Here is a 72,089-nt window from a genome sequence, read left to right on the forward strand (position 1 = left end):
ATGTGGCTTCTTTCTGGCTTCATTGGCAGCTAGACTGTCCTTGGTTTTCTGCAGGTAAATCTTTTTTTAGTTTCTTGGTTCACCACTTTGGCCTGTTTTCCCTTTTGTCCCCTTTTTTCTTTTGTTTGCACTATTTTGTCTGAAAATGTATCCTTTCCTGCTTCCTTTTTTGGCTTCGTTTCCCTTTTTTTTTTTTTTTTTGAGACGGAGTCTTGCTCTGTCACCCAGGCTGGAGTTCAGTGGCACAATCTTGGCTCACTGCAACCTCAGCCTCCTGGGTTCAAGCAATTTTCCTGCCTCAGCCTCCTGAGTAGCTGGGACTACAGGCACATGCCACCACGCCCGGCTAATTTTTTTTATTTTTAGTAGAGGCGGGGTTTCACCATGTTGGCCAGGATGGTCTTGACCTCCAGACCCCATGATCCACCCACCCCGGCCTCCCAAAGTTCTGGGATTACAGGCATGAGCCACTGCGGCTGGTCCATTTCCACTTTTACAGATGCAGATGTAACTGAGAGCTGTGCTGATCTCCTCGTCAGCTCTTCCTTCACTGCCTGTAAGGCTAAGCTGACCTTTCTCTTGGGCATTTTAGTGGCCAAGAGGTGCATGCTGAGAGGTTTCAAGAAGCTGGGATGTCTGGCTGCTGCCACTCCTTCCACCACCTGAGCTACCAATGATGTATTTGATAGAAATTAGGCAAGAGAGGTACATCAGGAAGAGCCCAGAATGAAAGGTCAGAAGAACAAGAAGTGGGCAGTGGTGATGTTGAAGTCACTGCTACTATGGGTTTATGGTGCTTATCACCCTGTAATGTAATTATACATGTACAAAGTCCTACAGAGTGAATTTTTGTCACTATGGCTTACCAGTGGCTGTCTCTGGGACTTTTGAGTCCCTAGTAATCCAGACAAGGTCTCATTTATATTTATATCTTTACTGCTTAGCAAAGATTTTCTGCCAGCCACATAAAAGGTACCTGGTAAAGGTGTGTTGAATGAATGATAGAGGAACCTAAAGAGATGCTTTTTAATATTCGTTAATTCATCACAATTTACTGAGCATCAGTTATATGCCAGGCATTATGATCGTCATCCAGTGTAAGACTCTTTCCTGTCCACAAGGCATTGATAGTTTTAGAGGGGTACAAGTAAATGAATAATTATAAAATTATGAGTAAATGCAGCAGATAAATATACATGGGATGTTACAGGAGCACAGAGTAGTCATACCTATCCTAGCTGAAAAGAGTTGATGACAGAATCTCATTTATTCATTATAAAAAATTTGCTATAAGCACTATTATTAAACATGAGATTAGCCATTTGTTGCCAATTGATATACTATTATCAATATGAGAGAGATTCTAGGACATGCATGATCAATGGAAACCACTGAATTTTTTTCCAAAATCTATTGCCTTAATAACTACACAATCACAGCCCCCTAAAATTAGCCAACCATGACTACAATGTTGTTACTAATGTCAGTCACCTTACAAGGTAAGCAGGGTTTTAAAGGATAAGTAGTAGTTATTCAGGTGAAGCCTAGGAGGAAAGGAATTTCCAGGGGAGGGAATAGTGTAAATAAATTTGTGTAAGAAACAGAGAATTGGCAAAGTGTGTGGCAAAATTTATATCTTTTAGGTTATGGAAATCGATGAGAGATTTTTAGCAGTAGAGTCATCTGATGACGTTTGACTATAACAACAGTCACACTTATGAAGCTCTCACTATGCCAGGCATAGCTCCAAGGGCTTTATTTCTATATTAACACAGTTAACCCTCACAGCATCCCTATGAGTTAGGTACTATTGCTGTCTCCTCTTCATTGGCGGGAGAAGGTTAAGTAAATTGTCTCACATCACTAATAAGTGATAGAATCAGGAATTGAACCATGGCAGTCTGACTAAAGAGTACCTGTATTTAACCACTTCACTGTAAATATTATGGGGCAAGTTTGGATTTCAAGAGTCCATACAGGGAGTTCTTGCAAGATCCAGGTATGAGTTGATGAAGTCCTGAACAAAGTCAGTGGAAGTAAAGATAGAACAGAAGAAGAGATAAGGAGAAAGATTTTAAAAGTCCATATAAAGTAAAATTGTCAGGATTTCTATTGAATATGAACTTGGAGAGGGTGGTAAAAAGAAGGTAGAGTCAGAGGAGACTTTTGTGTTTCTCTGGGTCAAGGTATCTTTAAGACAGATAAGTAGAAAGATCTAGCAGGAAGATAGATATTTGGTTCTGAAACTGAAAAGGGAGATTTAGGCTGATGATAGAAAGTTTATACAAATATGTAGATAGAAAAGGGAAATGGACAGATGATAGAATGCTAGGAAATGCCAATGTTTTTAGGAGTAAGCGAAGATGAGGAGTCAATGCAGGAGGCAGAGAGCAAGAGGTCAGGGAAGCATGAGAATGTGGCATGGTGGAATCTAAGAAGATATAATGTATTAACAAGGAAGGCATAATCATGAGTATCAAATACAGCAAAGAAGTCCATTAACTGAAGGATTGAAAAGATACATTGAATTTGACAGGTGATTGGTAGCCTTAGTGAAAGTAGTGTCTTTGAAATATTGGGAGTGGAAGTCAGACTGCATAAATTAAGAGAATGGAAGATGAAAACGTGGTGACAGTGAAGGTAGACAAGTCTTTCAAGAATTTTGATGGTTTCAAAGAGGAGAGAGGGAGATAACAAGTAGGGGCTATGGAAACACTGAAAGTTTATTCTTTCAGGTTATAGATTGAAAGAGAGTTGAGCATGCTTACAGGTTGAAGAAATGGATGGGGATGTCTGATGATAAGGACTTGATGGAGGTTAGAGGGGTGGCACTAAGGGTTTAGTCAAGGGAGAATTTCCACATTTGAGACAAGGGAAAAAGAGATAAGGATGAGTATGGATGCAGATAATTTTGTAAATAGAGGTGAATGGGTAAAAAATAATTAGGGAGATAAGAGGGGCTTAATTTTTAGATTAATTTTACCACTTTCCTTAAGCCTACTGTAAACTTTTTGCCTCCTTATTTAGTAGCTAGCTTTGTTTTCTCTTTCACTGGGAAAATGAGTCTAGGGTGGAAGATAAGAGACAGTAAACATAGTTATACAAAGGTAAAGTGTATACAGTTCCAAGCCTCAAAGTTTCCAAGCAGGGAGAGATCAAAACCAGTGAAGGAAAATACAGGCCCAGGCAAGTGTGGGTATTGAGGTTTTATTCATTTACATGTGAGTAGCATTTGTAACAGACATTGAAAGATAGGTAGTGTTGCCACATGTGGCAAGTAAGTCAAAGTTAACATTCACTATCTTCTCATCTCCTTATTAATATTTCTAACTGTTTTAATGAGAGAGAAAATGAGACAGATGGGGAGAGAGAGAGAAAGATAGAATTAATGAATATGTAATAATTGAGTTGTACCATCAATGTTTTATATTTTCCTCACAAAGAGGCTCAATATATCAATATCAATGATGTTTTGAATACTGTATTAGTCCATTATCGCATTACTATAAAGGACTACTTGAGACTGGGCAAGTTATAAAGAAAAGGGGTTTAATTGACTCACAGTTCTGTAGGAGGCTGTACAGGAAGCATGGCCCAGGAGTCCTCAGGAAACTTAAAATCGTGTCAGAAGGTGAAGGGCAATCAAGCACTTCTTACCTGGCTGAAGCAGGAGGAAAAAGGTGATGAGGGAAGTGCTACACACTTTTAAACATGAGAACTCACTATAATGCGAGCAGCAAGGGGGAAGTTCACCTCCATGATTTAATCACCTCCCACCAGGCACCTCCTTTAACATTAAGCAAAAACAAATTTCTCAGGAGAAGAAATTCTGCCTCAGGACTGTAACATAGAAATCCTGCTTGTGCCGGGCGTGGTGGCTCACACCTGTAATCCCAGCACTTTGGGAGGCCGAGGCGGGTGGATCACGAGGTCAGGAGATCGAGACCATCCTGGCTAACATGGTGAAACCCCTTCTCTACCAAAAATACAAAAAAGTTAGCCGGGCGTGTTGGCAGGTGCCTGTAGTCCCAGCTACTCGAGAGGCTGAGTCAGGAGAATGGCATTAACCTGGGAGGCAGAGCTGGCAGTGAGCCAAGATCGCGCCACTGCACTCCAGCCTGGGCAACAGAGCAAGACCCCATCTCAAAAAAAAAATCCTGCTTGAATTTTCAGACTATTGGCACGTCCTACAGATTTCAGACTCAAGATTACAACATTGATTCTTGACTGAGATTCTAGCCTTCTGACCTGCCTGCAGATTTTGGAATTTCAAGTCTGCACAATTATATAAGCCAATTACTTAAAATAAAAGCTGGAAGCATTCCCTTTGAAAATCAGCGCAAGACAAGGATGCCATCTCTCACCATGCCTATTCAACATAGTACTAGAAGTACTAGCCAGAAAAATCAGGCAAGAGACAGAAGTGAAGCACATCCAAATAGAAAGAGACGAAGTCAAACCATCTCTGTTTGCAGATAATATAATTCCATACCTAAAAAAACCCATAGCCTCTGACCAAAAGCTCCTTGGCCTGATAAATCACTTTAGCAAGGTTTCAGGATACCAAGTTAATGTACAAAAATCAGTAGCATTTTTGTACACCAGCAACATCCACACTATGAACCAAATCAAAAATGCAATCCCATTCACAATAGCTATAAAAATAATAAAACACCTAGGGATATAATTAGCCAAGGGGATAAATGATTTCTACAATAAAAATTACAAAACACTGTTCAAAGAAATCAGAGAAGACACAAACAAATGAAAAAACATTCCATGCTCCTGGATAGGAAAAATCAATTATCATTAAAATGATCATACTGCCTAAAGTGATTTCCAGATTCAATGCTATTCCTATCAAACTACCAATAACGTTCTTCTCAGAACTAGAAAAACTATTTTAAAATTCATATGAAACAAAGAGTTTGAATAGCCAAAGAAATCCTAAGGAAAAAGAACAAAGCTGGAAGTATCACGTTACCCGACTTCAAGCTATACTAAAGGGCTAGAGTAAACAAAACAGCATGGTACTGATAGGAAAAAACCCAGGAACACAGACCATTGGAACAGAATAAAGAAGTCAGAAATAGGGCCTCACACATATGACTACCTGATCTTTGGCAAAGCTGATAAAAACAAGCAATGGGGAAAAGACTTCCTACTCAATAAATGGTGTTAGGATAACTAGCTAGCCATATGCAGAAGACTAAAGCTGGACCCCTTCCTTATGCCATACACAAAAATCAATTCAAGATTGATTAAAGACTTAAATGTAAAACTCAAATATATAAAAATCCTGGAAGTCAACCTGTGCAATACCATCCTGGATGTGGGAACAGGCAAAGGTTTCATTATGAAGACACCGAAAGCAATCACAACAAAAGCAAAAATTGACAAGTGGGATCTAATTAAACTTAGTAGCTTCTTGCAAAGCAAAAGAAACTAACAATAGAGTAAACAGACAATGTACAGTATGGGAGAAAATATTTGCAAACTATGCATCTGACAAAGGCCTAATATCCAGCATCTATAAAAAACTCAAACAAATTTACAAGAGAAAACATGTATTTAACCACTTCACTGTAAACATTATGGGGCAAGTTTGGATTTCAAGAGTCCATATAAGGAGTTCTTGCAAGATCCATGTATAAGCTGATGAAGTCCTGAACAAAGTCAGTGGAAGTAAAGATAGAACAGAAGAAGAGATAAGGAGAAAGATTTTAAAAGTCCATAGAAATCAAAAATCAAAAGAAGACATACATGTGACCAACAAGCATATGAATAAAAGCTCAATATCACTGGTTGTTAGAGAAATGCAAATCAAAACCACAATGAGATACCATCTAACACCAGTTAGTAAGGCTATTATTAAAAAGTCACAAAATGACATATGCTGGCAAGGTTGTGGAGCAAAGGGAACACTTATACACTGTTGGTGGGAGTATAAATTAGTTCAACCATTGTGGAAAGCAGTGTGGCGATTCCTCAAAGAGCTAAAAGCAGAACTGCTATTCAACCCAGCAAACCCATTACTGGGTATATACTCAGAGGAATATAAATCATTTTACCATAAAGACACATACATGCGAATGTTCACTGCAGCACTATTCACAATAGCAAAGGAATGGAATCAACCTGAATGCCCATCAATGACAGATTGGATAAAGAAAATTTGCTACATATACACCATGAAATACTATGCAGCCATAAAAATACAAGATCATGTCTTTCCTAGGAACATGGATGGAGCTGGAGGCTATCATCCTCAGCAAACTAACGTAGGAACGGAAAACCAAATACCACATGTTCTCACTTATAAGTGGGAGCTAAATGATGAGAACTTATGAACACAAAGCAGAAAACAACAGACACTGGAGTCTACTTGAGGATTGAGGGTGGAAGGAGGGAGAATAGCTGAATAGATAACTATTGGGTACTGCGCTTAATTCCTGGTGATGAAATAATCTGTACAACATGCCCCTATGACATGAGTTTACCTATGTAACAAACCTTCACATGTATCTCGGAACCTAAAATAAAGTTAAAAAGAGATAAATATTAAAAAGTATATTCTTTTAGTTCTATTTATTTGAAGAACCCTGACTGATATTGATTTTGTAATTGGGGATTATTATAGAGAAATAGAATGAATCTTCAGGATAAGTTCTTTGAATTGACTATGGGATTTCTGTAATTGGTTCTCTATTCTGATTTGATTTAAGGGCATAATGACTTTATTTCCAATAGAAGGAGGGCACAGATAGTCCATGATATGATGTGACAAAAGAGATATGCAAAAAATCACTATTGGATATTCCCAGTGAAATATTTAAAAGGGGCAAGATTTAGTATGAACACATATTTTGACACCTTAGAACATACTTGTAAAACTAATGAGTATAATGAAAGTGGCCAGTTCTTAATTGCGTTGGACATTGTGGAGAAAGAAAAGGATTAGCTCGCTTAGGGATTTAAATTCCCTGCCCAAGCACTGCAGAAATAACCTGAAAAATTCTGTGCCTGCTCTGAAAGAAATGCTTATCTGCAGCTGCAGGGCTGAGATAGCAGAAAACCAAACCCTGAGTCTCATTCTGTGAGTGATTAAATTACAACACAAATAGAATTCCTAACCTCGCAGGATGTCTGCTGTTAAAATAAGGACATTGGGAAGAAATAGGATCCTCAAAATTGACATGGGGACATATGCGCAGATCCTGATGAAGCTGGTAACATTGAGCCTCTAAATTCAGTCAAGTCTTCTTTGCCAGTAGAAGCAACTTTCCATGCTCACCTGAGGAGGTTAAATCTACTATTCCTGAGGAAACTGCAATAGCTTCCCCTATAGTAGCTGCCCTGCAACACCGCTATTTATCCTCTGGATCTATCCCCATTACCCGTTTTGGCTTCTAGATCTACAACTAGACTCAAGTCCCAGCAGGTCCCAAAGGATGAAGTAAAAAGTGTGACACATAAAGGGTTGTGCTACACTCAGAAAGAACTGCATGATTTTCCAAATGATAGAGACAGAAATCTGAGAAAACATGTAGTAATTGATATTAAGAGTGTCAGATAAACATGAAAGGAACACAAGTTGTATCAGGGCTGAATCAGGCTTAGAGAGGTTGGAATATTAGAGTGGATTTTTTTATGTAAGTACTGCTCAGCCACATAGGAAGGGGCAGAAGACACCTCTGTCACCATGACTGTGAGAAATAAAGTCATGAGAGAAGCCACAGAATCCTTGAAGGGCTCTGTGGTCACTCTTTGTGGGTCAGGAATTACAGTGGGAACTGCTGCCACTGAACTGAGATCCTTAGATACAATCAGGTACTGGAGCCTGGGGTGGCAAGGGCCAAATGGTGGCACTTCATTATCAAAGACAAGATGGCCATGGTTACCATAACGTACAGCTGAGTCAAAGAAGTACTCAGAATAGTCTGACTCACAGTCAGTCATTGGCTAGTTGATCATGAAATACCCAGATAAGCAACAGATGGGAGGTCTGATAAATTCTTACTTGATGTGTATATGCAGAAGAATTCTAAGTCAAGTACACAGAAGTCTAATGAAAATTATCAAAAGATAGAATTATGGCCCTTTGATCAAAACTGGATGTATCCAGTTTTCAGACCCAGAGTCACTTACATAAAGGGGAGAACATGTGCTCTTAAAGAAGTGGAAACTCCCAGAATATTATTCTATTTATCTTCCTCCCAGCCTTCCCCAGAGGGACTTATGGCCTTTTATTAAGGTGATTGTGCATGGAAGAAAAGGAAATAACCAGACTTTTTGGGGATTATGAGACACTGGGTCTGAACTGACACTAATTTGAGGAGATCCAAAATGCCACTGTGATCCACTAGTCACAGTAGGGGCTTATGGAGGTCAGGTGATGAATGGAGTTTTAGCTCATGTATATCTTAGTGGGTCCAGTGTGTCACCAAACCCATCCTGTCATTATTTTTCAGTCCCAGAATGCATAATTGTAAAAGACATACTCAGTGACTGGCACAACTTCCACATTGGTTTCATAACTTGCAGAGTAAGGGCTACTATGGTAGGAAAGGTTAAGTGGAAGCCACAAGAACTGCCTTTGCTTAGGAAGATAGTAAATAAAAAGTAGTATTGCATTCCTGGAGGGATTGCAGAGATTATTGCTACTATTAAGGACTGAAGGATGCAAGGGTGGTGATTCCTAACATAGTCCAATTCAATTCACCTATTTGGCTATTTCAGAAAACAGGTCTTTGAATATAGTAGTGAATTATTGTAAACTGAACCAGGTGATGACTCTAATTGCAGCTGCAATTCCAGATGTGGCTTCATTCTGTGAGCAAATTAAGTCGTCCCTTGGTACTGATATGCAGCTACTCATCTGCAATTTTTTCTCTATATCTGTGAGTAAAAAACACCAGAAGTTTTTTGTTTTCAGCTGGTGAGGCTGGCAATACACCTTCCTTGTCTTACCTTAGGGGTATATTGACTCTCCAGCTCTATGCCATAATTTAGTCAACAGGGTATTGATTGCCTTTCCCTTCCACGAGACATCACACTGGTCCATCACATAGAAGGCATTGTGCTCCTTGGATCCAGAGAGCCAGAAATGCAGCTACTGTAGACTAATTGTTAAGACATTTGCATGTTCAGAGGTTGGGAAATAAATCCAGTTAAAATTCAGGGATCTTTCACCTCAGTGAAATTTCTAGGGGTCTAGTGATGTGGTACATGTCAAGATATCCTTTTTAGAGTGAAGAAAATATTGCACCTGGCCCCTCCTACAAACAAAAATAGGTACAATGCCTACTGGGCCTCTTTGGATTTTAGAGACAATATATTCATCATTCAGGTATGATACTTGAAATATTTATTGAGGGACCTGAAAACCTAGTTTTGAGTGAGACCCAGAGCAAGAGAAAGCTCTGCAACCGGTCCAAGCTGTTCTGCCTTTTGGGTCATATGATTCGGCAGATCCAATCATGCTATCCAGTGGCAGATAGCTATGCTGTTTGGAGCCTTGGGCAGGCCTGTAGAGGTGAATTGCAGCACAGATCCTTCAGATTTTGAAAGAAAATTCAGCCACCTTTGTCAGATAACTTTTCTTTTTTGAGAAACAACTTTTGGTTTATTATTGGACCTCAGAAGAAATTGAATGTTTAACTGTCAGCTACCAAGTTACATGAAACTTTAGCTGCCCACCATAAACTGAGTATTGCCTGACCCATCAAGCCAGAAATTGGGCATTCATAGTCACACTCCATTATCAAATGTATGTGATATGTATGATATTAGGTTTCAGCAAGACCTTAAGGCATAGATAAGTTACATGAAAAAGTGTCCTAAATGCCCATGGTCCCTACTCCTGCTACACTGCCTTTTCTTCTACACAGCCTGCACCTATGGCCACATGGAAAGTTCTATATGATCACTTGACATAAAAGTAGAAGACTTGGTCCTGGTTTACAAATGTTTCTGCACAATATGAGGACACCATCTGAAAGTGGACAGCTACAGCACTACAGCCCTTTTCTGGGATATCCCTGAAGGACACTGGTGAAGGGAAAATCCTCCCAGTGGGCAAAACTTTGAGCAGTGCATTTGGTTGTTCACTTTTTTTGGGAGGAGAAATCACCAGATATGTGATTATGTACCAATTCATGGGATGTGACCAAAGGTTTGGCTGGATGGTCTGGGATTTGGAAAGGGCATAATTAAAAAATCAGTGACAAAGGGGATCTGGAGAAAAGGCCCTTCGATAGACTTTTTTTAAATCATTGGAAAACATGAAATTATTTTTATCCCATGTGAGTGCTCACCAAAGGGTGACCTGAGCAGACGTGGATTTTAATAAGGTGGATAGGATGACCCAATCTGTGGCTAACAGTCAACTTCTTTCCCCAGCTGCTGCTCTCATTTTCCAATGGGCTTATAAAGAAAATGGCTAAAGCGGAAGGGATGGAGGTTATGCATGGGGTCAGCAACATGAACTTTCACTCACCAAGGCTGACATGGCTACAGTCACTACAGAGTGCCCCATCTGTCAGCAGCACAGAACAACAACGAGCTCCCAATATGGCACCATTTACTGGAGTGATTAGCAAACTACCCATTGGTAGGTTGGTTACAGTGGACCACTTTCCTTGTGGAAAGGGCAGTGTTTTGTTCTTACTGGAATAAACACATTGTTTTTGTTTTTATTATTTTTTTGTTTCAATAGCTTTTGTGGTACAAGGGGGTTTCTGTTTCATGGATGAATTATATAGTGGTAAATTCTGAGTGTACCTGTCACCTGAGTAGTGTTCATTGTACCTAATGTGTACTTTTTTTTAAATCCCTAACTGCCTTCCAACCCTCCCACTTCTGAGTCTCTAAAGTCCATTATATCACTCTGTATGCCTTTGTGTACTCATAGCTTAACTCCCTCTTATAAGTGAGAACATACGGTTTTTGGTTTTTCATTCCTGTGTTACTTCACTTAGAATAATGGCCTCCGGCTCCATCCAACTTGCTGCAAAAGACATTATTTCATTCCTTTTTAATGGATGAATTGTATTCCATGCTGTATATATACCACATTAGAATAAACAATTTGGATGTGGATGCATGCACTGCTTCTACCAAAACTACCATTCATGACTTACAGAATGCCTTTCTACTATCATGCAATTCCACACAGCATTGCTTCTGATGAAGAAATCACTTAACAACAAATGAAAGGTGGCAACGAGCCCATGCCCACAGAATTCACTGGTGTTATTATTTCCCCACCTTCCTAAAGTTGATGACTTGATAGAATAGTGGAACAGCCTTTTGAAGACTCAGTTATTGTGCCACCCGAATCGCAATACCATGCAGGGCTGGGGGCAGTGTTCTCCAGAAGGCTGGTTATGCTGTAAATCAACATTCAATTTATGGTGCTATTTCTTCCATAGCCAAGATGTGTAGGTTCAGGAATCAAAGAGTGAAAATGAGAGTGGCAAAACTCACTGTTACCTTTAATGATTCATTAGAAAAATTTGTACATTCTGTGCCTGCGACCTTATGCTCTGCTGAAAGTTAAAATGGCTACCTGACCACTTTGGATTCTGTACACCTGTGAGTCAATAGGCAAAGCAGTATTTATGGTTTGAGAAGAACTTTCCAGGCATTATGGTGGCAGAGATCAAGATGAACTGTGCCCAGGGCATTTCTTAAATATGTATAAGTAGATAAGACATGTAAAAAAATGAGCATTGTATAAAAAGTGACCCATAATCAAGTAAATGTTTACAAGAGGAAAAGTTCATTTTGTGCTGGGTTAGTTAGCAAAAGCCTTGCTAATTGTGTGATGCTTTAGCTATGTCACAAATATTGAATTTATTACCACATCCCCAAACTCTGAATTCCAAACTAATGGACACTTGCAATTTGGCCTAGATATGAGTGTATGAACACTTATTGTTTTTTCATATATCTCTTTCATGGTTCAAGGGAATCTGGTTTTCCCAAATACCAACTCTAATTACTTTGGTGACTAAAGCTTGAGGTGCCTTAGGCAGATACACTAAGTAGGATCTATATGTGGGCATACTTTTTTGTCTGGATGTACTTTTTTTAAACCAATTATTTATATATCACATAGTGAATCAGAGTAGGAGAATTAGTCCATGTTTTGTGTCAAATGACCTATCTTAATAAGTAAAGAACTGGGACCAAGTTCTTGAACAGGAACCTCTTTTTAATTGTCATATTTGTCTCACTACCATTGAAATGGAGCGCAAGAACTTTTTGGGGTTGAAAAGGAGGAAAAATGATATAAGGGGGTATAGATATTTGTAGGCAGAGTGTGTACTGTAGGATTTGGTTTTGAAAAGTTCTAATGGAGGAATAAGACAGGACTTGAGCTGGAAATGGAGGGTGGCATAAAACAAGTATCTTGGAAACTGACTCATGTTCAGTGGAATTTTCCCAATACTTTATTTCTTTCCTTACTTCTCTTTCTTATATGACTTTGTTGATTGCAAAATCCAAAATATACCTTTCCTTACTCCTCCTTTCCTTCCTTTCTAGGTACTGTGGAGGACGAGAATGAAGTAACAAAAATGGTCTCAGCCCACAGACTCCGCAAGTTTCTTCCTAAATGCTGTTTTCATTCTTTGAAGATCAAAGAAAGGACCCGGAAACATCCTTTCAGCGCCTCTAAAGGAACTCTGCTCAATTCAGGCAAGTGCTTTCTTAAAATGGCTTAATGGCAAAAGCAGTCTCTAATTTTATCTATTACTTCCTAAAATGGGGATGTAAATTTAAAAATCTTACTCTCTGAATATGGGGAAGTAAAATTAGGGGTTAGTGGTGATACTTTCCAACATTTTGGGCACCAGAAAAATCTACTTTGCCAGGAATACTGTCCCAGTGCTTGCCAATACCATAGCTACTGCCAAAAGGGCAGAAAGATCTTAAACATAGAGTTTAAGAGATTAAACAGAACCAGGAGGAGAGCCAGAGAATAAACAGTGCTAAGTGGTTCTTTTTTTTTTTTTTTTTTTTTTTTTTTAGTGTAAAGGAAGATTGCCAGGAAGAATGATTTATGAGATGGAGATCAAGAAAAGAAAAATGAAATACAAAAGGTATATGATTTTCAGTACTTAACACTAAGTATTTGGCTAATCTTGGGAAAGATAAACTTATGTTGTGATTGTTTGAGACAGACTGAAGGCACAGTTGCACTGGTCTCTATAGAAAACCAACTCCACATAAACTCATTTTCCAGGAATTGGTAAAAATAAAAGGTTTAACATGGGTTTAGCTTTATTATAACTATGCAATTATAGAAAGTAAACATATATGTTCAGTATGCTTTTTAAATGAAGCAGCAAACTGAGCAAGATATTTAAAAATGTCCTATAAAATGTTTTTATGGGCAAATTTTGATTCTTAAGGAGCTGAACTTTCTAGACAATTTACATATTTGGAATACCCTTTTTCTGAAGACATTGGATATCTGAGTTGTTACATAATTTGTCCATAAACTTTCCAATCACCATTGGTAAGACTATCTCTTATTCTTATTTGTATTCTTAAGGAAATATGCCCTTACTGCATATTCCCCTTGAGCTGTGTATTTATTACTCCTTTCTCTTTCAATAGCTCCCCTTGTTAACTTGGGTATAGATTTGCTACTAAGACTTTGTATATTCATTCCCATTATTTTACTTTTCTACTACCTGGTTCTTAAAACTTGACATTACAGTTACTGTTGGAAAATGTTTTCTTAAATGTGTGAAACAGAGGCATGAAGAATCACTTTTCTGAACTCTGTTTCAAGGAGTTTATTTAAAAATAGATGCATATATAGTGGGATACTGTAATTAAACTTGAATAAATATAAATTTGATTATATGCTGAATTCTGGCCAGAAACTTATATACTTAAAAAAAAGTTTAATTCTGAAGAATGTCAAATTGGTAGGTTTCTGTAGGCAAAAACAGGCAGTCTTTACTTTCTGCCAGCATCTGTCCCTGGATACTAAATATAAAGCAGAATGTAGTAAAAATTTTCTCATTGACATTATGTTACACTTGAGGATTGAATTTATGACCAAAGCATTGACACTGAATAAAGCTTATACTTGACAATCAATATGTTAGGAAAAAAAGGTTAGAAACCTTTCTGGTTTTCAAAATAGAAATAGTATAAATGAGTATATAGTGTGCACGTTTGACTATAAAATGTCAAAGTGTGCCAAGACATATATACTTAGTACTGAAATTTGTATTCAATATCAGAAATGTGACATACAAGAACCCTTCACAATTTCAGATATTCAATTACGCTTAAAATAGAACCATTCATTCTTTCACTCAACAAATACGTATTACTTACTATATGAAAGAGAGCATTCTAGGCTCATGTCATGGAACAAAACAAAAATTTCTGCTGTTGTGAAGCTCATATCCCAGTGAATGGAATGGAAAATAACTACACAAGTGAAATATGTAGTATGTAAGGCGGTGATAAGTTCTATAAAGAAACAAATAAAGCATGAAAAAAGAGTATGTAATAGTGAGAGGAGGCATACATTTAAATTTTATATAAAGTGGATTAATTGAGAAGGAGAATTTTGATTTGAGTGAATTTCTAAAGAAGGTAAGAAAACAAGACATGAAAAAAAAAAGAATATTTCAGATTAGAAGAGCATTAGTGATTATTTAGGCCTTATTTTACAGATTAAAAATCTGAGGCCCAAATTACGCACTCAGGCTGGATTCCTAATTCTGTCTTCTGGATGAGGCTTTGTTTCTTGTGAAAAGCATAGTTTGAGCAGAAGCCAGAAATAGCAGAAGTTAGTTTTAAATAGCAACATTTTCCTAGTCTGAAGCAATACTGAACAGGAGGTTTTAGCCTGGAAATTGGGGTCTGCTTTTTGTAGTTGCGTTAAATACGATGCTTCTGTAACTCCAAAATGAGGACTGAGTTGCTGCAGAGAAGTATCATGGTTCTGCACTTATTTATGACAGGTCAAAACGACTTACAAACAATTTGGAGTGTGATCTCTAGTGCTAAGAAAAACAACAGCAAGAAAAGGCAACAATATCCTATGTCAAAAAATATTTCTGCAATATAGGATCAGGCTCTTAGATGGAAATTCTGGTTGACCAAATTGCCTGTCATGGTTTTTCAAGATTCAGATGTGAGACAAAGACTCTCCAGTGATGTCTGAATGTTTAAGATGTTTTGTAATTTAAACAGAAAACCTAGATTATTAAGCATAGTTTTTGCTTTTGGTGCCCTACAATATGTTTGGCATCTTGTAAACCTGGGGATAGCTACAAAGTGTTCATTCTTGGGTTATCTTTGTGATGATCACCTGTAGGCAGATACTTTACCTTTGATTTTTCAAAAGCCACTAACAAGCCATGTGACCCTGAGATGAGTCCCTTCTACTGTTTGGATCTCAGATTCATCATCTGTACCATCAATGGGATTGGGCTATAATTTCTAAGAGGACTTACAATACTGAAATTACAGGATTCTGGTTTTATTCAAACTAGAGATATTCTTTTTAAGAAGATTAATAAAAACATACTTTATAATTCCCTGGAAATTAAAAAAAAATACCATACACAGAAACACTCTTCTACCAATGTTGTTTACCCAATTTAGGCCTTTATGTATGTTTTCTTCTGAATAGCTATAATGATTTGCCATTCTAGATCAGTTATTTTTATTTTTTTTTTTTTAAGACAGAGTCTCACACTGTCACCCAGGCTGGAGTGCAGTGGCCTGATCTGGGCTCACTGAAACCTCCACCTCCTGGGTTCAAGTGATTCTTCTGCCTCAGCCTCCCGAGTAGCTGGGATTACAGGCACCTGCCACCACATTCAGCTAATTTTTTGTATTTTTAGTAGAGATAGGGTTTCACCATGTTGGCCAGTCAGGTCTCGAACTCCTGACTTCAAGTGATCCACCTGCCTTGGCCTCCCAAAGTTTTTGGATTACAGGCATAAGCCACCGCAGCTGGCCTATATCAGTTATCCTTAATAAAAACTTTTCATGCGATAGTTTGCTGAGAATGATGGTTTCCAGCTTCATCCATGCAACGACAAAAAAACCAAACACCGTGCGCTCTCACTCATAGGTGGGAATTGAACAATGAGAACACTTGGACACAGGAAGGGGAACATCACACACCGGGACCTGTTGTGGGGTGGGGGGAGGGGGGAGGGATAGCATTAGGAGATATACCTAATGTAAATGACGAGTTAATGGGTGCAGCACACCAACATGGCACATGTATACGTATGTAACAAACCCGCACATTGTGCACATGTACCCTAGAACTTAAAGTATAAAAAAAAAATATTAAAAAAAACTTTACTTATATCATTCTCTTGCTTAAATTGGCAATGGCTACCCATTGCCAGCAGGACAAAATTAAAAACTCATCCTTTAACTCAAGGCCATCTTCAATTATCTTTCCTGCCTTATCTCTTACCATAATCCGTCACTCTCTAGATACACCAGAATACTTGCCTTTGTTTAAATTTACTATATACTTCTATCACTTTGCTGTACCTTTCACCTGCTAAATTCTTCAGGATCTGCTCAAATGTTAGCCAGTCCCAGGGGCCTTGCCAAATCTCCCCTAGGCCAAATGCAGAACCCTTCCTTTATCCCACTTCTTGTCATTACATATAATCTCGTTTTGCCAGCATTTCTCACCATCTTCCTTGAACTAGTTACTTGTTTCCATGCTTCTCTCCATGACTATGGCACAGAGTTTGTGCCTTTGTCATTTGCAATACCTTCCCTGACCTCAGCCTCTAGTTCATGTCTTATATAAAATAGTTCATTGATAGCACATTTTTAAATTCAATTAAATTATTCTCTACGTAAGCTTGGCACATAGACTACTTCCAGTGAACACGAAAGCCTCATTGATCTGGTGGTATCGAGGATCATGGAATTTTCCCCTTTAAGTACTAAAACATTGGAACATTTACCTATTTTAGGTGGCACTCTAAGATGTATTACATTTGTTTTGCTGCTTAAATAGACAGATAAATGGATTTTAACAAAAAAAATGTAATCTTTTTGTTGTTTGATGCAGGGTCCTTAATAGCCACATAAGTGGTGCAGTGCTGTTATGCTGTGATCTCCTCTTAGATTGCTTTGTGGTTTGCCTAACTGTGACTCTGGGTCAAATTGATCCAGAATTTCAGGTCTCAATTTAATGACACTACTATGTCATTTTACATATTGTCAGATATTGATTTTCATTGGGTTTATCTATGATCATATCTGTAGTCTTCTGTAACAGGCCAAACTGAGAGATGCTAGGAGAAAACAGATAAAGAAGAAATTTATTTAACTAGGGACATTATGTTTTTGATAAAATGCTAAGTCAATTGTCTTTGCGAAAAATTGGCAGACTTTACCATATCTTTATCTTTGGGTAGAGACGATTCCCCCTGAATTCTAGTTTTGAGGTTGTTAGAAGCCTGACCTCCCACTCCCAGATGAGCAGCACCCTGCTTGACTGATGAGTGATTCTGCACTACCCAGATATTTCCCATGAATAAATAACATTGTGGAGGTCTAGCTTTTAATTTTCTGAATGGAACAAATGTCACCTTTGTCATCTACCCAAAGCAAGTCTGGTAAAATGAAAGGATAATGTTCATTACATTTTCCAAAGCAGCTTCATAATATTTTTCTAAGCTATATTTCTTGTCTTCTGCTTTGATATTTCTATTATTTCTCTTTGAACTTTAATTTAGGTTCAGGGGCTACATGTGCAGGCTTTTTAATGGGTAAATTGCACGTCTCTGGGATTTTTTATACAAATGATTTCATCACCCAGGTAGTGAGGATAGTACCGGATGGTTTTTCAACTCTCACCCTCCTCCTACCCTCCACCGTCAAGTAGGCTCTGGTGTCTATGTTCCTCTCTTTGTGTACATGTGTGCTCAATGTTTAGCTCCCACTTATAAGTGGGAGCATGCAGTATATGGTTTTCTGTTCTTGCATTAATTTGCTTAGGTTAATGGCCTCCAGGGTGCATTTATGTTGCTTCAAAGGACATAATTTCATTTTTTTATGGCCACATTTTTGTTTGCTGATTTAAATTCCTCTGGATTTTGCATATCATAACTTGGTCACCATTCCATGGATAATCTGGTCACCATTCCATGGTGTATATGTACCACATTTTCTTTATCTAGTCCACCATTGATGGGCATCTAGATTGATATCATGTCTTGGCTATTGTGAATGATGCTGTGATTAACATACAAGTGCAAATGTCTTATTGATAGAATGATTTATATTCCTTTGGGTGTATACCCAATAATGGGATTGCTGGGTCAAAAGATAGTTCTGCTTTGAGTTCTCTGATGAATCTTCCAATTGTTTTCCACAGTGACGGAACTAATTTACATTCCCACTGGTAGTGTATAATAAGCATGCTTTTTTTCTGCAACCTTGCCACGATCTGTTATTTTCTGACTTTGTAATAATAGCCATTCTTACTAGTGCGAGTGAGAAGGTGTATTAGTCTGTTTTCATGCCTCTCACATCATGGCAAAAGGCAAGGAGGAGCAAGTCACATCTTACGTGGATGGAGGCAGGCAAATAGAGGGCTTGTGCGGAGAATCTCCCATTTTTTAAAAACATCAGATCTCATGAGACCTATTCACTCTCACGAGAATAGCATGGAAAAGACCCACCTCCAGGATTCATTCATTCACTCCCTTGTGGTCCCTCTCACAGCACGTGGGAATTATAGGAGCTAGAAGATGAGATTTCGGTGGGAACACAGAACCAAACCATTTCATTCCACCCCAGACCTTCCCAAATCTTAAATCTTCACATTTCAAAACCAGTCATGCTTTCCCAACAGTCCCTCAAAGTTTTAACTCATTTCAGTATCAACTTAAAAGTCTACAGTCCAACATCTGATCTGAGACAAGGCAAGTCCCTTCTGCCTATGAGCCTGTAAAATCAAAATCAAGTTAGTTACTTCCTAGATACAATGGGGGTACAGGCATTAGGTAAATACAGCTGTTCCAAATAAGAGAAATTGGCCAAAACAGAGGGGCTACAGGCCCCATGCAAGTCCAAAATCCTACAGGACAGTCAAATCTTAAAGCTCCAAAGTGATCTCCTTCGACTCCATGTCTTGCATCTGGGTCATGCTGATGTAATAGGTGGGTTCCCATGGCAGCTCCGTCTCTGTGGCTTGGCAGGGCACAGCCTTCCTCCTAGCTGCTTTCACGGGCTGGCGTTGAGTGTCTGAAGCTTTATCAGGTGCATAGTGCAAGCTGTTAGTGGAACTACCATTCTGGGGTCTGGAGAATGGTGGCCCTCTTCTCACAGCTCCATTAGGTGGTGCCCCAGTAGGGGCTCCCACCCCACATTTCCCTTTCACACTGCCCTAGCAGAGGTTCTCCATGAGGATCTCACCCCCGCAGCAAACTTCTGCCTGGGCATCCAGGTGTTTCCATACATCTTCTGAAATCGAAGTGGAGGTTTCCAAACCTCAGTTCTTGACTTCTGTGCACTCACAGGCTCAACACCATGTGGAAGCCGCCAAGGCTTGAGGCCTGCACTCTCTGAAACCAAGGTCTGACCTATACCTTTGCTCCTTTCAGCCATGGCTGGAATCGCTTGGACACAGGGCACCAATGCCCTAGGTTGCACACAGCATGGGGACACTTGGCCTGGCCCGTGGAACCACTTTTTCCTTCTAGGCCTCCAGGCCTGTAATGGGAGGGGTTGCCACAATGGTCTCTGACATACCCTGGAGACATTTTCCCCATTGTCTTGGGGATTAACATTTGGCTCCTGGTTACTTAGGCAAATTTCTGCAGCAGGCTTGAATTTCTCCTCAGGAAATGAGATGATTTTCTTCTTTATTGCATTGTCAGACTGCAAATTATCTGAACTTTTGTGCTCGTCTTCCCTTATTAAACAATGTTTTTAACAGCACCCATGTAAAATCTTGAATACATTACTGCTTAGAAATTTCTTCCATCAGATACCCTAAATCATCTCTCTCAATTTCAAAGTTTCAAAAATCTCTAGGGCAGGGGCAACATGCTGCCAGTCTCTTTGCTAAAACATAACAATGGTCATGTTTTTTGATCCATTTCCCAACAAGTTCTTCATTTTCATCTGAGACCACCTCAGTCTGGATTTAATTGTACATATTGCTATCAACATTTTTGTCAAAGTCATTCAACAAGTCTCTAGGAAGTTCCACACTTTCCTTCCTTATTCTGTCTTCTCCTGAGCCCTTCAAACTGTTCCAACCTCTGCCTGTTACCCAGTTCTAAAGTCACTTCCACATTTTTGGGTATCTTTTCAGCAACATACCACTCTCAGTACCAATGTACTGTATTAGTCTATTTTCATGATGCTGACAAAGACATACCCGAGGCTAGGAAATTTACAAAAGAAAGAGGTTTAATGACTTACAGTTCTACATGGCTGGGAACTCATCACAATCACGGCAGAAGGCAAGGAGGAGCAAGTCACAACTTACATGGATGGCGGCAGGCAAAGGGAGGGCTTGTGCAGAGGAACTCTTGTTTTTTAAAACCATCAGACCTCCTGAGACCCATTCACAGTCACAATAACAGCACGGGAAAGACATGCCCCCATGATTTAATTATCTCCCACTGGGTTCCTCCCACAACACATGGAAATTATGGGAGCTACAAGATGAGATTTAGATGGGGACACAGAGCCAAACCATATCAGATGGCATCTCATTGTGGTTTTAATGTGCATCTTTCTAATCATTAGTCACATTGACCATTTAAAAATATGTTTGTTGACCACTTGTATGTTGTTTTTGGAGAAGGTCCTGGGAATGTTCTTTTCTATTTCTCAATAGTGATGTTTATTTTTTTGCATGCTGATTTAAATTCCTTCTGGATTTTGCATATTAGACCTTTGACAGATGTATAGTTTGCAAATATGTTCTTCTGTTCCATAGGTTATCTCTTTACTTTTTTGATAATTTCTTGTTCCATGCAGAAGCTCTTTAGTTTAACTAGATCCCATTTGCTTATTTTTGTTTTTGGTTCAATTGCTTTTGGAGACTTCATCATGAAAATTTTTCTAGTCCTATATTCAGAAGGGTATGTCCTAGACCTTCTTTTTTTTTTTTGTAGTTTTAGGTCTTACATTTAAGTCTTTAATCCAACTCAAATTGATTTTTGTATATGGCAAAAGGAAGGGGTCCAGTTTCAATATGCTGAATATGGCTAGCCAGTTATCCCAGCACAATTTATTGAATAGGGAATCCTTTTCCTATTACTTGTTGTTCTCAACTTTGTCAAAGATCACATGGGTGTAGGAGTGTGGCTTTATATCTGTGTTCTTTATTCTGTTTCCTTGGTCTCTTTGTTTGTTCTTGTACCGGTATCATGATGTTTGGCTACTGTAGATTTGTAATATAGTTTGAAGTTGGGTAGTGTAATTCCTCTGGCTTTGTACTTTTTGTTTAAGATTACTTTGGCTATTCAGGCCCTTTTTTGGTTCCAAATGAACTTTAGAATAGATTTTTATAATTCTGTGAGAAACAACACCAGTAATTTAAAAGTAATAGCCTGAATCTGTAAATTGCTTTAGGAAGTATAGCTATTTTAACAATATTTATTTTTCTATCCATGAACATGGAATGTTTTTCCATTTGTTTGTATTGTCTATAATTTCTTTCAGCAGTGTTTTATAATTCTTGTACAGATTTTCCCCTTCCTGGTTAGCTGTATTTCTAGGTAATTTATTCTTTTTGTGGCTATTGTGAATAGGATTGTAATCTTGATTTGGCTTTCGGGTTGAATGTTATTGGTGTATAGAAATATTAATACTACTGATTTTTGTACATTGATTTTGTACCTTGAAACTTTGCTGGAGTTGTTTATCAGATCTTGAAAGCTTTGGGCAGAATATTGTATGTTCTAGTATAGACTTATATTGCCTGCAATGAGAGACAGTTTTACTTTCTCTGTTTTTATTCAGATACCTTTTATTTATTACTCTTGCCTAATTGATCTGGCTAGGACTTTGGGTACTATGTTGAATAGGAGTGGTGAGAGTGGGCATCCTTATCTTATTCTGGTTCTTAGGGGTAATATTTGCAACTTTTTCCTGCTGAGTTTGATGGCTGTGGGTTTGTCATAGATGGCTCTTATTATTTTGAACTATGTTTCTTCAATGCCTAGTTTGTTATGGGTTTTCAACATAAAGGGATGTTGAATTTTATCAAAAGCCTTTTCTGCATCTATTGAGATGATGATATAATTTCTGTTTTTAGTTATTCTATGTGATGAATCACAGTTATTGATTTGTGTATGTTGAACCAACCTTGCTTCTCAGGAATAAAGCCTACTTGATCATGGTGGATTAGCTTTTTGGTGTGTTCCAGGATTCAGTATGCTAGTATTTTGTTGAGAATTTTTGTGTCTATGTTCATCAGGGATACTGGCATAAAGTTTTCTTTATTCATTGTGTCTCTGCCAGATTTTGGAATCAGAATAATACTGGTTTCATAGAGTAAGTAAAAGAGGAATCTTTTCTCCTCAATATTTTGGAATAATTTGGGTAGGATGAGTACCAGCTCTTCTTTATACATATGGTTGAATTTGGTTGTGTATTTTTCTGATCCAGTGCTTTTTCTGGTTGGTAGGTTTATTATTACTGATTCAACTTCAAAACTTGTTATTTGTCAGCTCTCAATTTCTATTTCTTTCTGGTTAAATCTTGGAAAGTTGTCCACTTCTAGGTTTTCTAGTTTGTGTGCATGAAGTGTTCATAATAGTCTCTGAAAGTTTTTTGTATTTCTGTGGGGTCAGTGGTAATACCTCCTTTGTCATTTATGATAGTTTTTATTTGAATCTTCTCCCTTTCTTCTTAATTCATCTAGCTAGTGGCCTATCAGTCTTATTTATTCTTTGAAAGAACCAACTTTTTGTTTTTTTGATCTTTTGGATGGATCGTTATGTCTCAATTTTCTTCAATTTAGCTCTAATTTTAGTTATTTATTGTCTTCTGCTAGCTTTGGGGTTGGTTTACTCTTGTTTTTCTAGTTCCTCTAGGTGTGATGTTAGGTTGTTAAGATGAGATCTTTCTAACTTCTTGATGTAAACATTTAGCACTACAAACTTTTCTCTTAACGCTGCTTTAGCTGTGTCCCAGATATTTTGCTATGTGTTATGTTTGTTTTCATTCATTTCAGGAAATTTATTGATGTCTGCCTTAATTTCATTATTTACCTAACAGTCATTGAGAAGCATATTTTTAAATTTCTATATTATTGTATGGTTTTGAGAGATCTTTTTAGTGTTCATTTATATTTTTATTGCACTGTGGTTCAAGAGTGTCATTTGTATGATTTCCATTATTTGAATTTATTGAGAATTGCTTTATGGCAGAGAGTCTGGTTAATGTTAGAGTATGTGCCACGTTCAGATAAGAAGAATGTATATTTGGTTGTTGTAGGATGAAGTATTCTGTAGATGTCTGTTAGTTCCATTTGGTCAAGAGTTGAGTTTAAGTCCTGAATATCTTTGTTAGTTTTTTGCCTTGATTATCTGTTTAGCACTGTCAGTGGTGTGTTGAAGTCTCATATCCTTATTGTGTGATTATCTAAGTCTTCTCATAAGTCTCTTAGAACTTGTTTTATAAATCTGGGTGCTACAGTGTTGGTTTCTCATATATTCAGATTAGTTATGTCTTCTTGTTGAATTTAACCCTCTATCATTGTATAATGTCCTTCTTTATCCTTTTTGATAATTGTTTATTTAAAGCCTGTTTTGCCTTTAATGAGAATAACAACTCTTCTTTTTATTTCTGTTTGTTTTATAGATCTTCCTCCATCCCTTTACTTTGAGTTTATTGGTGCCATTGCATGTGAGATGGGTCTCTTGAAGGCAGCATACATTTGGATCTTGCTTCTTTATACAACTTACCAGTCTGTGTCTTTTAACTGGGGTGTTTAGCTTGTTTATGTTTAAGATTAATATTGATATGTGAGGATTTATATCTGTCATTGTGTTGCAAGCTGGTTGTTTTCTAGACTTGATTTCTATAGTTGCTTTATAGTGTCATTGGGCTATGTACTGAAGTGAGCTTTTGTGGTGGCAGGTAACTCTCTTTTATTTACATGTTTAGCCCTCCTTTAAGGACATCTTGTAAGGCAGATCTAGGCAGATCTGGTGATATCAAATTTCCTTAGCATTTTATTGTCTAAAAAATATTTTTTTCTCCTTCACTCATAAAACTTAGTTTGGCTGTATATAAAATTCTTGGTTGGAATTTCTTTTCTTGAAAGATGCTGAATATAGGCCCCTAATGTCTTCTGGCTTGTATGGTTTGTGCTGAAAGGTCCACTGTTCACCTATGAGGTTCCCTTTGTTCATGATCAGCCCCTTCTCTCTAGTTGCCCTTAACACTTTTTTCTTTTACGTAGACTTTGGAGAATCTGATGACTATGTGTCTTGGTGATGGTCATATTCTGTAGTATCTCACAGGGGTTCTCTGAATGTCCTGAATTTGCATGTTGACCTCTCTACAGAGGTTGGAAAAATTTTCATGTATGATATCCTCATATATATATTTTATATATATATATGTTTTTCTAGTTTCTTGTTCTTTCTCTGTCTTTTTCAGAAATGTCAATGAGTCATAGGTTTGTTTTCTTTACATAATCTCATATTTCTCATATGCTTTCTTCATTTTGTTAAATTCTTTTCTCTTTATATTTTTCTGCCTGTGTTGATTCAAAGGAGCTGTCTTTGAGCTCCAGGATTCTTTCCTCAGTTTGGTCTATTCTGTTATTAATGCTTCCATTTGCATTCTGAAATTCCCGTAGTAATTTTTTTATTTCCACAAGTTCACTTTTGTTCTTTGTTGAAATGACCATGTCACTTTTCAACTCTTGGACTCTTTTACTGTATTTCTTGCATATGGTTTCAACCTTCTCCTTTATGTCAATGAGCTTCCTTGACATCCAGATTCTGACTTCAGTGTCTGTCATTTTAGCCATTTAAGTCTAGTTAAGAACCATTGTTGGGGAGTTAGTGTGGCTATTTGGAGTTAAGGAGATACCCTGGCTTTTAGATTTGCCAGAGTTCTTGCACTGATTCTTTCTCAATTGTGTGATCTAATGTTTCTTTAATCCTTGAAGTTGCTCTCTTTTGGATGGAGCTTTTTGCTTTTATAGTCTTTGATGTCCTTGAGAATTTGACTATGGTATAAGTGAGATTACTCAATTGGCTTTACTTCTGGATGCTTCCAGAGGACCAAGTCAACTCAACTCTCCTGGGCTACATAATCTAACACTGAGGGGCTGGGACTAAGCCCACAGCCTTGTTTTTCGGCCCTTCAAGGTTAAGCTTCTGTTGCAGTGGAGAGGCTGAGGTGTTCCTCTAGTCTTTTGGCAATTATATTCTGACTGAGGCTGCCAGCAAAAACACTCTGGTGGGGCAGCGGTCGGCCTCCAGGCATGTGAATACCAGTGAGGGTCCCTATACATGTGCATGGTGGTTGGGCAGCAATGGTTCCACACTCACATGGAAACTGGTGAGGCAGCTAGGGGTGTCTGTGGGAGAGTGCACACTCCCAGGGGAAGGCTGTTGGTCAGTGCACGCTGGTGGGGGAAGGCTACAGGTAGGTGTGTGACACCAGTGGGGGGTCTGTGGGTTGGTGTGTGTTGGTGAGGAGAGGCTGCAGATGGCTGCATGCTTTCAGGGGTCCATCTGCAGGAGTGATTTGAAGGTTAGGTGGGGTATTCCAGTGAATATTCTATGATAAGTGTCCTCTTGAGATTATGATGCAAGTAAGTGTGGACAGGCAGGGAATCTGGGTGAAACTGGCAGACCTGGGAGTGCTCAGATTACATTGGCCTCATTCCAGGGCAAGGCAACCCTGCTCTGTCAAGGCCTGGTAGCCAACAATGGCTGGAGCCATTTAGAGGATTATGGCAAGCCTAGGAGATGGGCATCCACAGTCATGCTCCACTGCAGTCATTTCTGTGCCAAACACTCTGGGCTTCATGCAGATGGACATTCTGTGTCTGCCAAATTGCTTGGCAGTTCTCCTGGCCACCTGAGATATCTGTGAGGTCCATGGAGTCTTCTGCAGCTAGGATCCCTAAGGCATCTGATGAGACTGGGCCACTTTATACTTTTTTATCTTATCCCTTTTTTAGGAGCAACTTAGGGTTAAAAATAAGTCCTGGTGCTTGGCAACCCAATGCGGGGTTCCCAGCTTCCTCCTTTTTCAACCCAAGTGAGTGTCCTCCTTCTGTCCACTCTCAACATGTTCTTTCCAAAGATCTGTTCAGAGTGTGTAGATCTACTTGATGATTTGGTCTTTGTTGCTGGGAGAAGATCTCAGTGGCTATGCCTAGTCAGCTATCTTGGCTCCACCAATGCCTTGGCACTTCTTATTATCTGTCAAGCTGCAGTTGGCTAGGTGACTTTCTTTTACCCTAATCCAGTAGGCATTAAATGTCATTATTTGCAATGATAGGAAAGATCTTTCTATTATCTGGAGACTCAGTTATCAGGGACATATTAGGACACAGGCAGTTTCAGTGACACAAAGGAGATATTTCTCTGAAGCATTCAAAATATCAAACATAATTCAAGTTCTTTTCAAAGAAAAAATATTCTTTCATGTAAATCTCCTTTGACAAAATTCATCTGTATCTGGAATTTCTAAAGGATAGTTTTGAAACATGTTTTTCCTATACATATCTTAATCATATTTAACAATATTCATCTTTTCTGCATAATCAGTTCAGTATTCAGAAGACAATTTTCTTTCCCAAAGCAAGGGATTTAAGAGAGTTTAAGCAAGAAGGGATTTTGAGATCGTCTAATCTAGACTCCTATCCTCAGTGGGTAGATTTTATCCTAATTTTATAAATGAGACTAGCAAAACTCACACACCATCTATGGGACTATTTAAATTTATTTAGATGTTAGCGTTTATCTTTGATCTATGAGTTTCTCTTTGATTTGTGATCTTTATTTCCCATTTTGTTTTCTCTCAGCATGAATAAACTCTAATAATCTGCTGGGCTTCTCTCAGACTGCTTGTTGATCATTTTTTTTAAGGTTCATTCCTAGGCATATCTCTTACTGTTTGGCATTGAGTAGACCTCATAGTGGTCTTAATTCACGGTTTCTGTTGTTTAGCCTGAGGAATTTGGTGGCTACTAGAATGGCTGACCATTTTCTATAGGCTTCCCAGAGTGCATTTTTTTTTTCCTGGAGATGCTTTAATGTTCTGTCTCACCTTCTCAGCTCTATTAATTTACCTGTCAAATTTTCAATGATGTGTTTATGCACCTATTCTCTGCTCAAGGACAATCAATCAAGTTAAATTGAGAGATATCAAAGCCTCAAACCTTTAAAAGGAAACCTTAGTGTAACCTTTTCTTTTTAACAAAAAATTAGGTTGTTAGAAACTCCAGGACACACACACACACACACACACACACACACACACAACAAAATTAACTCTGTGTCATGTATAAAAATGCATCATTACACTTTTCCCTCAAATTTTAATGTGCTGCTTTTTTGAAGTCAGCCACATTTCCCACCTCAGTCAGTGGAAACCCTTTGATTTCTGTCCCTATAATTTTGCATTTCCAGAATGTCATATATATGGAACAATATAATATGTAACTTTTTGAGTTAGGCTTTTTTTCATTTAGCAAATTTCATTGATAACTTTTCCATGTTGTTTATCCATTTTTTAATGCTGAATAGTATTCCATTGTATGAATATATTACCACTTGTTTATCACTTCACTGATCTTTCAGTCTGGGTTTCTGCAACTTTTGGGCTCTTTTGAAAAAAGCTATTATGAACATTTATGTACAAGTCTTTATGTGAACCCATGTTTTCATTTCTCCTGGGTATATACCTAAAATGGAAATTTCTTGGCTATAGCAACAGCGTCATGTTTAACTTTTTTTAAAACTGCCAAACTGTTTTCCAAAGTGTGTGTGCTATTTTGCATTCCCTTAGGGCATGCAAATTTAGGATTGAGTTCTTTGACTCAATCCTAATCCATTGCATTCTGGATTTGTGCTCTTCTTACTCCTCAGGCTTCTTTCCTTCTTAATTCTCTCCTATCTTTCTCTGTTTTACCAAAACTACTCTCTCTGAGGCCACCAATGTTAAACTAAAGCATTTTCAGTCAATTTTTAAAACCGGGAATGTCTTTCTTTCTTGGTTTCTGTGAAAGTACTCTATTGATTATTCACCTTAAGTCATCTTAAATGTCATCTCTTTGGAAAGGCAATTGACACCCAATTATTCAATTTTCATCTCAACCAATTATTTATCACTACTTGATGTTTTTGTTCATTTACTCACTTATTTGCTTACTGTCTATCCACCATGACTAGAATGCAAACTTGACAAAAACAGAGACTTGTGTCTGTCTTGATTGATGTCATATCCCTATTTCATGAATCAGCAGTAGGCATCTAGTAAGCATTCAATCAATGTTTATTGAATAAATCCTCTGATGTCTCTGAACACACTTTCTATATCTCATTTCTTGCTTCCATTCATTTTTCTCACCCCTTAAGTGGAGTCATTCTTTAATGTGTTTTTTTTCTCTATATTTATTTTTCCTGGGTGAATGGATTCTTGCTTACACATTTAACTAGTTGAATCATAGATGACACATAAGTGAACTAAGCATTGGATTTGATTCTAAGTGGGTAAGACCTAGGGCTAGCAGTCAGATCTTCTTGCTTAATGTAGGTTGTAAATTATAGAAACCTGTTTCAAATGAACTTAAGGAGTAAAGGCAATGTATTATAAAGAAATAGAGGCAACTCACAAAACCTAAAGGCAGGACATGCAGTCTCATGAGTTAATGGAATTAGAACCAGGAAAGCATTAGGGTCACTGGCACAAATTCTCATCTCTACTTTTTCCTGCACATCTAATTGTCTGCCCCTCTCTTCCCTCTCCCTCTTGCTCTCTCTTTTTCTCCTTCTCCTTCTGCTCTTGCCGCTCCTCCTCCTGTGCCTTCTTTTTCTTTTCCTCTCTTTCCTTTTTTTTCCTCTCCCTCTCTTTCTAGATAACTTTAATTTTGTTGGTGTGTATAAATCCAAACATGGCCATTTCACAGCTCCCAGGCTTACATTTTCCCAAGTCATCTCCTACTTAGAGAACACAGATCAGAAACGAGTCCTGACTTTTTCTCTCAATCATTACTTTCAAATTCCTGGGATAAAAAATCTGAGTGGATCACATTGGTCAGATGTTTACTTTTGGCCAAGGGAAGGGGGAAACCTATATCTATAAGTGGGTAGGGGCTAGTTCTGGGAGGAGAGAAATATGGATTGGCAGTCACTGTAAAACATGTCTGCCACAGCCACACAAACAAGCTCTAGCAGAAAATGACTGAACAATAGGAAAGTGGCAGGGAGTGAATTACACAGATAAACTAGTTTATGTTGTGCTAAGAAATATTTCATAAATCTTGATAACTTGAAACAAAAATACATTTTCACTATTTGTTCCATAAAAGTCCACAGGATACTCAATGTAGTGACTCAGGTACCCAGACTTACAGACTCTCTAACATCTCAGTAGGTACTTGCAAGGTTGCTAAAGCAGGAAAAGAGAGGTCTAGAGAGTCAATCAATGACACCCAAATGCTGGCCTTGCCTGTGATGCACTTAAATTCTGCTCAAATTTCACTGGCTGGAGTTAGGTCAAATACATATGCCTAACTTCAAGGGAGTGAATGAAGAACTGTAATCTTGAGATCCGAGAATGGACAAACTGCCTCCTCAAGTGGGTCCCTGATCCCCAGGTAGCCTAACTGGGAGGCACCCCCCAGTAGAGGCAGAGTGACAACTCACACAGCCAGGTACTCCTCTGAGACAAAACTTCCAGAGGAATGATCAGGCAGCAACATTTGCTGTTCACCAATATCTGCTGTTCTGCAGCCTCCACTGCTGATACCCAGGCAAACAGGGTCTGGAGTGGACCTCCAGCAAACTCCAACAGACATGCAGCTGAGGGTCCTGACTGTTAGAAGGAAAACTAACAAATAGAAAGGACATCCAAACCAAAACCCCATCTGTACGTCACCATCATCAAAGACCAAAGGTAGATAAAACCACAAAGATGGGGGAAAAAACAGAGCAGAAAAACTGGAAACTCTAAAAATCAGAGCACCTCTCCTCCTCCAAAGGAACACAGCTCCTCACTAGCAATGGAACAAAGGTGGATGGAGAATGACTTTGATGAGTTGAGAGAAGAATGCTTCAGATGATCAAACTACTCTGAGCTAAAGGAGGAAGTTCAAACCCATGGCAAAGAAGTTAAAAACATTGAAAAAAAATTAGACAAATGTATAACTAGAATAACCAATGCAGAGAAGTCCTTAAAAGACCTGATGGAGCTGAAAACCATGGCACGAGAACTATGTGACAAATTCACAAGCCTCAGTAGCTGATTCGAGCAACTGTAAGAAAGGGTATCAGTGATGGAAGATCAAATGAATGAAATGAAGTGAGAAGAAAAGTTTAGAGAAAAAAGAATAAAAAGAAATGAACAAAGCCCCCAAGAAATATGAGACTATGTGAAAAGACCAAATCTACATCTGATTGGTGTACCTGAAAAGTGACAGGGAGAATGGAACCAAGTTGGAAAACACTCTGCAGGATATTATCCAGGAGAACTTCCCCAATCTAGCAAGGCAGGCCAACATTCAAATTCAGGAAATACAGAGAATGCCACAAAGATACTCCTTGAGAAGAGCAACAGACACATAATTGTCAGATTCACCAAAGTTGAAATGAAGGAAAAAATGTTAAGGGTAGCCAGAGAGAAAGGTTGGGTTACCCACAAAGGGAAGCCCATCAGACTAACAGCAGATCTCTCCACAGAAACTCTACAAGCCAGAAGAGAGTGGGGGCCAATATTCAACATTCTTAAAGAAAAGAATTTTCAACCCATAATTTCATATCCAGCCAAACTAAGCTTCATAAGTGAAGGAGAAATAAAATACTTTACAGACAAGCAAATGCTGAGAGATTTTGCCACCACCAGGCCTGCCCTACAAGAGTTCCTGAAGGAAGCACTATAAACATGGAAAGGAACAACCGGTACCAAACACTGCAAAAACATGCCAAATTGTAAAGACCATTGAGGCTAGGAAGAAACTGCATCAACTAAGGAGCAAAATAACCAGCTAACATCATAATGACAGGATCAAATTCACACATAACAATATGAACCTTAAATGTAAATGGGCTAAATGCTGCAATTAAAAGACACAGAATGGCAAATTGGATAAAGAGTCAAGACCCATCAGTGTGCTGTATTCAGGAAACCCATCTCATGTGTGGAGACACACAGAAGCTCAAAATAAAGGGATGGAGGAAGATCTACCAAGCAAATGGAAAACAAAAAAAGGCAGGGGTTGCAATCCTAGTCTCTGATAAAACTGACTTTAAACCAACAAAGATCAAAAGAGACAAAGAAGGCCATTACATAATGGTAAAGGGATTAATTCAACAAGAAGAGCTAACTATCCTAAATATATATGCACCCAATACAGGAGCACCCAGATTCATAAAGCAAGTCCTTAGAGACATACATAGAGACTTAGACTTCTACACAATAATAATGGGAGATTTTAACACCCCACTGTCAACATTAGACAGATCAATGAGACAGAAAGTTAACAAGGACATCCAGGAATTCAACACAGCTCTGCAGCAAGAAGACCTAATAGACACCTACAGAACTCTCCACCCCAAATCAACAGAATATACATTCCTTTCAGGACCACACCACACCTGTTCCAAAATTGACCACACAGTTGGAAGTAAAGCACTCCTCAGCAAATGTAAAGGAACAGAAATTATAACAAACTGTATCTCAGACAACAGTGCAATCAAACTAGAACTCAGGATTAAGAAACTCAAAACCACTCAACTACATGGAAACTGAACAACCTGCTCCTGAATGACTACTGGGTACATAATGAAATAAAGGCAGAAATAAAGATGTTCTTTGAAACCAATGAGAACAAAGACACAACATACCAGAATCACTGGGACACATTCAAAGCAGTGTGTAGAGGGAAATTTATAGCACTAAATGCCCACAAGAGAAAGCAGGAAAGATCTAAAATTGACACCCTAACGTCACAAATAAAAGAACTAGAGAAGCAAGATCAAACACATTCAAAAGCCAGCAGAAGGCAAGAAATAACTAAAATCAGAGCAGAACTGAAGGAAATAGAGACACAAAAAACCCTTCAAAAAATCAAGGAATCCAGGAGCTGGTTTTTTGAAAGATCAACAAAATTAATCGACCACTAGCAAGACAAATAAAGAAGAAAAGAGAGAAGAATCAAATAGATGCAATAAAAAATGATAAAGGGGATATCACCACCGATCCCACAGAAATACAAACTACCATCAGAGAATACTATAAACACCTCTATGCAAATAAAGTAGAAAATCTAGAAGAAATGGATAAATTACTCTACACATACACCCTCCCAAGACTGAACCAGGAAGAAGTTGAGTCTCTGAATAGACCAATAAGAGGCTCTGAAATTGAGACAATAATTAATAGCTTACCAACCAAAAAGAATCCAGGACCAGATGGATTCACAGCCGAATTCTACCAGGGGTACAAGGAGGAACTGGTACCATTCCTTCTGAAACTATTCCAATCAATGGAAAAAGAGGGAATCCTCCCTAACTCATTTTATGAGGCCAGCATCATCCTGATACCAAAGCTGGCAGAGACACAACAAAAAAAGAGAATTTTAGACCAATATCCCCGATGAACATCAATGCAAAAATCCTCAATAAAATACTGGCAAACCAAATCCAGCAGCACATCAAAAAGCTTATCCATCATGATCAAGTGGGCTTCATCCCTGTGACGCAAGGCTGGTTCAACATACACAAATCAATAAACATAATCCAGCATATAAACAGAACCAATGACAAAAACTGCATGATTATCTCAATAGATGTAGAAAAGGCCTTTGACAAAATTCAACATCCCTTCATGCTAAAAACTCAATAAATTAGGTATTGATGGGACATATCTCAAAATAGTAAGAGCTATTTATGACAAACCCACAATATCATACTGAATGGGCAAAAACTGGAAGCATTCCCTTTGAAAACTGGCACAAGGCAGGGATGCCCTCTCTCATAACTCCTATTCAACATAGTGTTGGAAATTCTGGCCAGGGCAATCAAGCAGGTGAAAGAAATAAAGGGTATTGAATTAAGAAAAGAGGAAGTGAAATTGTCCCTGTTTGCAGATGACATGATTGTATATCTAGAAAACCCCATCGTCTCAGCCCAAAATCTCCTTAAGCTGATAGGCAACTTCAGCAAAGTCTCAGGATAGAAAATCCATGTGCAAAAATCACAAGCATTCTTATACACCAATAACAGACAAACAGAGAGCCAAATCATGAGTGAACTCCCATTCATAATTGCTTCAAAGAGAATAAAATACCTAGGAATTCAACTTACAAGGGATGTGAAGGACCTCTTCAAGGAGAACTACAAACCACTGCTCAATGAAATAAAAGAGGTTACAAACAAATGGAAGAACATTCCATGCTCATGGGTAGGAAGAATCAATATCGTGAAAATGGTCATCCTTCCCAAGGTAATTTGTAATTTCATTGCCATCCCCATCAAGCTACCAATGACTTTCTTCACAGAATTGGAAAAAACTACTTTAAAGTTCATATGGAACCAAAAAAGAGCCTGCATTGCCAAGTCAATCCTAAGCCAAAAGAACAAAGCTGGAGGCATCACGCTACCTGACTTCAAACTATATCACAAGGCTACAGTAACCAAAACCGCATGGTACTGGTACCAAAACAGAGATATAGACCAATGGAACAGAACAGAGCCCTCAGAAATAATGCCGCATATCTACAACTGTCTGATCTTTGACAAACCTGAGAAAAACAAGCAATGGGGAAAGGATTCCCTATTTATTAAATGGTGCTGGGGAAACTGGCTAGCCAGATGTAGGAAGCTGAAACTGGATCCCTTCCTTATACCTTATAAAAAATTAATTCAAGATGGATTAAAGACTTACATGTTAGACCTAAAACCATAAAAACCCTAGAAGAAAACCTAGGCAATACCATTCAGGACATAGGCATGGGCAAAGACTTCATGTCTAAAACACCAAAAGCAATGGCAACAAAAGCCAAACTTGACAAATGGGATCTAATTAAACTAAAGAGCTTCTGCACAGCAAAAGAAACTACCATCAGAGTGAACAGGCAACCTATGGAATGGGAGTAAATTTTTGCAATCTACTCATCTGACAAAGGGCTAATATCCAGTATCTACAATGAACTCAAACAAATTTACAAGAAAAAAACAAACAACCCCATCAAAAAGTGGGCGAAGGATATGAACAGACATTTCTCAAAGGAAGACATTTATGCAGCCAAAAGACAGATGAAAAAATGCTCATCATCACTGGCCATCAGAGAAATGCAAATCAAAACCACAATGAGATACCATCTCACACCAGTTAGAATGGCAATCATTAAAAAGTCAGGAAACAACAGGTGCTGGAGAGGATGTGGAGAAATAGGAACACTTTTACACTGTTGGTGGGACTGTAAACTAGTTCAACCATTGTGGAAGTCAGTGTGGTGATTCCTCAGGGATCTAGAACTAGAAATACCATTTGACCCAGCCATCCCATTACTGGGTATATACCCAAAGGATTATAAATCATGCTGCTATAAAGACACGTGCACACGTATGTTTATTGCAGCACTATTCACAATAGCAAAGACTTGGGACCAACCCAAATGTCCAACAATGATAGACTGGATTAAGAAAATGTGGCACATATACACCATGGAATACTATGCAGCCATAAAAAACGACGAGTTCATGTCCTTTGTAGGTACATGGATGAAGCTGGAAACCATCATTCTTAGCAAACTATCACAAGGACAAAAAACCAAACACTGCGTGTTCTCACTCATAGGTGGGAATTGAACAATGAGAACACATAGACACAGGAAGGGGAACATCACACAATGGGGCCTGTTGTGGGGTGGGGGGAGGGGGGAGGGATAGCATTAGGTGATAGATCTAATGTTAAATGATAAGTTAATGAGTGCAGCACACCAACATGGCACATGTGTACATATGTAACAAACCTCACGTTGTGCACATGTACCCTAAAACTTAAAGTATATATAAAAAAAAGAACTGTATTCTTTCATGTACCTGAAAATAGAGAAGAACCAGATGTTGGTGAACATTAGATGTTCATTAGAATCCACCATGTGTACTATGTGGATTAGTGGAAAAACCCCTTGCCCAGGAGTAACGAGGCCTAGGCTTTTCCAGGAATTTATGGTGTAATCTTAAATAATTCACATGCCCTCTCTGGATCTCTATTTCACCATATGTAAAATGTGTAAGTTAGACTACATGATGTCTTATGGTCTTCCCACTTCTAATATTCTCCTGACCTTGCTATTAGGTTGATGAAAAGGTAATTGTGGTTTTACTATTATTTTTGTACCAATCTAATATTAACTTATTGTGCTACTCTGAAAAAGGAACTTCATGGTTTCTTTACCTGTTCAATGAGGCAAATGCCGATTTTGCTTATTTCTCACATCTCAGGGTTCTTGTGAACATTAAATTAGCTGGTCTTATGAGAGTGTTTTGAAAGTTAATTTAAAAAGCATGTGAATGTGTGAATGCAAGGCTTTATTACTACTGCTGTTGCAACTATTACTACGTCTATTGCTATCCCTATTTCTACTATTACTTCTGCTATTACTGTTTACTGCTGCTGTTTTTGCGAATGCTGCTCTTGCTACTTCTACAAAACTGAGATGGCTCTGGAATAAATATAACAGCAAGGCATTCCCTGACCAAGTATGGGATGAAAATCTTCCTTAGGATGGAAATCACTTGGTTATATGACAAGAGGTTTGAAAATATTACCATCTGGATTAATGCCTGAACTGACTGGAACCTCTGCCTCATGCTCACAATTTAGCTCCCTAGGGCACATCAACTTGCTGTTCACACCACACAGGAAGAAAAATCTCCAATGGCCACCTAGGCCCATTGGAGCATGGAGGAAGTTATGCATATAGCAGATTCTTGAGAAATGCATGTGAAATTCCTTAATCCTATGTAAACTTTCAAAGGGCTTTTATTTTGGGGGGCCAGGACTGATATATGTGAGTCAAAGAAATAAAGTGTTTTCCTTCCAAAGTATGCAGAAAAATCCATTCTCTGCCTCCATCTTTTATGACAGGTCATACACACTAGAGATAATGTGGTAATTTTGGCTAGAAAAAGGGATTCTCCAAGGCTACCTACCTATAATTTTAGGCCTGCAAGAATTTAATATAAATGGCAACCAAGCTTATCTTTTGAAAGCATTAGTGACCCCATTAAATTTGTTCCCAATCTCCTTGCCTCTCACGAACAATGAATCAGGAGTGTCAAATGCATTTATTTTGCATAACTCTCTAAACAGTTCACTCCAAAAACTATCAGTGTTCTCCATTCTATTAGAAGTAGAGTCCTTAGAATTTTTAGGTCTAATTATATTAAGCAGCCAACTCTAGAAACCCCAAAGCCAACCAAAGAACTCCATCCTTAATATTCTATTCCTCTAGAAACACTCCTGGTACCAAAATCTGCATTAGTCAGGGTTCTCTAGAGGGAAAGAACTAATGGGGTGTGTGTGTGTGTCCATGTGTGTGTGTGCATATATACACATATATGTATATGTGTGTGTGTGTATATATATATATATATACATACACACATATGAGTTTATTAAGTATTAGCTCACACGATCACAAGGTCCCACAATAGGCTGTCTGCAGGCTGTGGAGCAAGGAAGCCAGTCCGAGTTTCAAAACTGAAGAACTTGGAGTCGATGTTCAAAGACAGGAAGCATCCAGCATGGGAGAAAGATGTAGGATAGGAGGCTAGGAGGCTAGGCCAGTCTCCTTTTCTCATTTTTCTTCCTTCTTATATTCTAGCTTCAGTGACAGTTAATTAGATTGTTCCTACCCAGATTAAGAATGCGTCTTCCCTAGGAGGCGGAGGTTGCAGTGAGCCGAGATTGTGCCATTGCACTCCAGCCTGGGTAACAATAATGAAACACTGTCAAAAAAAAAAAAAAAAAAAAAAAAAAAAAAAAAAAAAAAGAATGGGTCTGCCTTTCCCAGCCCACCAGCCCACTTACTCAAATGTTAATCTCCTTTGACAACATTCTCACAGACACACCCAGGATCAATACTTTGTATCATTCAATCAAGTTGACACTCAGTATTAACCATCACATACGTGGACCCTCCAAGTGTCTTGTATCCCTAAACACCCCAGAACCAGCTGTCAGCTTGGCCATCAAGGGTGGCTGGGCTCTCTCACACATCCAAAAAATAGGGGCTGAATCCTTGGTGTTGAGGAATGGGATGTACTGCAGGCCTCGCCACCCGTACACCTCACTAGGCAATGCCCACTGACTTGGGAACCCAGCACAGCCACTTCACCCTTACCTCAGCACTTGGGTTGGTCACAGCTCTGCATTTCTCAGGGATAGATTTCCCAGTGGTAACCTATAAGCATGTAGCTTTTTCTGCTGCTGCAGCCTCTTCCCCTACTGCCCTCAGGTGGTAGATGGAGTGAAGAGCCGAAGAACTTTTGCAGGCTTTAGCACACCACAACTGCCATAAAGAAATGTGGCCAGAGTATTTCCCACATGGGTCTTTGCTCTTGCTACTCTTCATTGGGTAGCACTTCCTAACCTGGGCCCCCAGTGCTGCCACCCTACACCTACCTGATCTCTTCAGTTAGTGGCAGCTTTGTGTTCCTCTGGGGTGGAATACCAAGAGACAACCAACAGGCTCTGCCATTGCTACTAAAAGAATACTTGCTTTTGCTGCCCTAGGGCTGGGGAATGAACAAAAACTGATCACTTTGCTCATGCTGCCAGTATGCTGCTGTCAACATAGAGAGAACAGCCCTATTTCTCTTCCCTTTATGGTGCTGACCCCCTGCTCTTCATCAGGCAGGGTCCCTGGGTTGTGCCCATAGTGGAACCGCACAACCCCTAGCTAAACATTTCCATTGTAAGTGGCTCTGTGTCCTTCTGGGGAGGAGTTTTGAGAGGGAACTGACAGGCCTCCACTACCACGCCCAGCTAATTTTGTATTTTTAGTAGAGACGGGGTTTCACCATGTTGGTCAGGCTGGTCTCAAACTCCTGACCTCAAGTGATCCACCCACCTTGGCCTCCCAAAGTGCTGGGATTACAGGTGTGAGCCACCGTCCCCAGCCAGGGAAGCACCCTTAACCAAAGTTTTTGGAAGGCCCTCATTAAAACAGAAATGTGTTATCTGGGAGGAATGACACACCGATTCATTAGGTTCTACTAACGAATTAGCAAAGCCCACAGGATAGACTTATTTTGCCTTTTGGTGGACATATGGCATCATGGGAAAGTGAGGCAGCATTAGGGGATTCACATGGCATTAGCTGCCATATTGGAGTACCCTGAATTATGTTTCCATAACCTCTTTCTTTCATAATGTTAATTTGTTTAGTGTTTTACTTCCAAGAATATTAAAATAGTTGTTACTTTTCTCCTGGGACCTATATTTTGTAATATATACTGGGACATTTCAGATTTGGGTTTCATAGGAGGCCTATTTATAAATTTTTTCTTCCAGGAGATACTTACAGTTGCCATGTGGATGTTGTAACTAAGATTTTTATATTTTTAACAGGTGAGTGCAAATATTTAGGCAAAACTTAGAGGATTCTGAGGTTAGCTAGAAAGCAAATGTTAATTAGGAACATATGAAATCCAATGCTTTTAAACCTGCTGCTAGAGCTACTTGAACAAGAAGGTCCTGGGTTCTCTCCTGATTGTTTGTTATATCCCCAGAAACCTGAAAAATACCCTTAGTGTCACTGTCCATCCTCTTGCATTTTTTAATACTCTAAATTAGCAACAAGAACATTTGAGATTAATGATTATGTTATAGTTTTGTTGGCCTTGCTGATGGTAAACTTCACATTCTTTCTTCACTCCCTGACACACATATAAGGTCACTGACAGCCTAGACCAAGATCTATAACTAGCAGCCTCCTACCTGGCATGCAGTGCCTGGGTTATCTAATTAGAAACTGATTTTCTTAGTAGTGTGACCTCTGGCTGCTGTGCATGATTTTCATGTAGCCTAAGGGCTGAGTTGTGGCTATCTATGCTCATATGTTATAAAAAACTCCCTTTAGTTATCACCTGAATTATCACATCTGGTTTTCACTTTGTTATGTACGGATTATTGCATTGCCAGGAATGATGTCCATAATACCCAATACATAGTGTAGTAAAAAAGACCTGTGGTATTTCCTTTAGAGCTATCATTTATTTCTGTGTTAGAGCTCTCTTTTATTCCTGCTCCTCATTGGGGTTTATTGACTTCCCTTTTGCTCATTAGTTATGTTCCACCCTAATCCTATTAACCTTCTAAATCTATGTCAGTGAAAACACAGGGATTAACTGTTGATTAAACCCATGAGTTATGTTCTTCACTGGTGACTTTCTCTGGCACCTGTTTATTTCTGCATGCATGCCCTGTGGAATTTATCTCCTTGCTTCTCTTCTTGCCAGCTGCCATTTACTACATTTTCTTCAAGAGGTCCTGAGCTCCTAGAGAGGAGCACATATATTTCTCCATTCTTTTAGAATTCTGATAGTTCCAAAGGAAGAACAAGACCCCAAGCCCAGTTCTTCTGTGACTTTACATTACCCTTTAAGATTTATTTCAATCTAAAGAGCTTGGAATCAAAGTACTTTATGTTGTAGTCCCTTTCTAGTTATTTAAACTTATCTCTCATTCCTTTTCCAATATTACCTCTTTCAAACTATTTTTTTTAAATAAAAGCAGACCAAAAAAAAGAAAAAAAGGAAAGAAAACCTATGTTCAAATGAACTCTGTTGCCAAGAAGAATGTGTAAAACATACAAAAATGGATGATTCTGGATAAAGAGGCAGAAAAAGGTTGACAGACACCTCAACTACCTTCCCGTATAACCACCCCTAAGGGTTCCAGCTTGGGTTTAATTTGTACCTGAATCTATGTGAATGGCAGCCATCGGAGATGTTGGGTGCACAGCTGATAAAGCTATGTTGATGGCCCTGGTCCAGTGGAACCTCTTATCCAGATTGAGCCATTCTCTGTTCTCCTTTATCTCTCCCTAATGTGCCAGGCTTATTTCAAATTCTAAGCCTTTGTCCACCCTGCTGCCAAACTGGGATTGCTACCCCTGCTACACTTTTCTTACAACCTCAAAATGCAAGTCCCAGTGTCATTCTACTCTATATACATTTACTAACTAGCTTATTTACACTGACATCAGGTTTCTCTAATCTGCCTTAGTAGTTCTGATTTACAGCACTCATCTGCAGTTCTGAACAGTTTCATAGGTGATGGTTTATTTTTCTAAGTAAAATATAACCTCTAAAGGTCAGAAATTGGTATTTTCTAATATTTATACCTTAAAAATGGAACCAAAGCAAAGTCTTGCACAGAGTAGACATTCCAAACATGTTTGTGAGATATAATTATTAAGTAACAGCATGTTAATCTGAAAAAAGGCCTTAAAAATGTCATTGGACAATGTATCACCATATGATTCAGCAATTATTCTCCTAGGTGTCTACCCAACACAAATGAAAACATATGTTCAAACAATATATTTCTACATTAAGAAATACACATAATAATTTCTGATTTTTATTCTTTTGATGTAGCATAATCTATTTAATAAGAAAGATTTGGACATTAGTTTGTTTCTAATTTTTCTAAAAAATGTTTTTATTATACTTTAAGTTGTGGGATACATGTGCAGAATGTGCAAGTTTGTTACATAGGTATACACCTGCCATGGTGGTTTGCTGCACCCATCAACTCGTCATCTACATTAGGTATTTCTGCTAATGCTATCCCTACCCTAGCCCCCCAACCCCCAACAGACCCCAGTGTGTGATATTCCCCTCCCTGTGTCCATGTGTTCTCATTGTTCAACTCCCACTTATGAGCGAGAACATGCGGCGTTTGGTTTTCAGTTCTCGTGTTAGTTTTCTGAGAATGATGGTTTCCAGCTTCATCCATGTTCCTGCAAAAGACATAAACTCATCCTTTTTAATGGCTGCATAGTATTCCATGGTGTATATGTGCCAAATTTTCTTTATCCATTCTATCATTGATGGACATTTGGGTTGGTTCCAAGTCTTTGCTGTTGTGAACAGTGCCACAATGTACATACTTGTGCATGTGTCTTTATAGTAGAATGATATATAATCCTTTGGGTATATACCCAGTAATGGGAATGCTGGGTCAAATGGTACTTCTGGTTCTAGATCCTTTAGGAATTGCTACACTGTCTTCCACAATGGTTGAACTAATATACACTCCCACCAACATTGTAAATGTGTTCCTATTTCTCCACATGCTCTTCAGCATCTGTTTTTTCCTGACTTTTTAATAATCACCATTTAAATGAGCGCGAGATGGTATCTCATTGTGGTTTTGATTTGCATTTCTCTAATGACCAGTGATGATGAGCTTTTCTTCATCTGTTTGTGGGTGCACAGACATCTTCTTTTGAGATGTGTCTGTTCATATCCTTTGCCCACATTTGATGGGGTTGTCTGTTTTTTCTCATAAATTTGTTTAAGTTCTTAGTAGGTTCTGGATATTAGCCATTTGTCAGATGAATAGATTGCAAAAATTTTCTCCCATTCTGTAGGTTGCCTGTTCACTCTGATGATAGTTTCTTTTTCTGTGCAAAAGTTCTTTAGTTTAATTAGATCCCATTTATCAATTTTGGCTTTGTTGCCATTGCTTTTGGTGTTTTAGTCATGGAGTCTTTGCCCATGCTTATGTCCTGAATGGTATTGCCTAGGTTTTCCTCTGGGGTTTTTATGGTTTTAGGTCTTATGTTTAAGTCTTTAATCCATTGTGAGTTAATTTTTGTATAAGGTTAAGGAAGGGGTCCAGTTCCACTTTTCTGCATATGGTTAGCCAGTTTACCCAACACCATTTATTAAACAGGGAATCTTTCACCATTGCTTGTTTCTGTCAGGTTTTTCAAAGATCAGATGGTTTTAGATGTGTGGCGTTATTTCTGAGGCTTCTGTTTTCTTCCATTGGTCTATATCTCTGTTTTGGTACCAGTACTATGCTGTGTTGGTTACTGTAGCCTTGTAGTACAGTTTGAAGTCAGAGTCAGGTAGTGTGATGCCTCCAGCTTTATTCTTTTGGCTTAGGATTGTCTTGGCTATGTGGGCTCTTTTGTGTTTCCATATGAAATTTAAAGTAGTTTTTGTCTAATTCTGTGAAGAAAGTCAATGGTACCTTGATGCGGATAGCATTGAATCTATAATTTACTTTGGGCAGTATGGCCATTTTCACGATATTGATTCTTCCTATCCATGAGCATGGAATGTTTTTCCATTTGTTTGTGTCCTGTCTTATTTCCTTGAGCAGTGGTTTGTAGTTCTCCTTGAAGAGGTCCTTCACATCCCTTGTAAGTTGGATTCCTAGGTATTTTATTCCCTTTGTAGCAATTGTAAATGGGAGTTCACTCAAGATTTGGCTCTCTGTTTGTCTATTATTTGTGAATAGGAATGTTTGTGATTTTTGCACATTGATTTTTGTATCCTGAGACTTTGCGGATGTTGCTTATCAGCTTAAGAGGATTTTGGGCTGAGACCATGGGGTTTTCTAAATATACAATCATGTCATCTGTAAACAGAGACAATTTGACTTCCTCTCTTCCTATTGGAATATGCTTTATTTCTTTCTCTTGCCTGATATCCCTGGCCAGAACTTCCAATACTATGTTGAATAGGAGTGGTAAGAGAGGACATCCTTGTCTTGTGCTGGTTTTCAAAGGGGATGTTTCCAGTTTTTGCCCATTCAGTATGGTATTGGCTGTTTATTTGTCATAAATAGCTCTTATTATTTTGAGGTATGTTCCATCAATACCTAGTTTATTGAGAGTTTTTAGCATGAAGGGCTGTTGAATTTTGTCAAAAGCCTTTTCTGCATCTATCCAGATAATCATGTGGTTTTTGTCATTGGTTCTGTTTATGTGATGGATTATGTTTATTGGTTTGCTTATGTTGAACCAGCCTTGCATCCTAGGGATTAAGCCAATGTGATCATGGTGGATAAGCTTTTTGACGTGCTGCTGGATTTGGTTTGCTAGTATTTTATTAATGACTTTGGTATCAATGTTCATCAGGGATATTGGCATGAAATTTTCCTTTTTTATTGTGTCTCTGCAAGGTTTTGGTATCAGGATGATGCTGGTCCCATAAAATGAGTTAGGGAAGAGTCCCTCTTTTTCTATTCTTTGTTTTAGTTTCAGAAGGAGTGGTACCATCTCCTCTTTGTACATCTGGTAGAATTTGGCTGTGAATCCATCTCGTCCTGGGCTTTTTTTGGTTTGTAGGCTATTAGTTACTGCCTCAATTTCAGAACTTGTTATTGGTTTAATCAGGGACTTGACTTCTTCCTGGTTTAGCCTTGGTAGGGTCTATGTGTCCAGGAATTTTTTGATTTCTTCTAGACTTTGTAGTTTATTTGGATAGAGGTGTTTATAGTATTCTCTGATGGTAGTTTGCATTTCTGTGGGATCAGTGGTGATCTCTCTTTTGACTTTTTTTTATTGTGTCGATTTGATTCTTCTCTCTTTTCTTCTTTCTTTGCCTGGGTAGTTGTCTATCTATTTTGTTAATCCTTTCAAAAAACCAGCTCCTGGATTCATTGATTTTTTTGAAGGGCTTTTTGTGTCTCTATCTCTTTCAGTTCTGCTCTGATCTTAGTTATTTCTTGTCTTCTGCTAGCTTTTGAATTTGTTAGCCATTGCTTCTCTAGTTATTTTAATTGTTATGTTAGGGTGTTGATTTTAAATCTCTCCCCCTTTCTCCTGTGGGCATTTTAGTGATATAAATTTTCCTCTAGTCACTGCTTTAGCTGTGTCCCAGAGATTCTGATATGTTGTGTCTTCGTTCTCATTGATTTTAATGAACTTACTTATTTCTGCCTTAATTTTGTTATTTACTCAGTAGTCATTCAGGAGCAGGTTGTTCAGTTTCCATGTAGTTTTGTGGTTTTGAGTGAGTTTCATAATCCTGCATTCTAATTAGATTGCACTGTGGTCTGAGAGACTGTTTGTTATGATTTCCATTCTTTTGCATTTGTAATAATTTCCAATTACATAGTCAATTTTAGAATAAGTGTGATGTGGTGCTGAGAAGAATGTATATTCTGTTGATTTCAGGTGGAGAGTTCTGTAGATGTCTGTTAGGTCTGCTTTGTCCAGAGCTGAGTTCAAGACCTGAATATCCTTGTTAATTTTCTGTTTCATTGATCTGTTTATAATTGACAGTGGGGCATTAAAGTCTCCCACTATTATTGTGTGGGAGTCTAAGTCTCTTTGTAGGTCTCTAAGAACTTGCCTTTTGAATCTGGATGTGCTTTTATTGGGTGCATATATATTTAAGATAGTTAGCTCTTCTTGTTGGGTTGTTCCCTTTACTATTATGTAATGCCCTTCTTTGTCTCTTTTGATCTTTGTTGGTTTAAAGCCTGTTTTATCAGAGACTAGGAGTGCAATACCTGATTTTTTTTTTTTTTTTTTTTTTTTTTTTTTTTTTTTTTTTTTGCTTTCCATTTGCTTGGTAAATCTTCCTCCATCCCTTTAAGTCTATGTGTGTCTTTGCAAGTGAGATGGGTCATCTGAATACAGCACTTTGATGGGTCTTGACTTTTTATCCAATTTGCCAGTCTATGTCTTTTAATTGTGGCATTTAGCCCATTTACATTTAAGGTTGATATTGTTATGTGTGAATTTGATCCTGTAATTATGATGCTAGCTGGTTATTTTGCTCATTAGTTAATTAAGTTTCTTCATAGCGTTGATGGTCTTTACAATTTGGTATGTTTTTGCACTGCTGGTACAGATGTTCCTTTCTATGTTTAGTGCTTCTTTCAGGAGCTCTTGTAAGGTAGGCCTGGTGGTGACAAAATTTTTCAGCATTTGCTTGTCTGTAAAGGATTTTATTTCTTCTTCACTTATGAAGCTCAGTTTGGCTGGATATGAAATTCTGGGTTGAAAATTCTTTTCTTTAAGAATGTTGAATATTGGCCCCCACTCTCTTCTGGCTTGTAGGGTTTCTGCAGTGGGATTTGCTGTTAGTCTGATGGGCTTCCCTTTGTGGGTAACCCGATCTTTCTCTCTGGTTGCCCTTAACATTTTTCCCTTCATTTCAACTTTAGTGAATCTGACAATTATGTGTCTTGGAGTTGCTCTTCTTGAGGAGTATCTTTGTGGCATTCTCTGTATTTTCTGAATTTGAATGTTGGCCTGACTTGCTAGATTGGGGAAGTTCTCCTGGATAATACCCTGCAGAGTGTTTTCCAACTCGGTTCCATTCTCCCCATCACTTTCAGGTACACCAATCAGACATAGATTTGGTCTTTTCACATAGTCCCATATTTCTTGGAGGATTTGTTCATTTCTTATCACTCTTTTTTTCTCTAATCTTGTCATCTTGTTATTTCATTGAGTTGATCTTCAATCTCTGATATCTTTTCTTCCACTATCTATCCTAAATATATATGCACCCACTACAGGAGCACCCAGATTCATAAAGCAAGTTCTTAGAGACCTACAAAGAGACTTAGACTCCCTCACAATATTAGTGGGAGATTTTAACACCCCACTGTCAATATTAGAGATATCAAAAAGACAGAAAATTAACAAAGATATCCAGGACTTGAATTCAGCTCTCGACCAGGGAGACATAATAGACCTCTACAGAGCTCTCTACCACAAATCAGCAGAATATATATTGTTCTCAGTACCACATTGCACTTACTCTAAAACTGGCCACATAATTGGGAGTAAAACACTCCTCAGCAAATGGAATGGAACGGAAATAATAACAAAGAGTCTCCCAGACCACAGTGCAATCAAATTAGAGTAAATAATGAAATGAAAGTAGAAAAAAGATGTTCTTTGGAACCAATGAGAACAAAGGCACAATGTAACAGAATCTCTGGGACACATTTAAAGCAGTGTGTAGAGGGAAATTTATAGCACTAAATGCGCACAACAGAAAGCAGAAAATATCTAAAATTGACACCCTAACATCACAGTTAAAAGAACTAGAGAAGCAAGAGCAAACAAATTCAAAAGCTAGCAGAAGACAAGAAATAACTAAGATCTGAGCAGATGTGAAGGAGATAAAAACACAAAAAACCCTTCAAAAAATCAATGAATCCAGGAGCCGTTTTTGAAAAAGATCAACAAAATAGACTGCTAGCAAGACTAATAAAGAAGAAAAGAGAGAAGAACCAAATAGATGCAATAAAAAGTGATAAAGGGGATATCACCATCGATCTCAGAGAAATGCAAACTACCATCACAGGATACTATAAACACCTCTATGTAAATAAACTAAAAATCTAGAAGAAATGGATAAATTCCTGGACACATACATCCTCCCAAGACTAAACCAAGAAGAAGTTGAATCTCTGAATAGACCAATAACAAGTTCTGAAATTGAGGCAGTAATTAATAGCCTACCAACCAAAAAAGTTCAGGACAAGATGGATTCACAGCCAAATTCTACCAGAGGTACAAATAGGAGCTGGTACCATTCCTTCTGAAACTATTCCAAAGAATAGATAAGAGGGACTCCTGCCTAACTCATTTTATGAGGCCAGCATCATCCTGATACCAAAACCATGCAGAGACACAACAAAAAAAGAAAATTTCAGGCCAATAGCTGGTAAACATTGATGCAAAAATCCTCAATAAAATACTGGTAAACCGAATCCAGCAGCACATCAAAAAGCTTATCCACCATGATCAAGTTGGCTTAATCCCTGGGATGCAAGGCTGATTCAACATATGCAAATCAATAAACATAATCCATCGCATAAACAGAACCAATGACAAAAATGTCATGATTATGTGAATAGATGCCGAAAAGTCCTTCGACAAAACTCAACAGCCCTTCATGCTAAAAACTCTCAATAAACTAAGTATTGATGGAACATATCTCAAAATAATAAGAGCTATTTATGACAAACAGCTAATATCATACTGAATGGGCAAAAAAAAAAAAAAAACGGAAAGCATTACCTTTGAAAATCAGTGCAAGACAAGAATATCCTCTCTTACCACTCCTATTCAACATAGTATTACAAGTTCTGGCCAGGGCAATCAGGGAAGAGAAAGAAATAAAGGGTATTCAAATAGGAAAAGAGGAAGTCAAAATGTCTCTGTTTGCAGATGACATGATTGTATATTTAGAAAACCCCATGGTGTCAACCCAAAATCTTCTTAAGCTGATAAGCAACTTCAGCAGTCTCAGGATACAAAATCAATGTGCAAAAATCACAAACATTCCTATGCACCAATAATAGACAAACAGAGAGCCAAATCATGAGTGAACTCCCATTCACAATTGCTACAAAGGGAATAAAATACCTAAGAATTCAACTTACAAGGGATGTGAAGGACCTCTTCAAGGAGAACTACAAACCACTGCTCAAGGAAATAAGAGAGGACACAAGCAAATGGAAAGACAATTCATGCTCAAGGATAGGGAGAATCAACATCATGGAAAAGGCCATACTGCCCATAGTAAATTATAGATTAAATGTTATCCCCATCAAGCTACCATTGACTTTCTTCACAGAATTAGAAAAAGCTCCTTTAAATTTCATATGGAACCAAAGAAGAGCCCGTATTGCCAAGACAATCCTAAGCAAAAAGAACAAACTTGGAGGCATCATACTACCTGACTTCAGACTATACTACAAGGCTACAGTAACCAACACAGCATGGTACTGGTACCAAAATAGATATATAGACCATTGGAACAGAACAGAGGCCTCAGAAATAATGCCATGCACCTACAGCAATTTGATCTTTGACAAACCTGACAGAATCAAGCAATGAGGAAAGGATTCCCTATTTAATAAATCATGTTTGGAAAACTGGCTAGCCATATGCAAAAAGCTGAAACTGGATCCCTTCTTTACAACTTACACAAAAATGAACTCAAGATGGATTAAAGCCTTAAACATAAGACCTAAAACCATAAAAACCCTAGAAGAAAACCTAGGCAATACCATTCAGGACATAAGCATGGGGAAAGACTTCATGACTGAAACACCAAAAGCAATGGCAACAAAAGCCAAAATTGACAAATGGGATCTAATTAAACCAAAGAACTTCTGTACAGAAAAAGAAGCTATCATCAGAGTGAACAGGCAACCTATAGAATGGGAGAAAATTTTTGCAATCTATCCATCTGACAAAGGGCTGGTATCCAGAATCTACAAAGAACTTAAACAAATTTACAGGAAAAAAAAAACATCCAAAAAAGGGCAAAAGATATGGACAGATACTTCTCAAAAGAAGACATTTATGTGGCTGACAAAGATATGAAAAAAAACTCATCATCACCGGTCATTAGAGCAATGTAAATCAAAACCATAGTGAGATATCATATCACCCCAGTTAGAATGGTGATCATTAAAATGTCAGAAAACAACAAATGCTGAAGAGGATGTGAAGACATAGGAACACTTTTACACTGTTGGTGGGAGTGTAAATTAGTTCAACTATTGTGGAAGACAGTGTGGTGATTCCTCGAGGATCTAGAACTAGAAATACCATTTGACCCAGCAATTCCATTACTGGGTATACACCCAAAGGATTATAAATCATTCTACTATAAAGACACATGCACACATATATTTATTGTGGCACTATTCACAATAGCAAAGACTTGGAACCAACCCAAATGCCCATCAATGATAGAATGGATAAAGAAAATGTGGCACATATACACCATGGAATACTATGCAGCCATAAGAAAGGATGAGTTCATGTCCTTCGCAGGGACATGGATGAAGCTGGAAACCATCATTCTCAGCAAACTAACACAAGAACTGAAAATGAAACACTGCATCTTCTCACTCATAAGTGGGAATTGAACAATGAGAACACATGGACATGGCGGTGGGGGCATCACACACTGGGGCCTGTCGGGGGGTTTGGGGCTGGGGGAGGGATAGCATTAGGAGAAATGCCTAATGTAGATGATGGGTTGATGGGTGCAGCAAACCACCATGGCACGTGTATACCTATGTAACAAACCTACACATTCTGCACATGTACCCCAGACCTTAAAGTATAATAAAAAAAAGAAAAAAATATTTACAAGTTGGGATTAAAAGCAGATGTCTGCACACAGAAGAAACCAGAAAACTTTGATATAGGACATTAGAAATTACAAATGCTCCTCAACTTATGACAGGCTTACGTACTGAAAAACCCATCATAAGTTGAAAATGCATTTAATATACTTAACGTACTGGACATCATAAATTAGCTTAGCCTAGCTTAAACGTGCTCAGAACACACATTAACTTAAAGTTGGACAAAAGTAATATAATGCAAAGTATATTTTATTACAAAGTGTTAAATATCCCCTATAATTTTTTGAGTACTGTACTGAAAACAAACAAAAAAACCCCAGAATGATTATATAGATATTCACCATTACTGTACACAGCTGAAAGCAAAATGACTTAAAATAATTGAAATATTTAACTAAAATTAATTGCTGGATGATGGGGTTGCTACAGCATAAGCTCATCAATTTCCCTCTCTTCTGAGGAGCCTCATGAATAGCTGGTAGAAGGCACTTGTTCATACTAAACTTAAAGTACAGTTTTAAATGATTGCTTATCACTTTTGCACCATTATAAATTCCAACAATCATAAGCCAAATCATTGTAAATTGGGACCATTTATCTTGAATCTGTGGAAAAATAGCAAAAAGAGCAAAGAAATGTGAACAAAGCCTGATGACTTGTGGGACTCCATCAAGTGGAACAATATATATATTATGGAAGTTACACAATAAAGAAAGAAATAATGGGGCAGACATATTGTTGAGGAAATAATGGCCAAAACTTTTCCAGTGTGAGGAAATATATGAACCTACAAATCAAAGAAGCTGAATGAAATCCAAGTATGATAAACCCAAAGAAATCTACACCTAGACACATCATAAAACTATCAAAAGCTGAAGACAAAAAACATCTTGAAAGCACCAAAGAGAATTCATTATGTAAAAGAGATGCTTAATAAGATTATAAGCTGAGTATTTTTTTTTAAATGAGGAGTCTCACTATGGTGCTCAGGCTGACCTTGAACCCCTGGACTAAAGCTATGTTCCCAAATCAGTCTCTACCCTCCCAAGTACCTGAGACTCTGGGCATGCACCATCAGCTGATTTCTTATCAGAAAACTTGATATGTCATAATTTCTTCCTCTGTTTTTTAAAATATATTTTTACCAGATATATAATTCTCAGTTGCTTACTTTTTTCTTTTGGCCCTTAAATATATAATCCTTTGCCTTCTGGCAGGCCAGAAAAAAAAATGACCAGCTGAACATTCTTTATCTGATAAAAGTGTCCTTCAAAAACAGAGTGAGAAATCAAAACATATACAGATTTTAAAAATTGGAGGGAGATTATAGCCATTGGACCTGCTTTAAAAGAAATATTGATGGGTATTCATCAGGTTGAAATAAAAGGAAATTATCCAGTAACTCATAGTCAAATAAAGATATGAAGTTCTCCAACAAAAGTAGATACATGGGCAAATAAAGAAAACAGTGTAATTGTAACTTTGGCTTGTAACTCAATTTTTTAACCCACAGGATTTAACAGACAACTGCATACCAAGTTATTATTAATCGATGTTAATGGATAAACAAAATAAAAAGATTTAGTTTACAACATCAATAGCACAAAAGAGAGAATGGAGCTGTTTAAGCATATAGGTTTGTATACTATTGAAGCTAAGTTGTATCAATTCAAAATGGATTATTAAAACTTTGTAATGTAATATGTAATCTCCACGGTATATGCAATAAAAATATTTTTGAAAACATACACAAAAGGTGATGGGAAAAACATTAAAACATGTAATCGTAAAAACTAAGTAAACACAAAGGAAGACGGTTAAGGTGAAAATGAGGGACAAATAGCTATGAGATGTATAGAATAAAATTTCAAAATGGCAAAATAATATCCTTCCCCTTCAGTAACTACTTTAAATTTAAATGAGTAACCTACAGAATCAAGAGGTATAGATTGTCAGAGCATGTTAAAAAATACATGATCTTATTACATGATGTCTACAAGAGACTGGCTTTAGATATAAGGACACATAGATCGAAAGCGAGAGTGGCAAAAGATTTTCTATGCAAACACTACCAAAAAGAGAGCTGGGTAATCTATACTAATATCAGATTAAATACTTTAAGTCAAAATTGTTATAAGAGCAAAAGGTGAACATTATATATTGATTAAAGGATCCATTTACTAAGAAGATATGACAATTCAAAACATACCTGCACCAAATGTCAGAGCTCCAAAATGTATGAAACAAATATTGACAGGAAGGGAGAAAAGGAGAGCTTGGCAATAATAGTGGAAGACTTTGATATCCCACTTTCAGTAATGAATAAAACAAGGAGGCAGAAAATCAGTAAGGAAACAGAAGAATTGAGCAAAGTATAAACCAATTTGACCCAAGGTACATATAAAGAACATTTCACCATCAACAGCAGAATACACATTTTTCTCAAATGCACAAGGGACATGTTCCAGGATACGTTATATCTTAGGCTACCAAACTAGTTTTAATAAATTTTAAAAGATTGAAATACTACAAAGTTTTATTAACTGATTGCAGTGGAATAAAGTTGGAAATAGCTATCAGAAGAAAAACTGGAAATTTCACAAATATGTGGAAAGTAAACAGCACTCTTATAAAACCAATATGCCAAAGAAGAAACCATAACAGAAGATAGAAAATAATTTAAATAGCATACCTTAAATACATAGATAAATGAAAGTGAAAACACAACATATAAAATGTATAACATACAATGAAAGCAATGTTATAAGGGAAATTTGTAACTGTAAATAGTTACATTAAAGAAGAATATCAAACCACAACCTAACTGTACAAATTAAGGATATAGAAAAGGAAGAAAAAACTAAACCAAAATCTAGCAGAAGGAAGAAATAGTAAAGACAAAAATGAAGTTAAATAAAATAGAGACTACAAAAACAATAAAGTGAATGGAACAAAAAAGTTTTTCTTTGAAAAGATCAACAAATTGTAGAGGATTCAAAAGTCCTCTACAAAACACTAGCAAATAGAATTGTGTCATATTAAAAGGATGATATGCCACAATTAAGTGAGATTTATTCCTGGAATGAAAGGAAAACATACAAAATTGAATCAATGTAATATACCACATGGACAGGGTGAAGGTAAAAAAGCAAACATGATAATCTCGATTAATGCAGTAAAAGCATTTGATAAAATCCAACAGCCTTTCATGATAAAAACACACAAATTAGGAATAGAAGAAAACTTTATCCATGTAATAAAGGCCATATATGAAAAAGCCACTGATAATTGCATACTTAATAGATAAAAACAGAAAGATTTTTATCTAATAATCTGGAGCAAGACAAGAATGCTTACTTTCACCACTTTATTCAGTGTAGTATTGGAAGAGGAATTTGTCAAGATAAAAAATAAAGGTCATCCAAGCCAAAAAAGAAGTAAAAATTATCTCTGTTCACAGATGATCTGATCTTATATTGTAGAAAATGTCGAAGATGCCACAAAATGTGTCAAACTAATAAGTTCAGAAAAGTTGCAGGATAAAAATTGACCACAGAGAACTCAGTTGTCTTTGTAAACACCAGAAATTGACAATCCAAAAGGAAAATAAGGGAGGAAGGTGGAGCAAGATGGCTGAATAGAAGTTTCCACCAATCGTCTTCCCTTGAGGAACACGAAATTGAACAACTATCTACACACGAAAAAACTCCTTCATAAGAACTAAAAATCAGATGAATGATCACAGTAGAAGGTTTTAACGTTATATCATTGAAAGAGGCACTGAAGGGCACAGGAAACACAGTCTTGAATTGCTGATGCCACTACTCTTCCATCTCCCAGCAGTGGCCATGTGGCATGGAGATAGAATCTGTGCACTTGGAGGGGAGACAGCAGTGATTATGGGGTTTTGCATAGGAAGTATGTGATACCCTGTCAACAGCAGAAAGCAACACCAGACATAAATTGGCCAGTGCTCATGGAGGGAGTCTTTAGACCAACCCCAGCCAGAGATGAATTGCTCATCCCAGCAGTCAGAACCTGAGTTCTGGCCAGCCTCACTAGCATGGCCCAATGTGCTATGGAGTAATAAATAAACTTGAAATGCAGCCTAGGCCACAAGAACTATAAGTTCCTGGGCAAGTCCTGGTGCTGTGCTGGGCTTGAATTCAGCAGACTTGGTGGGCATGTGACCTAGTGAAACACCAGCTGAGATGGCCAAGGGGGTGCTTATTTAAACTCTCCCCCAAACCAAGGCAGTATACCTTTGCAACTCCAGAAAAGACTCCTTCTTTCTGCCTGAGGAGCGGAGAGGGGAGAGTAGAGAACTTTGTATTGCAACTTCTATACCATCTCAGCCTCAGTAGGAACGGGCACCAAGTAGAGTCCTGAGGTCCCCTTCCAGAGCCTAGCTTCAAGATGACCTTAAGAGACACACCCTGGGGAGAAGGGAACTCTCTGCTTTTAAGGGAAGGACCCAGTTCTGGCAGGATTTATCACCTGCAGACCAAAAAGCCCTTGTAACCTGAATACTCAGCAGTCAGGCAGTACTTGCCATGGGCCTTGGATGAGACTCAGATATGTGCTGGCTTCAGGGGTGGCTCAGCACATTCCCAGCCCTGGTGGATACAGGGAGAGACTGCTTATGCTTGAGAAAATAACAGGGAATAGTAAAGGGGACTTTGTCTTATAGCTAAGGTACTAGCTCAGCCACAGCGGTATAGAGCACCAAGTGAATTCCTGGGGTCCCTAATTTCAAACCTTAGCTCTGGAATAACATTTCTGGACCTGCTCTGGACCATAAGGGAAACCACTGTCCTGATGGGAGAGTCCCAGGCTTGGCAGCATTCACCACAAACTACCTGCAGAGCCCCTGTATCTTGAATGAACATTGGCAGTAGCCAGGCAGTATTTACTGTGGGCCTCAGGTGATAATGACCACAGGGAGAGACTCCTCTGTTTGTGCAATGGGGAGAGAAGAGGGAGAAGGACTTTGTCTTATGGCTTGGGTGCCATAAGACACTGTTCTTCCGGCTCCAGACAGCTCAGCACAGATAAAGAGACTCTGTTCTGAAGAAAGTAAGGAAAGAAAACAAGAATCTCTGCCTGGTAATCCAGAGAATTCTTCCAATTCTTATCCAAGATAACCAAGGTGATAACCTCTATGACTCTTCAAGAGCCACAGCATTACTGGGCTTGGGGTGTCCCCTAATGCAGATATGGCTTCAATGATCAAAAACTTAGATCGTAACACCTGAGACCCTTCAAATACCTGAAAAGCTTTCCCAAGAAGCATGGTCACAAATAAACTTAAACTGCAAAGATTACAATAAATACCTAATTCTTCAATTCCCTGTCTTTAATGAACATCCACAAGCATCAGTACCATCCAGGAAAACATGCCCTCATCAAATCTACCTACTAAAGCACCAGGAACCAATATTGGAGATACAGAGATATGTGACCTTTCAGACAGATAATTCAAATTAGTTGTTTTGAGAAAATTAAATAAAATTAAATTTCAATTTCAAAGAATTTCAATTTCAATGAAATACCACAAAGAATGAATTCAGAATCCTATCAGATTAAAAAAAGAGGGATTTGAAATAATTAACAAGTACTAGGCAGAAATTCTGGAGCTGAAAATTGCAATTGACATACTGAAGAATGCAGCAGAGTCTTTTAATGTATAATTGTAAATTAAAAAAAAAACTAAAAGTGTATAATTGGATTGTTTGTAACACAAAGGACACATTCTAAGGTGATGGATACCCAATATACTCTGATGTGATTATTACACATTTTATGCCTGTATCAAAACATCTCATGTACTCCATAAACCTATACACCTATTATGTACCCACAAAATTAAAAAAAGTAAAAAACATAAAAGCCCAAAATCAAAAAAGAAATTAAGAAAATAATTTTATTTACGTCTTTTTTTATTCTTAAAACTTTGACATTCAAAAGTCATAAATATTAACGTAGATATAAGCTAGATGTTTACAAAGGTTTTATTAAGGTATATAATTTCAATTAGGTTACTTGAAGCCTCATTTAATACCCTAATAACTCTATGACCACCTGTGCTAGATGTTCATAGTTCTCAAGGGGCTTCTCGAAATCACTGATGCCTAAGAGGTTCTTCATTCATTCTCATCAAATATTTATTGAGCAACTACTATGCACAAGCCCCTGTTTTGGGTTTTTGGTATTATTGAGCCAGCCCTTCTGATGAATTAGGTCAGTTTTGGGACCATCTTGCCATTCTGTCTCTGTCTGTTTCACACCACATGAACCAAGATGAAGAAACTGGCTTTTCTCATTACTTTCACCAAACCACTTATTTTATAAAATTTTGGGTCAAGGTTTTCCTGAATTTTTGACAATATGGGGAATTTGACAATGAGGTAATACATACAATTTAAAATTCCCCATTAGAAATTCTTGTTTTTGGAAGTTCTGTAGTTATTTATTTTTTTCCTGGTTCAAATTGTATTTTATGTATTTATTAAAATTTCCATAGCTTTTGGGGGAACAGGTGGTATTTGGTTACATGAGTAAGTTCTTTAGCAGTGATTTGTGAGATTTTGGTGCATCTGTCACCTGAGCAGTATACACTGAATCCAGTTTGTAGTCTTTTATCCTTCATCTTCTTCCCATCCTTTCCCCCAAGTTCCCAAAGTCCATTGTATCATTCTTATGCCTTTGCATCCTCCTAGCTTAGCTCAATTTATGAGTGAGAACAAACGATGTTTGGTCTTCTATTCCTAAGTTACTTCACTTTGAATAATAGTCTTCAGTTCCATCAAGGTTGTTGCAAATGCCATTAATTTGTTCCTTTTAATGTCTGAGTAATAAGCCATTGTATACAAATACAATTTCTTTATGCACTCATTGATTGATAAGCATTTGGTCTGGTTCCATATTTTTGCAGTCGTGAACTGTGCTGCTATAAACACGCATGTGCAGGTGTCTTTTTCGTTAATGACTTCTTTTCCTCTGGGTAGATACCTAATAGTGGGATCGCTGGATCAAATAGTAGTTCTACTTTTAGTTCTTTAAGGGATCGCCACACTGTTTTTCATAGTGGTTTTATTAGTTTACTTTCCTACCAGCCATGCAAAAGTGTTCCCTTTTCATCACATCCACACCAACATCTATTAATTTTTGATTTTTTGATTATGGCCATTATTGCAGGAGTAAGGTGGTATCACATTGTGGTTTTGATTTGCATTCACCTAATCATGAGTGATGTTGAGCATTTTTCTATATGTTTGTTGACCATTTGTATAACTGCTTTTGAGAATTGTCTATTTATATCTTTAGCCGACTTTTTTATAGAATTATATATTTTTTCTTGCTAATTTGTTTGAGTTCCTTGTATATTCTCGATATTAGTCCTTTGCCAGATGTATAGATTGTGAAGATTTTCTCCCACTCTGTGGATTGTCTGTTTACTCTGCTGACTGTTCTTTTTTGCTGGGCAAAAGCTCTTTAACTTAATTAAGTCCCACCTATTTATCTTTGTTTAGTTGCATTTGTTTTTGAGTTCTTAATCATGAAGCCTTTGCCTAGGCCCATGTCTAGAAAGGGTTTTCCAATGTTATCTTCTAGTAATTTTACCCACAGCCAACATAATACTGAACAGGGAAAAGTTGAAAGCATTTCCTCTGAGAACTGGAACAAGACAAGGATGCTCACTCTCACTGCTTTTTTTCAACGGAGTAATGAAAGTTCTACCCAGAGCAATCAGACAAGAGAAAGAATAGGGACTCCAAATCAGTAAAGAGGAAGTCAAACTGTCACTGCTGATAATATGATCATATACCTAGAAAACCCTAAATACTCCTCTAAAAAGCTCCTAGAACGATCAAAGAATTCAGCAAACTTTCAGGATACAAAAGTAGTGTACACAAATCAGTAGCTCTGCTATACACCAACAGTGACCAACCTGAAAATCAAATCAAGAACTCAACCCCTTTTACAATGGCTGCAATAAACAAAAACAAAAACAAAAGCAAAAAACAAACTTAAGAATATACCTAACCAAGGTGGTGAAAAACCTCTACAAGGAAAACTACAAAACACTGCTGAAAGAAATCTTAGATGACACAATCAAATGGAAACACAGCCCATGCTCATGGATGGGAATAATCAGTATTGTGAAAACACCACCAAAAGCAATCTACAGATTCAATGCAATTCCCATCAAAATATCACCATTATTCTTTACAGAACTAGAAAAGACAATCCTAAAATTGATATGGAACCAAAAAAGAGCCCACATAGGCAAAGCAAGATGAAGCAAAAAGAACAAATCTGGAGGCATCACAGTACCTGACTTCAAACTATACTATAAGGGCATAGTCACAAAAACAGCATGGTACTGGTATAAAAAATAGGTACATAGACCAATGAAACAGATTAGAGAACCCAGAAATAAAGCCAAATACCTACAGGCAACTGATCTTCGACAAAGCAAACAAAAACACAAAGTGAGGAAAGGACACCTTATTCAAATGGTGCTGGGATAATTGACAAGCTACATGAAGGAGAATACAACTACATGTCTTCTTTTGAAAAATGCTTGTACATGTGTTTTTGCCCTCGTTTTAATGAGGTTATTTGCTTTTCCCTTGTTTATTTGGTCTTTTCTTGTTTCTTTTTCAATTTTTATTTTAGGATCAGGGTATACATGTGCAGGTTTGTTGCATGGGTAAATTTCATGTAGCTGGTTTTTGTTGTACAAATTATTTCATCACCAGGGTAATGAGTATAATACTGAATAATTTTTTGACCCTCAACCTTCTCTTACCTTCCACCTTCAAGTAGGTCCCAGTATTGATTGTTCTCCACTTTGTGTCCATATGTACTCAATGTTTAGCTCTTACTTGTAAATGAGAACATGTGCTATATGCTTTTCCATTTCTGCATTAATTCACTTAAGGTAATGGCCACCAGCTGCATCCATGTTGCTGCAAAGGACGTGGTTTCATTCTCTTTTTATTTCTGCATAGTATTCCATGGTGTATACATATGACATTTTTAAAATCCAGTCCAACATTGATGAAAATCTAGGTTGAGTCCATGTCTTTATTATCTGGAATAGTGATGCAGTAAACATGATTGCATGTGTTTTTTGATAGAATTATTTACATTCTTTTGGGCATACTCCCTGTAACGGTATTGCTGGGTTAAATGCTAGTTGTGCTTTAAGTTCTTTGAGAAATTTCCCAACTGCTTTTCACAGTGGCTGAATTAAATTACATTCCCACTAGCGATGTATTAGCATTCCTTTTTTTTTTTCCTGTGATCTCATCAGCATCTGATATATATATAATTTTTTTTTTTTTGAGACAGAATCTCACTCTGGCTGGAGTGCAGTGGTGCCATCTCGGTTCACTGCAAGCTCCACCTCCTGGGTTCATGCCATTCTTCTGCCTCAGCCTCCTGAGTAACTGGGACTACAGGCACCCCCCACCACGCCAGGCTAATTTTTTTGTATTTTTAGTGGAGACGGGGTTTCACCGTGTTAGCCAGGATGGTCTTGATCTCCTGACCTTGTGATCCACCCACCTTGGGCTCCCAAAGTGCTGGGATTATAGGCATGAGCCACCATGCCCAGCCATATACATATATATATATATATATATATATATATATATATATATATATATTTTACTTTTTAGTAATAACCATTCTGGATGGTCTGAGATGGTATCTCATTGTGGTTTTGACTTGCATTTATCTAATGATAAGTCATATTTAGCATTTTAATATACATTTGTTGCACATGTGTATATCTTCTTTTGAGGTGTCTGTTCATGTTCTTTGCCCATTTTTAACGGGGTTGTTTGTTTTTTGCATGTTGGTTTACGTTTTTTATAGTTTCTGGATATTAAACCTTTGTGAGATGCATAGTTTGTGAGTATTTTCTCCCATTCTGTATCTTATCTCTTTACTCTATTTATTGTTTCTTTTGGTGTGCAAATCTCTTTAGTTTAATTAGATACCGCTTGTCCTTTTTTTGTTTTTGTTGCAATTTCTTTTAGAGGATTAATCATAAAATCTTTGCCAAGGCCTAGTCCACAATGGTATTTCCTAGGTTTTCTTCTAGGGCTTTGGTTGTTTTACATCATATTTTTAAGTCTTTAATCCAACTTGAGTTTATTTTTTATATGGTGAAAAGAAGGAATTCAGTTTTAATCTTTTGCATATGGCTGGCCAGTTGATCCAGCACAATTATTGACTATAGAGTTTTTTCCCCATTGCTTATTATTGCTGGCTTTGTTGAAGATGGTTGTAGGTGTGCAGGTTTATTTCTGAGTTCTCTAACCTGTTCCCTTGGTCTATGTATCTGTTTTGTTACCAGTACGATGCTGTTTTGATTACTGTAGTGTTATAGCATAGTTTGAAAGCGGAGGGAGTCTGCGGGCGGGTATGCACTGGTAGGGTTCTGTTTGCAAAAGCACTCCAATAGGTAGGCAGGGTCTCCTGGTGAAAGAGCTATGGAAGTGGTGACAACTGGCAAGCTGAGATTAGGCTGCAAGTGGTTATAGCCAGGAAGGGACCCTGGGAGAGGCAAGCAGACAGGGGAGCACACAGATAAGACTGGCCTCATCCCACGAGTCTGGAAGCTAACAAAGGCTAAAGCTGCCTAGAGGAGTAGTGAGCCTTGGGATATGGGTGCCCATGGCTGTGTTCCACTGCAGCCCTACCTTCAACAAACCTTCTAGGCTTCATGCAGGCTGGAGTTTTGTCTCTTAAAACTCTCTGTGCAGTTCTACCCAACAGCTCAGAATTCCATGGGTTTCGTAGTGTCTCCTGCAGCTAGCAAGGATCCCAGAGGTTCACCGTGAGAGTGGGCCACTCCATGTCCATTTTACTCACCCCTTCCCTAGGAGCCAGTTATTTCTATGAGTCCTGGTGCTCAGCAACCCCATGCAGAGTTCCCAGCTTTCCCCCATTTCATCCTAGGGCCTGTGTTCTCCCTGTGTCCAGTCTCAATTCCTTCTTTCCAAAGATATCTTTAGAGCATACTAGTCTACTTGATGGTCTTATCTCTCTCATTGGAAAAAGCTCTTCCTGGCTGCATCTAGTCAGACATCTTAGCTCTCCTCAAAATCTCATTGAATTGTTTGAGGGTCATTGTAGGTTCTGGATTTTAGCCCTTTGTCAGATGCATAGTTTGCAAATATTTTCTCCTAATCTGTAGATTGTCTGTTTACTCTGTTGATTATTTCCTTTTCTCTATGGGGGCTTTTTGGTTTAATCAAGTCCCATTTGTCTATTTTTGCTTTGGTTGCATTTACTTTTGAGTACTTAGTCATGAATTCTTTGCTTAGGACAATGTCCAGAAAATTTTTTCCTAGGTTTTCTTCTACTATATTTGTAATTTCCAGGTCTTAAATTTAGGTCTTTAATCCATCTTGAGTTGAGGAGTTTATATATGGTGAGAGATACAGGCCAAGTTTAATTCTGTTGGGTATGGCTAACCAATTTTCCCAACACCATTTATTGAGTAGGGTGTTCTTTGTCTAATGTATACTTTTTATTGACATTGTTGAAAATGAGTTGGTTGTAAGTATGTGGCTTTATTTCTGGTTTCTGTATTCTGTTCCATTAAACTATGTGTCTATTTTTTTGTTGGTGCCATGCTATTTTGGTTATTACAGTTTGAGGCACTAACAAGTATCAGACATCAGTTTGAAAAAAACTCTATCAGAGCAACATAAATTCTGCTAAAATTGAGGTAACAACATCAAATGTATAGTAAAGCTTTGGTGGAAGAATAATAAAGTAATCAATGCTTTACAAAATCTTATGGGAAAAGTGCCTCAAAGAAATCAGCACTTTCCAAATGGATAACTCACTTTGAGATGGGACAAGATGATATGGAAGATAAAGCTTACAGTTACAGACAATTTACATTGATTTGCAAGGAAAAATTAATCTTGTTCATGCCTGATATAATTTGGATATTTGTACCTTCCAAGTATAATTCCCAGTGTTGGAGCTGGGACATCATGGAAGGTGTATGGATCATGGGAGCACATCCCTCATGAATGACTTAGTGCTATCCCCTTGGTGATGAGTGAATTCATGTGAGATCTGGTTGTTTAAAAGCATATGGCACCTCTCTCTCTCTCTTTCTCTCTCTCACTCCTGCTCTCACCATGTGGCATGCTTGCTCCTGCTTCCCCTTCTGCTGGGATTATAAGCTTCCTGAGGCTCTCACCAGAAGCTAAGCAGATGCCAGCACCATGTTTCATGAATAACTTGCAGAACCATAAGCCAATTAAACCCTTTTTCTTTGTAAATTACCCAGCTTAGGTATTTATTTATAGCAGTGCAAGTATGACATAACACAGAAAATTGGTACCAAGAGTGGGGAATTGTTATAAAGATACCTGAAAATGTGGAAATGGCTTTGAAACTGGGTAATGGGCAGAGGTTAGGAGAGTTTTGAGGGCTAAGAAGATGACAGGATGACATTGGTAAGTTTGGATCATCTTAAAAACTTGTTAAGTGATTGCAACCAAAATGCTGATAGAAATATGGACAGTGAAGGCCAGGCTGATGAGGTTTCAGAGGGAAATGAGGAAGTTATTGGGAACTGAAGCAAAGGTCACCTTGTTGTGCTTTATCAAAAAACCTGGCTGCATTGTGTTCATGCCCTAGGGATCTTTGGAAGTTTTAACTTTAAAGTTATGGCTTAGGGTATCTGGCAGAAGAAATTTCTAAGCAGCAAAGCATTCCAGATGTGGTCTGGCTCCTTTTAATAGCCTATTTTCATATATGTGAGCATAGTGGCTTATAATAATGACTTCAAAATTGGAACTTACATTTAAAGGGGAATTAGAGCATGAAAGTTTGGAAAATTTGCAGCCTAGCCATGTGGTAGAAAAGAAAAGCTTATTTTCAGGGGAGGAATTCAAGCAGGCCATGGAGCAACCACTTGCTAGAGAGACTTGTGTATGTAAATGAGAGCCAGGTGCTGCTAACCAAGACAATGAACAAAGAGCTTGAAGTCATTTCAGAGATGTACAAGAAATACCCTCCCATCACACAGACCCAGAAGCTTAGGAGAAAAAAAATTTGTTTCAGGGGCCAGGCCTGGGGCCCCATTTCCTTGCTCAGTCTTGGGACATTGGTTCCCATATCTTGGTTGCTTCAACTTCAGTCATAGCTCAAAGGGTTTATTTTAATTTTGTTTTTTATTTTACAGGCTCATAGGTGGAAGGAGATAAGTCTCAGATAAGACTTAGAAGTTTGGGCTTGATGATGGAACAAGTGAATACATTGGGAGACCATTGGGAAGAGATGATTATATTTTGCAATGTAAGGACAATAAATTTGGGGGGCCAGGGAAAGAATAATATGGTTCAGATATTTTCCCCTTTCAAATAAATCTCATGTTGAAATGTAATTCCCAGGGTTTGAGGTGTTGCACCATGGCAGGTGTTTGGTTCATGGGGGAGTATTCCTCATCAATGGTTTAGTGCCATCCCCTTGGTAATGAGCAAATTCACAAAAGATCTGGTTGTTTAAAAATGTGTAGCACTTCACTCTTCTATCTATTCCTTCTGTTCTCCCCATGTGACATGCTTGTTCCTGCTTTGCCTCTGCTATGAATGTAAGGTTCCTGAGGCACTCATCAGAAGCAGATGCCAGCACCATGATTCCTGTACAGCCTTCAGGACCATGAGCCAATTCAACCTGTTTTCTTTATGAATTACTTAGCCTCAGTTATTTTGTTATAGCAATGCAAAGAATGGATGAACACAGTGCCCTAATTGAAGAGGACAAACAATTACCAGTAGAAAGAATAGCCAAAACCACAGCCATCTCAGTTGGTAAAGCTTGCACAATTCTGACTGAAAACTTAAAGTTGAACAAACTTTACTCTTGATGAGTGCCAAAACCACTGCACCCAGATCAGCTGCAGACAAGAGCAGAGCTTTCAATGAAACTTTAAACAAGGGGTATCAAGATCCTCAAGAATTTCTTGAAGAATTGTAATAGAAGATGTAACATAGCTTTACCAGTATGATTCTGAAGACAAAGCACAATCAACGCAACAGTACTAAGAGGTAGAAGTGGTCCAGTCAAAGGAAAAGCAGACCAGTCGAAAGTAAAAATCTGATCCCCCAGAAAGCAAACAAAAACATAAACTGGGGAAGGGACACACTATTCAATACATGGTGGTGGAATAATTGACAAGCCACATGTAGAAGAATGAAACTGGAGCCTCATCTCCCACCTTATAAAAAAATCAACTCACGATGGACCACAGACTTAAATATAAGACATGAAACCATAAATATTCTAGAAGATAACATTGGAAAAATCCTTCTAGACATTTGGCTTAGACAAAGACTTCATAATCAATAATCCAAAAGCAAATGCAACAAAAATAAAGATAAGTAGATGGGACTTAATTGAACAAAAGAACTTTTGCATGGCAAAAGGAACAATCAGCAGAGTAAACAGACAACCCACAGAGTGGGAGAAAGTATTTGCAAACTATGCATCTGAGAAAGAACTAATATCTAGAATCCACAGGGAACTCAAACAGATTAGCAAGAAAAAAATAATTCAATAAAAAAATGGGCTAAGGACATAAATACACAATTCTCAAAAGAAGATACACCAATGGCCAACAAACATATGAAAAAATGCTCAGCATCACTAAATATCAGGGAAATGCAAATCAAAACCACAATGCAATACCACCTTCCTCCTGCAAGAATGGCCATAATTAAAAAATCAAAACACAATAGATGTTGGCATGGATGTAGTGAAAACGGAACACTTTTACACTGCCAGTCGGAATGTAAGTTAATACAACCATTGTGGAAAAGAGTATGGAGATTCCTTAAAAAACTAAAAGTAGAACTAACATTTGATCCAGCAATCCCATCACTGGATATCTGCCTAGAGGAAAGGAATTCATTATATGAAAAAGACATTTGCACGTACATATTTATAGCAGCACAATTTGCAATTGCAAAAATATGAAGCTGGCCCAAATGCCCATCAATTAACAAGTGGATAAAGAAAATGTTGTGTGTACATATATATGGTATATATATATGGTGTGTATATATAGTGTATATATATGGTGTGTGTGTATATATGCTATATATATGGCATGTATAGTGTATATATAGTGTATGGTGTGTATATATAGTATATTTATGGTGTATATATATATACACATATTTGGTTATGTGTGTGTATGTGTGGGTGTGTATATATTATATATATATATATTTTTTATGACTGAGTGGTATTCCATGGTGTGTGTACCATGGAATACTACTCAGCCATAAAAAGGAGTAAAATAATGGCATTTGCAACAACCTGGATGGAGTTGAAGATCATTATTCTTTTTTTTATTTTTATTTTATTATTATTATACTTTAAGTTTTAGGGTACATGTGCACAATGTGCAGGTTAGTTACATATGTATACATGTGCACAATGTGCAGGTTAGTTACATATGTATACATGTGCCATGCTGGTGTGCTGCACCCATTAACTCATCATTTAGCATTAGGTATATCTCCTAAAGCTATCCCTCCCTCCTCCCCCCACCCCACAACAGTCCCCAGAGTGTGATGTTCCCCTTCCTGTGTCCATGTGTTCTCATTGTTCAATTCCCACCTATGAGTGAGAATATGCGGTGTTTGGTTTTTTGTTCTTGCGATAGTTTACCGAGAACGATGATTTCCAATTTCATCCATGTCCCTACAAAGGACATGAACTCATCATTTTTTATGGCTGCATAGTATTCCATGGTGTATATGTGCCACATTTTCTTAATCCAGTCTATCATTGTTGGACATTTGGGTTGGTTCCAAGTCTTTGCTATTGTGAATAATGCCACAATAAACATATGTGTGCATGTGTCTTTATAGCAGCATGATTTATAATCCTTTGGGTATGTACCCAGTAATGGGATGGCTGGGTCAAATGGTATTTCTAGTTCTAGATCCCTGAGGAATCACCACACTGACTTCCACAAGGGTTGAACTAGTTTACAGTCCCACCAACAGTGTAAAAGTGTTCCCATTTCTCCAAATCCTCTCCAGCACCTGTTGTTTCCTGACTTTTTAATGATTGCCATTCTAACTGGTGTGAGATGGTATCTCACTGTGGTTTTGATTTGCATCACTCTGATGGCCAGTGATGGTGAGCATTTTTTCATGTGTTTTTTGGCTGCATAAATGGAAGATAATTATTCTAAATGAAGTAAATCAGGAATGGAAAATCAAACATCATATGTTCTCACTTATAAGTGGGAGCTAAGCTAGCTATGAGGACACAAAGGCATAATTATGATTTAATGGACTTTGGGGACTCAGTGTGAAGGGTGCGAGGGGGGTGAGGGATAAAAGACTGCACATTGGGTACAGTGTACACTGCTCGGGTGATGGGTGCACCAAAATCTCGGATATCGTTAGTAAAGAACTTATCCATGTAATCAAACACCACCTCTTCTCCAAGAACCTATTGAAATAAAAAATAGAATAAAAAAAGATGACACTCTTACATTTTTTTTTAAAGTAAAGATCATGGCAACAGTTTTTTTGGGATGCCCAAGGCATTCTGCTTTTCAACTTTCAGGAGGACCAAAGAATGATAGCACTCGTGCCAAGGCTCTTGCATGACAACACCAATGCTATATTAGTTCTGTTATTTTGCTGGCACTAATACAGCTCTCAGGTCCACCACTTAATTAGAACTATTAACTTCATATGATTTTTTGTTAAAATATTACAAAGGGTTGGGTGTTTCTCTATATTTAGGTCTACATCCTGTTTTAAGGTTGCATATCAAATTTTCATAAATTGTTTGTAGAGACCCAACTATAACTTCTGTCCATCTTGTGTTATCTCTTCATCATTTTTAGACCCCCAGCTAACTGTGCCAGCTCCTACTACTTTATGACCTTCTTTAATTTCTTCCAATAATCAGAAATTGTAAGAGACTTTTATTTTTCTGGAGTAAAATTGCCTGAATTCAAGTCCTCCTCTACCACTCACTTTTCTGTGTGACTTTAGACAAGAGACTTGAACCTTTCCTTGGTCTCAGTTTCCCATCTTAAATGGGAGAAAATAATATCAACTTTATAGAGTTTCTGGGAAGGTAAAATATTGTAATAAACTCTTGGCACATGTTGAAACAAAAAGACACTAGAAGAATTGGTACTTACTAAGCCATTATATTCAGCTTTTAATCATTATGACTACACAGTGCAACAACTTCTAGGAGTATCCCCATTTTAGAAATGAGAAAACACACTGGATTCTAATGGAAAGAGTGAAGATTAAAGCACAAGCTTCTTATCTGTTATGTTCATAAATGTCTGCTAGCATAAACTCCTTAGTTCTCTAAGGGATTTTTTTTATAAACACAATTTACAATAAAGCAAATTCGTGTTTAGTGAGTCCTACAAGCTTGTCTCCCAAATTAAAACTTTTTTTTTTCATTACTTCATGAAAATCATTCTTAAGTGCAACTGGCATTTTTTTTCTTCAAATGCATTGCAGTGAAAAACACGATGACTTGGAATTTGATTTATGATTTGGAATTACTGCCATGATTTATGCTAAGGTGCATGAAGTTTTACCTACTATTGCTTTTGAGCCATCAATGCAGATGTCAACATAGTGGAAAAGAAAAACGACATTTTTATATTATTATGAAAATAATTTTGACCTCATGAACCCACTGAATATGTCTCAGGTACCCTCAGGGGTTCATTGACCACACTGAGAAACACTGACTGAGCAGCCACCTAAAATCGTGCATTTTTACTGTATTCCACAAGATGGTGATATTGTAATGTGCATCAGAAATTAAAAGTTGGGTCACAACTGAATAATTTAAAAAAATTGTTGACTTTCAGAAAATGATGTGGGTAAAATATTTCCTTCCTTCCTTCCTTCCTTCCTTCCTTTCTTTCTTTCTAGAAAATTTACTTGGTGAGCTCTTGAAGCACCAAGTCCATCTTATCTGAGTCCTAACTTTCATCATGGAAACTTGCTTTCTAAATACGGCTTTATCAATGGCTGCCTCCTACAGAAACCTAATGTTAATTTGGAGGGTGACATTTTGCAGTTGCGGAAACCAGCAGGCTCTTGGAAACTTATCATTTAGTGCTTTATAATTAAGAAAATTTTACCTTCTTCCAAATGACAATTTCACTTTTGTAGTTGCATATCACATGCTCTGAAGTTCTATGAATCTTTATTGGAGAAAGGATCCCTCAGTTCTGTGGTTCTTAAGCCTTTTATGTTTTGAGTGAAAGAATACAGATCCACTTGTGAATTTGATAAAAGCTGTGGATTCTCATCCCAGAAAAATGTACATGCATCTATGTGAAATTTTGCATACAATTTCACATGGCTCATTGTATTCTGAAGTTATTACTTGGATTAAGAACCTCTGCCTTAGTGGAAGAAACTATTGTCAAACCTCATATAGCCCCTTCAGCTTAGGTTAAAAAAAACAGTTGATATTAGAGGAAAGAGATAGAAGTCTTTATATAATCTTCTTACTGTTTCATCCTTATTACAGACTTTGTCTATATGCTGTAAAATAGTGTTTTCATCACTTGAACATCCCATGCCTCTAGTTGATAAGAGTACAAATGTCATGCACCCATCAGAATTCCGATATAGATTTTTTGCCAAAAGGGACTTTTCTCTTCACCTCCAGAATTATGCTCTATCTTTTTCATATCCCCCACTAGTCAGGAAGATTTTGCCAGGCTTTATTTCTGCATTTATGTTGCAAAGCAGTGCTACCTTTTTCATTTTTTAGATATAAAATTTAGTATAATATTTAAAATGATAGTTTTTTTCAAATTATCTGCAAACTGCACTACCTTCAGAGCTTTTGACATTTTTTTGAAAAGTTCTACCTTCTGAAATTCCTACATTAGACTTTCATATATTTAATTTTTGTAGACATTTCTTTTGGACTTCCCCATTAAATGACAAATAGTCTAGAAAAAGTCACTGATTTAAGATATCTTCTGAAGAATTTTTTTTCCATGAAAAGGATTTTAGAGAGTCTGGAAATTTATTTGCATTTTTTTAAATGTATGTATTTTGGCTCAAATATGTAAATAAGAATATGTAATATATGTCTTTCTGTGTGTAGCTTATTTTATTTAACATAATATCTTCCAGTTCATCCATATTTGGCAAATGAAAGACTTTCATTCTTTTGTATGACTAAATAATATTCCATTTTGTATCTGTACCACTTTTTTATTCATTTATTCATTGATGAAAACTTAGATGGATCATTAAATATCATGCACTTATATTGACATATACACCTAAATATGTATAATTATTATTAATCCATAATAATTAAAGATATTTAAAAAACAGGAAATGTGTCTATGATTAAATACAATTAAAACACATAATGTTCATAAAAATAAAATGTATATTTTTGACTGAAACAAAAACTTCAAACACATATATTCATAAGTTTTATGAATCAAATTTAACACCATCTTAACTTGTGATCTTTTTAACTTTGTCATATAAATTAATTATAAATTTGAACTCATAAATTAGATTTATATTAATAAAATGTCACTCTCTTTTTGTGTTCTTTATTGGAAGAGGTTCAGTATATAATTTTGCCTGGTAATAGGATTCTTCTCAGATTATTGCCTTAAACTATTATTTACACCACTGTCACATATTCCTCTCCCCATATAATTGCCCCTTTCATGTTTTCCCATTCTTACTAGCATGCTGTCTCACATTTCCCTTCATCTCTCTCATCATACTCTCATACTCATCATACTCTCATCATATCACATTTTCTTTTTTTTAACTTTTAATTTTTTGTGGATTCGTAGTAGGTGTATATAATTGTGGGATATTTTGCAATAGGCATACAATGTGTAATAATCACATCAGAGTAAATGGGGTAGCCATTACCCCAAGCATCTATCATTTGTTGTACAATCCAATTATACTCTTTTAGATAATATAAAATGTACATTAAAAATTATTTTAATTACTTTTTTTTAAGTATCGAGGTACATGTGGAGGATGTGCAAGTTTGTTACATAGGTAAACGTGTGCCATGGTAGTTTGCTGCACCGATCAATCCATAACCTAGGTATTATGCCCAGCATACTTTACCTCTTTTCCCTAGTGCTCTTTCCCCTATGCCCCACTCTCCCCTGACGGGCCCCAGTGTGTGTTTTTCCACTTCCTGTGTCCATGTGTTCTCATTGCTCAACTCCCAATTATAAGTGAGAACATGGGGTGTTTGGTTTTCTGTTCCTGTGTTAGTTTGCTGAGGATAATGCTTCCAGCTTCATTATCTCATTCCTTTTTATGGCTGCATAGTCTTCCATGGTGTATATATACCACATTTTCCTTATCCAGTCTATCACTGATGAGCATTTGGATTGATTCCATTTCTTTGCTATTGTGAAGAGTGCTGCAGTGAATATAAGTGTGTATGTATCTTTATAATAGAATGATTTATATTTATTTGGGTATATACCTAGTAATTGTATTGCTGGGTCAGATGGTATTTCTGGTTCTAAATCTTTGAGGAATTGCCATACTGTCTTCCACAATGATTGAACTGATTTACTTTCCTACCAACAGTGTAAAAGTATTCCTATTCTTGGCAACATCACCAGCATCTGTTGTTTCTTAACTTTTTAATAATCACCATTCTGACTGATATGTGATGATATCTCATAGTGGTTTTGATTTGCATTTATCTACTCATCTGTGATGTTGAGCTTTTTTTCATGTGTTTGTTGGTTGCATGTATGTCTTTTTTTTTTGAAAAATGTGTTCATGTCCTTTGCCCACATTTTAATGGGGTTATTTTTTTTCCTGTAAATTTGCTTAAGTTCCTCATAGATTCTGGATATTAGACCTTAGTCAGATGGATAGATTGCAAAAATTTTATCCCAATATGTAGGTTGTCTGTTCACTCTAATGATAGTTTCTTTTGCTGAGCAGAAGCTCTTCAGTTTAGTTAGATCCTATTTGTCAATTGTTGCTTTTGTTGCAATTGCTTTGGCAATTTTATCACAAAATATTTGCTCATGCCTATGTTCAGAATGGTTTTACTTAGATTTTCTTCTAGGGTTTTTATGGTTTTGTGTTTTACATTTAAGTCATTAATGAAACGAGTTAATTTTTGTATAAGATGTAAGGAAGGGATCTAATTTCAATTTTCTGCATATGGCTAGTGAGTTCTTCCAGCACCATTTGTTAAATAGGGAATCCTTTCCCCATTTCTAGTTTTTGTCAGGTTTGTCCAAGATCAGATGGAGTAGATATGTGGTCTTATTTCTGAATTCTCTATTCTGTTCCATTGGTCTATGTGCCTGTTTTTGTACCAGTGTTATGCAGTTTCTGTTACTGCAGCCTTGTAGTATAGTTTGATGTTGGGTAGTGTAATGTCTCAGCTTTGCTCTTTTTGCTTAGGATTATCCTGGCTATACAAGCTCTTTTTGGTTCCATATAAATTTTAAAATATTTTTTTCTAATTCTATTCAGAATGTCAGTGGTGGCTTAATGGGAATAACATTGAATCTATGTATTGCTTTGGGCAGTATGGCCATTTTTGCAATATTGATTCTTCCTATCCATAAGCATGGAATGTTTTTCTATCTGCTTGTGTCCTCTCTGATTTCCTTGAGCAGTGGCTTGTGGTTCTCTTTCCAGAGGTCCTTCACTTTTCTTGTTAGCTGTATTCCTAGGTATTTTATTCTCTTTTTGGCAATTGTGAATGGAAGTTCATTCATGATTTGGCATTCTGTTTGTCTGTTGTTGGTGTATAGAAATTCTTGTGATTTCTGCACATTGATTTTGTATCCTGAGACTGCTGGAGTTGCTTGTCAGCCTAAGAAGCTTTTGTGCTGAGTCACTTGGATTTTCTAGATACAGGATCATGTCATCTGCAAATAGACAATTTGATTTCCTCTCTTCCTATTTGGATGCACTTTATTTCTTTCTCTTGCCTAATTGCCATGGGCAGAACTTCCAATAATATGTTAATTAAAAGTGTTGGGAGAGGGCATCCTTGTTTTGTGCTGGTTTTCAAGGGAAATTCTTCCGGCTTTTGCACAGTCAGTATGATATTGGTTGTGAGTTTGTCATAAATGGCTCTTATTATTTTGAGGTATGTTTCTTAAATATCAGTTTTTTGAGAGTTTTTAACATGAAGAGATGTTGAATTTTATCAAAGGCCTTTTCTGCATCTAGTGAGATTATCAGGTGATTTTTTTTGTCTTTAGTTCTGTTTATGTGATGAATTACTTTTATTGATTTGCATATATAGAACCCACCTTGCATCCTGGGGATGAAGCCAACTTGATCGTGATGAACAAGCTTTTTGATGTGCTGCTGGAATCAGTTTGCCAGTATTTTATTGAGGATTTTTGCATCAATGTTTTTCAGGGATATTGGTCTGAAGTTTTCTTTTTTTGGTGCATCTCTGCCAGGTTTTGGTATCAGGATGATGCTTGCTTCATAAAATGAGTTATGGAGGAGTCCCTCATTTTCAATTTTTTGAAATCATTTCAGAAGAAATGATACCAACTCCCCTTTTTACCTCTGGTAGAATTCAGCCATAAGTCCATCTGGCTTGGGTATTTTTTGGTTGGTAAGCTATTTATTACTGCCTCAATTTCATAACTCATTACTGGTCTATTCAGT

Source organism: Pongo pygmaeus, chromosome X, assembly GCF_028885625.2.
Source record: "Pongo pygmaeus isolate AG05252 chromosome X, NHGRI_mPonPyg2-v2.0_pri, whole genome shotgun sequence".
Taxonomy (NCBI): Eukaryota; Metazoa; Chordata; class Mammalia; order Primates; family Hominidae; genus Pongo; species Pongo pygmaeus.